The following is a 72,089-nucleotide window of genomic DNA, read 5'->3' as shown; positions in this document are numbered from 1 at the left end:
ATAAGGTTTGTTACTTAGAAATTTCAAAGTTAAGATGCATTTGACCAGTTCCCAAAGATCATCTGGCCTTCATACCAGAAGTCATTTGAGATATGAGTTGCTCAGAGACCATGGAAAAGTATCCCTTTTTAATAAGGACAAGGCTTTTATTCCATACTCTTCCTAGTTCAAAGAACGGGGGTCAGGCAAGACTCATTATAGACCTCTTGTATCTCAACAACATTTTTCTGGGTTCCAAATCTCAAAAGGCTTCTCTTCCAGTGTTTGTTGCTAATGCTTCCTTCAAATGTACTCATAGTGACGCTAGACCTGAAGTATGCCTCTCTCCATATTCACATTACCAGAAAACACAAAAGATAGTTGAGGTTTGCAGAAGGGGGAAATCACTTTCAGTTTACCTCCTCACCCTTTGCCCTGCTTACTGCTCCCAGAGACACTACTAAATGTCTGGCCCCAGTGATTGCATTTTGCAACACAAAACATGTACAGATTTTCATATTCCTGATCCTGGCAGGGTCTCAATAGGGCATTTTCTGGCTCTGGATTTCACCCTGACTTGCTTTGGGATACTGAGGTAATAGTCAACAAGGACAAGTCATGCTTGATCTCCTCTCTGAAACTAGTTTTCCTGTTGGTGTGTCTGGGCATCTCCCTGAGCACAGCCTTCCTTTTCCAGAACAAAGTGGCCCAACCTGACCAAATACTTTCAAAAGTGTTAGCTTACTTCAAAATATTTGGCTTGTATTCAGACTAGCAGGATAAATTCCATAACGCTTGTCAGGCTACTAGGCACAGTGCATTATAATAGTTCCCTTAACATCCTCACATGAGAAAATTACAGTGATACCCAAGAAACAAGGGGTGGCAGTATACCCATCCATTAGAGACTAAAATCCCTCTTCTTCCCTACATCAAGGGTGTGATCTGATAGTGGCTTTGGCAATGTTCTCCAAATCATGGGATGCCCTTCGGGGCACTGTTACCTATTAGGAGTCCTCAGACCTGGTCGGGGGGGGGGGGGGATAATTTGGAAGCCCTTCAGATACAATGTACTCGAGAAGACAAAGTGAGGAAAAATCACACAATGGCTGTCATCCTTGCCCTGAAAGTTGTCACTAATACCCTATACCAGAGGATTGTACAGGTGAGGATAGACAATATACCTGTGATGAGAAGCATACGAGAAATGTACTGGCAAGACAGGCTGACCACATCCCAAGCAAACTCCCACAAATGGATGTCAAACAGGGATACCTTTCTGGGTCTGACCACTTTGTGGGATGTAGTAGAGATGGACCTGTTTGCTTCCCATTTGAAAAAGCAATTGAGAAAGTTTTATGTTGCAGGATAGCAACTCCAGAAACATGAAAAACAGATGCTGTTTCCACAAAAGGAATGTCTTTCCTTTCTTACTTTTCCAGTGTACTGATCAAAACAAGTTAATAAGATAAAAAATAGTCCTAGTAGCAATATTTGGACAAGATAATACTGTTTCCTGTTCTCGAGTAGCGTGGCAAGAGCAAAGGTCAATGTGTTGCCTCAGCATGTAAACCTCCTGTATCAAAACAGTATTTCCCCACTATATCCACACATGGGCTCTCTAAGGCTGACAGGTTGGATGATCATACCCTGATTCCAAGAAGGCAAAAGTATTCTGAATACACGCTAAATATTCCAAAGGAGGCTAAAGAACCTAATATAAGAAAAGCATACCTAACTAAACGGGAATTATTCTGTTTCTGGTGCTAGTCCAGAGGCCTTGATCCAATCAGATCTAAAGTGGCTGTGGTCCTGGAATACCTGTCAGACCTTTACAAATCATGTTTAGCTTATATCTGTATAAAAGTACATGCATCTGCTATTTCAGCCTGCCTTCGTATAGACTTGTCTTGTACTCCAGACACTTAGTTAAATAATTCCTTAAGGGATAATTTGCCTCAGAGTAACTAGAAATAAAGTTGCTCCACCATGGAATAAAAGTTGTGATAAAAATCGATTCTGGCCCCTTTTGAACCAGCTGCTTCGTCCTTCCTTCAATGTCTGCCTTGGGAAGATACTGCCTTTGATAGCTGTTTCTCCAGTCAGAAGAATTTCTGAACACTAATCCCTGATGTGCTAACAATATTTCCAGGTCGTTCACCAGAACAAGAGTATCCTTGTGTATTATTCCTAGTACCTAAATTGGAATCAGAAATGTCTTTAAACTAGCATTGGAATTTACTTTAAACCAGGCTGTTCAGTTACCAATGTTTTCCAAAGCCGCAGAATTCAAGGGAAAGGATCCTGAATTTCTTTGATGTACACAGACAGCTAACTTCAGCTTACACAGAACAAGGTAATTCAGAAAACCTGATCAGCATTTTGTCCCTTTTGCAAAAGTGAATGAGGGCATACCCGTTAGCAAGCTGTCTGTGGTTTAGCTGGTATATCATGTGAGCTGATGCTGAGAGATGTGTGCTTATTCTTTGCTCACTACAGATTTAGAAGAAGCATGGATACAGTATTCCGCAGTAACAACGCTGAGACGTGTGCGTATTCTTTGCTCACTACAGATTTATAAGAAGCATGGATACAGTATTCCGCAGTAACAACGCTGAGACGTGTGCTTATTCTTTGCTCACTACAGATTTATAAGAAGCATGGATACAGTATTCCGCAGTAACAACGCTGAGACGTGTGCGTATTCTTTGCTCACTACAGATTTATAAGAAGCATGGATACAGTATTCCGCAGTAACAACGCTGAGACGTGTCCGTATTCTTTGCTCACTACAGATTTATAAGAAGCATGGATACAGTATTCCGCAGTAACAACGCTGAGACGCGTGCGTATTCTTTGCTCACTACAGATTTATAAGAAGCATGGATACAGTATTCCGCAGTAACAACGCTGAGACGCGTATTCTTTGCTCACTACAGATTTATAAGAAGCATGGATACAGTATTCCGCAGTAACAACGCTGAGACGTGTGCTTATTCTTCGCTCACTACAGATTTATAAGAAGCATGGATACAGTATTCCGCAGTAACAACGCTGAGACGCGTGCGTATTCTTTGCTCACTACAGATTTATAAGAAGCATGGATACAGTATTCCGCAGTAACAACGCTGAGACGTGTGCGTATTCTTCGCTCACTACAGATTTATAAGAAGCATGGATACAGTATTCCGCAGTAACAACGCTGAGACGTGTGCTTATTCTTTGCTCACTACAGATTTATAAGAAGCATGGATACAGTATTCCGCAGTAACAACGCTGAGACGTGTGCGTATTCTTTGCTCACTACAGATTTATAAGAAGCATGGATACAGTATTCCGCAGTAACAACGCTGAGACGTGTGCTTATTCTTTGCTCACTACAGATTTATAAGAAGCATGGATACAGTATTCCGCAGTAACAACGCTGAGACGTGTGCGTATTCTTCGCTCACTACAGATTTATAAGAAGCATGGATACAGTATTCCGCAGTAACAACGCTGAGACGCAGCGTATTCTTTGCTCACTACAGATTTATAAGAAGCATGGATACAGTATTCCGCAGTAACAACGCTGAGACGCAGCGTATTCTTTGCTCACTACAGATTTATAAGAAGCATGGATACAGTATTCCGCAGTAACAACGCTGAGACGCGTGCGTATTCTTTGCTCACTACAGATTTATAAGAAGCATGGATACAGTATTCCGCAGTAACAACGCTGAGACGGTGCGTATTCTTCGCTCACTACAGATTTATAAGAAGCATGGATACAGTATTCCGCAGTAACAACGCTGAGACGTGTGCGTATTCTTCGCTCACTACAGATTTATAAGAAGCATGGATACAGTATTCCGCAGTAACAACGCTGAGACGTGTGCATATTCTTTGCTCACTACAGATTTATAAGAAGCATGGATACAGTATTCCGCAGTAACAACGCTGAGACGCAGCGTATTCTTTGCTCACTACAGATTTATAAGAAGCATGGATACAGTATTCCGCAGTAACAACGCTGAGACGTGTGCGTATTCTTCGCTCACTACAGATTTATAAGAAGCATGGATACAGTATTCCGCAGTAACAACGCTGAGACGTGTGCGTATTCTTTGCTCACTACAGATTTATAAGAAGCATGGATACAGTATTCCGCAGTAACAACGCTGAGACGTGTGTGTATTCTTTGCTCACTACAGATTTATAAGAAGCATGGATACAGTATTCCGCAGTAACAACGCTGAGACGTGTGCGTATTCTTTGCTCACTACAGATTTATAAGAAGCATGGATACAGTATTCCGCAGTAACAACGCTGAGACGTGTGCGTATTCTTCGCTCACTACAGATTTATAAGAAGCATGGATACAGTATTCCGCAGTAACAACGCTGAGACGTGTGCTTATTCTTCGCTCACTACAGATTTATAAGAAGCATGGATACAGTATTCAGCAGTAACAACTTCCAAACTTCTTCCTCTCTGCCAGGAAAAAAATGCTTCCAACTCACTACACATCCATTTCTAGTTCCTATTAAGAACTCCAGTAAAATGGTGAGAAGACAGTTTCCTATTGGGCTTGCAAGGCTATAATCTACACAGAGATTGGAAAATCTTACAACCTTCAAAAATAAAAACTTGACATCCATATGAGTATCTGCAAGCTGCTTATTCAGGTGTGTGACTCATAGTTTCAACCTCATACCTGTGACCGTACTATTTGACTGTGAGACTGGTTTCATGTGGGTCAGGGTTGTGCTATTGAATACTGGTAACTTAGTAAAACACTCAATTGTGGCTATGTAAATGCAGAGTTTAGCTTTGCTGGCTACAAGGACATCCGTTGGCACTCTAAAAAACAACAATATATGTATATATTCCTAGTGAAAGGGGGAACACTCAAATATTCGAACCACAAAATATCAGTCCCAAGAGATCAAGACCCAAAACCATGAAAACACAAAAAACACAGTTAAACATACTTCCACACATCAGACCATCCCATTAATGGTTACCTCTGTGTTGGTACAAAGTCTTTAAAACCTATTTCTTCACTTGCAGTTATACCTTATATTTTTGCTGCACCCTAATAACACTGTCTTCTGGCTGTGACACTTCCTCATCACTTACTTTAGCTCTTTGTTTTTCTTTAATATTTTTGCACTCTACCAAACCTACTATACCAAAATATGTTCTGAACTATTATGCTGATAAAAGTAATTCTTTAATGTTTACAAAGATTATTTTTAGCAATAACCCATGTCTGGGTGTGGGTATCACAGCATTTACCCACATCTGCCAAGATCTGATCATGAGGATGGAGCCAGAAAGCCAACCATGGGTAAATCGTGTGATACCCACATTCGGGAGTGGGTTTTTGCTATTATACAATGACACTGCTTACCTTTCTTAAGTAATGTCTTTGCGTAACTTAGCTGTAGTGTCCTCCCCTTTCTTCCACATTTTTTGATGTACTGCACATGTGTATGAGACTTGCATTCCTACACTTGCACAGTACATCAGTGATATTCAGGAAAAGCATCGGAGAAAACAGAATCTCTGTTACTGTTTTTTTTCTTTCCCCTGCCGTTGTGGACTCTCAATGCAAGAAACCTAGACAAAGCCCGACATAATGGTGGAGGGAACAAAGGTCCAAAAATAGGAACAGATTTTAGTGCTGTTATAAACTGAGAAATTTACTGGAATAGGTTTTGTGTTAGCTTGCATTTTTCTGAAGGTCATGAAATGTATATCTCAAATGTGTGTCATTATTGAGTGACTTCAGTTTGCAGTGGCTTGCCAGGAAACTACATTTTTTATGAGGAAAAAACTATGAGGCAAAAATCTGGACAGTTGAGAGGTATGAGAGTCTGATGAGACTTTAGGTGGGACAGTGCCGAAATACAAGGAAAATCAGGTACGTTTCTGTTTCTCTAACACTGTAGAAAATACCGGATATTTCCTGTATTCTGCTCTGTCCTTTAAGCACATGCCAATAGAAAAGTCTGACTGTTCAATGGTACTTCACTGGCCGCACTTATTTTTGTTGGTATTTGCTTGATTTACAGTGCGCATGCTGGTTGGGTTGTCCAGTCAGTGTGCATGGTTTTGAACAGCAATGAGCCATTATTGTATAATTCCTGCTAATCTGACATCAGTTGTACCACAGTTTTGTATACTTTACCTCACATTGACTTGACTTGTATGTTAGATGAATATCTGTATTTTTCTGTCGAATCTCTATGTATATCATGTAATTATTGAAACATTTACTTGTTACTGTCCAGAAAGGTACTATTCCATGCTATTTATTCTTTTATTAGCAAACAGGTGTGCATCAGTTTTTGTAACTCTTTTATACCAATTTTGTACTGGAGCTTTTCACCTTTGCCTTCTGCTGAAAAGGGGTTACTTGCACCCTGTTGGTCTTTCCCAGTAAACAAATACAAATGAATAAATAACAGCATCTTGACTACAATAAACCGTAAAATCAGTGGTATACACTGTAGACTTAAGGGTCTTTACAGTGATTTGTGCAGTACTAAAATAAAATTACGTCTGTTTCAGGTAGTGAGTTTGATTATAAAATAAAACACAGGGTTGCCAGTATACATCATAACTGTTTTCAATTCCTGGTTGCAATGCAAGTTAAAAGCACACTATGCTTTGTGTTAAACAAATGGATGTAAAATTAAAATAAATCTTTGCTTTTTTTATCTTTATAAGTGTGGTGACAGCATACGGTGCTGTAAAACAATTAATGGTTTGCTGTGATGTGTTGTTCCTTCATGAAGGAAATTAGAGCAGAAGGCCAGAGAAGCTGGTCTGTTCTGATGGAGTATCCGCAACCTCCTTCCAGGAAAGAAAATCCTTATCATAAAAGAAAATGTGTATTAAGAAGTCTTCAAAATATTTACAGTTCACTCAATCTAATCTATGCCAAAACTGGAAAACAGGCAGTGTATACACAATGTTTAGATTAAGATTTAACAAGTCAGCATCTTGGAACTGGTACGAACGTTTTTAAAAAAAGTCCTCTGCTCTGTGGCACTGTGGGTTACTGTAGGTCTGTACAATAAGCCTGTTATAACATTTTAACATTTTGCCTTACTTACATAGCCAGCAGGCAGATTTTAAACATACATGGTAACTCCTTTGGTGTTGGCAACATTGTAGCATCCAGTTATGAGTTTCAAATGTATTTTGAGGTCGTCATCACTTTAAAAACTGATAAGCTTGTGTATTTTAGATCAAGCCAGTCTGCCTTCAGTAGTCACCATTTTTATGGCACTGTAGTGTGTTACTTGCATTTAACATAGCTTAACTGTGGTTGTTGTGATGTCATTGACATATCATTTGTGATACATCCTAACACAGGTTATTATCTTGTAGTTTAAGTGTATAACATTTTTACATTTTTATTGTTTCTTTCTGTGATGTTGTAGTTAATGCCAGTATCTAAAATTTGAGGAATTAACTATACTAGTGTATTCTATAATCTGTACTTAATGCCAGACTGTTTCTTGTACATAAGAAGCCTGCCTGTGTACTGGCAGTTCATTATGGTGAGTGCAGCAATTTTTCATGAAGACTGCCCCTTGGTAAACTTGAGGTAAAAAGATAGTCTTGGTGTAAACAGAACATATATACTATCTTCTGTAGCATAGCTGGATATATTTTATATGGTGTAAATATAATATTGTAATAGTGTATGTGCTGGCAATAGGAACTCTAGCATATGTTTGGGTGAGAACACCAATAGAATTTCTTTTCTGTTCTTTTGAGCAGCAGCCCTCCCCAGGTGACCAGCTAGCTCTTCCACTCCCCTATTCTACTGGTCTGTTGGTCATAGTGGGATATGCAGGTCACCTATTAGAGGACCAAATTCCTCTTGAGGTGCATATGGTGCAGAAGGAAAGAAACCTCTAATGCTGCCATTGAATATCTGCTTCCATACATCTGGTCCAGCTAGGTTTCTAAAGCACTGCCCTCTTATTGACTGCTGTGAGGCTGCATTTTGCCCTCAGTACTTAGGGCAAGCTATAGACTCTACCCCTAAGAATGGGTGAGCTGACACTGACTGTTCAGTCCTGGGCAGTTAACCTAGTACTAACCTATGAACCTATGAACCAATCATATCCTTGCATTTCCACAGCCCTTATTTTCTTTGGCATTGGCTCTTAGTATAAAGCAAATGCCAAAGGGAAAGAGGACACCCCTACCTGGTTCCTGTTTTCAAACACAACTCATCGGAGAAGAGCCTTCCCACTTTAATTCTTGCCTCCGATCCTTCATTGCTCCTCCTAGTTAACCGTATTATTGTTTCAGTGAATGCAAAGGCTTCCTTTGCCCTATTCATAAAATCCCAGCTTATTCTGTCAAATGCTTTCTGTGCATCAAGACCCAAAAACAACAGAGGTATTTTCTTACATCCTGCTTCCTTTGGATCATCATTGTTCTAGTAATGTTGTCAGATGTTTGTCTCTCCTCCATAAAACAACTTTGATCCATATCTATCAATTTTGGCATCACCTTTGCTATTCTTTCAGCCATTATAGACATAAACACATTGTAATCATGGTTTAAAATTGAAATGGGTCCGTATGAATTTAGGTCTGATGAGTTTTTACTGTCCTTGGGTATTACAGCCACCACAACTTTCTTCCAAGATATTGGTGCTTCCCCTCCTTTTAAATACTGTTATACAAAATTTTCCATTTCTTTATGACTTTCTTCTGTCCTAACTTCCAGACTTCCACAGGAATATGATCTCTTCCTGGAGACTTTCCTGAAGATTCATAATACGTCACCATTTTTATCTCGTCCCCTCCTATATTTTCTTAACAAGAGATATCTTTATTAAATTATCATGTATGACATAGGCAATGTTACATTTATATAAATGACAATAAACCACAGCGACACAATCTCAGTTGCAAATATACATTCTAAACCATGTGACACAACTGTAGATGTATAATTTTTAATATATCTAGTCATTGTTAGTCAACCATTACATAGCTCATTCAAAACTTGCCTTCTTACCGTACATGTGTAATATGAAAGATAATTACTGGGACCTTTTTTGTCAATTAAATAATAATATTATTTCAAATTCTGATAAACAGATGATTTTAAGGTCACATGGAAATTCTACGACATCTTTAACCTTGAAGATATATTCTTGCATTTTTTTTACATAAAGCTTTTATTACTCCACATAAAATTGAAGTTATGTTCAAGAAACAAAATATTGGGTGCTGGAGATATAATTCTAGTTTAAAAGCAGATTGGGAAAATATGAATTTTGATTGTGAAGTATTAAAACCTTTGTGGGATAATGTTAATATATTTATGCAACCATTATGGTCTGACAATTTTAAGTAAACGGTTAGTAATTTGTAATGCTGCAATTCCTCGGGTTATTTATAAATCATAACATCATCTTATCTGGACTATTCTAGCAATAAGTAGAAAAGCAGTCACTAAAAATTGGAAGAATTCAAATACTCCCTTAATGGTTGGATTTATAAATATTGCAAAGTCGGTTTGTTATAATGAATTACAGTGTTGTTAAGATGACAAGTAATAATAATCCTATGTGAAATGGTTGAAAGTAGAAAGTTTACTAGAAAAATATTAATTGAATAGTAATCCTTCTCTTTATTTAAAACAAAATAATTTTATATACATTAACATGATTGAATATGGGCTATTGTAAGTAGTTATTTTGTGTGAATTGTATATGTTGGGTTTCCTTTTTGTAATTGATTATATTTTTAAAATTCTAAAAATAAAAAAGCTGCCTTCTCTTAAACCTTGTTCCTCTACTGCATGTAGTCCTCCCACAGTTCCCACTTTTTCCTATGTAATTTGCTCCTACCCTTTGAAAAGATACCAGTTCCACCTGTTTTCTTTCTGTTACTGTCTTCGCTACTTCTTGTAAGGTTGGTTTAGACTTTGATTTCCATTTTCAAGTAATTGCTTTTTTAGCAGCCACCATAATTAGACTCAACAAGGCCTTACTATGTCTAGGCAGTTCTGATTCTGTATCACAGCTCAGAAAAATCATTTCCCTAGTTACTCCAATTTGCTCACCCAACATCTCCGGTAGACCAGTCTGCAGGGAATGTTTAACATCTGCCAACTCTTTACACTTCCGGAAAATATGTAGTTACCTGTTTTTTCCACCATCACACCTCCAACATTTACTGTCTACCTGAAGAAAAATTCTTTGGCGTCTGCTTGGGGTATAAAAATACCTATGTAAACATTTCCAAGCAAAGAGCCTAAATCTTTTAGATTTTGTTGCATATTTGGGAGACATACATATATCCTGCCATTGTTTCTTCATGAATTGCTTATCCAGTCTCTCTTCCCAATCCTTCCTAATCTCCTCTGATTCTTATAATTACTATGCAGTATTTTATATGCTGTGCTAATTATTCCTTTCTTAATGGCAGCTTCTGTTCTAGATTCTACTAAAAACTCTACCAGTGCTGGTCATTCATTTAGGACCCCCTATTTCTTTCACTTTGCCAATACTCTGATATTAACCTTTTATATGAAAGGCAATCTCTAGCCATTAGTCCAAATAAGTTCTTGGCGTCTTCCCATTCTATTACTTTTCCCTCTCTAGTTATTTGCTCCCACTAGCTTGGTTCCTTTGTCAGTTTTTGCCAATATATTCCTGTCCCTCTTGCCTATTGTGTGTATCCTGAATTGCAGTCATCCCTATTGGCATAATCTCCTTTCTCGATTCCTGCGTTGGCTTAGTTCTTAGAAAACCACCTACTACTTTAAGAATATAATATTCCGTATGATTATTGTTTTCTACTTAAAGGTCTGCATCCAAAATTCCAGTCTGTCCATGTTACTTGAGCTTCCCCATTTCATCATCATCTCTTTCCACTTTGAATTATAGTTTTCTTCTTGTGCTGTATATAGGAGCCATAACTGTGTTGCTCTGAAATACCTCTTCAACTCTGGTAATGCCAGTCGCTCTGTTCTGTTGGAAGAATAAGCTTATCTCATTTGACTTTTTCCACCCCCCCCCCCCAGATAAAATCCTTCAGCTCTTTATTAATTGCTATCCACAACTTCTCCTCTGGTTGATAAAAATATGCCTGACCTGTGTATAAGACTAAAGGGACTAAAAACATTTTAACTGCTTGTATCTTACTATTGATAACCATATAACAGAGCTTCCTTTTCTCAAATTTTGCTTTACCTTTTGTTTAGTCTCTTTCCACACATCCTTAGCTGCCAGACCGGTATCATTTTTAATCCATACTCCTAAATACTTATGTCCCCGTAAGTATGGATAGTGTTCAACCAATTCATATGTGGGTACATAGTTTACTGCTATTGCTTTTGTTTTAGCTTTATTAATTTTGTATCTTGAAAAGGTCTGAAACTGTCTCAGTGTGTTCCACAGCACTGTGATGTCTCTTTCTGGTTTTGTCAGGTATAAGATAATGTCATCTGCAAGTAGAGACACCTTTTCTTGACTACCACACCAATTATATCTTTGAACTTCTGAGTCCCTTATTTTCTTTGCTATTGGTTCTGAATTTAATGCAAATAAAGGGGAGAGAGTACACCCCCTGCCTTGTTCCTCTGCTCAAGCAGAGATTATCAGAGAAGACCCCACCCTCTTTAATTTTCACCTCCAATCCTTCATATATCCTCCTAGTCAACCTTATTTAATCAGGAAATGCAAATGCTTCCATTGCTCTGCTCATAAAGTCCCAGCTTACTCTGTCAAATGCTTTCTCTGCAACAAGACCCACAAGCAGCAGTGGTATTTTCTTACATTCTGCTTCCCTCTGGATAATCAGTGTTCTGCTTATGCTGTCAAATGTTTGCCTCCCCTAAACAAAACCACATTGATCGATATCTATCAATTTTGACATCACTTTTGTCATTCTTTTAGCCATTATAGACGTAAATGCTTTATTTTCATGATTTAGTATTGAAATGGGCTTGCATGAAGCTAGATCTGATGGATCTTTATTACCCTCTTTAAGTATTACAGCTGCCACCACTTTCTTCCAGGATGTTGGTACTTCTCCTCCTCTTAAAATACTGTTAAAACCTTCCAGATCTTTATCAGCTTTTTCCCTCCTAGCTTTCAAACTTCCACAGGAATACCATATATTCCTGGGGGATTTTGTGTAGATTGGTTATACGTCACCATTTTTATCTCCTCTCCTTCTGTCATAACTGTTGGTAATTGGGCCTCCTCTCGCTCTAAACTTGGCATATTTAATTCTTCCATAAACATTTCCATTTGTACCTTTTTCTTGGTTTCCATATTTCTCTGCTTTATACAGACTGTCATAGAATTTCTGAAATATTTCTGATACTTCTATAGGATCCCTTGTTATCTTCCTTGTTACAGGCTCTCTAAGCTTGATGACAGCCCTTTCTGCTTTCTGTTGCCTGAGTCATTGTTCTAAAACAGTTAAAAGTATAATAGCCAAACAAAACAAATAAATGAACAAATAAAACAATAGCGTACAGAATCTAATCTAAGCGGTAAATAAAGATTCTGTACGCTATTGTTTGGAGTATCATTGTTCTAAAAGTTTTTGTGCTCTAGAGTTATCAAAAAACAGTTGCTTAACAGCAATCATTCTAAACTCAAAACATATTATCAAGATAATCCTGTATTTTCTGTTTAGCATTCTGCATTTGCTCCTCTTCTTGTCCTTGAGATTCACCCTATTTTGCAATACTTTAATATTTGTCAGTTCCTCTAAATAATTCTTGTTACTTCTTAACCATATCTCCCTTTCTTTTATTTCCACCCTATTTTTAAATTCCATTTTAATTTTATCCCACACCCTAGTTATATTTTCAGAAGAAGTTTCTATCTTCTCTAATAGCTCCTGAATAATTTCTACTATCCATTCCTTAAATTCTTCTCTTTTCAACAGATGGATAAAGTGCCAGTGTCTCATTTTTATTTCATTACCCTGTATTTTTATTTTAGTTATTACTGGCGCATGATCTGAAATAGTTATTGGGTGCATATTAAGACCTTCAGTTAAATGCACGTTCCTGTAAAATGTAAATTCTGTCTAGCCTGTTCCAGTTTGTGTATCTTGAGAAGTAGTATGTCAATTCACTCCAAATTCCTAGTACTGTATTCACATCTTCCATGCCAAATATTTTTTATACATTTGTTTAAAACTCTACCCTCCATTGTCATATTTTCCTTTCTGGCCACCCAGACACATGAATATTCCTTGCCGAAAGCTGATTATTTCTCATAGAATTTTCTTAAGCTCCATGAAAGCAGTTTTCGGTGGAATATAAATACATGCCAGTGTAATCCATTTCCTTTGCCAGTAGCCCTTTAGTACTACATATATACCATTATTGTCCTTTTATCCTCTTCTATTACTATTGGAGCTCCTCTTGCAATTAATATAAGTACTCCTCTCTTTCTTTGCCCCAGATGTTCTGCTGAATAACCATCTTGAAAACTTTTCTTTATCAAATTTACATGTTCAGTTATTTCCAAGTGTGTTTTCTGTAGCATAGGTATTTGCACTCCACATTTTTTTAACATAGTTCACTACTCTTTCTTTTTTGTATTTTTCTCTAAGACCATTAATATTTAAAGGCATTATAGTAAGAATCATATTCATGAGGGATTATTCCCACCTTTTATTTATGACAGCTTTTTTGTTAAATCTGTAGTTCCAGCTTTTGTGTTACATGCATGCACTCATTGGCAGGTTAATCTTTTATACAATTGTTTCTTGTTGTCTCCATTTGAGCCTATGTCACATCCTGCAGAAAACCCTCCCTTCTGTATGCTGCCCCTATATTCACCAGTATCCAAGCCACAACTTTAAACAAACTCCAACAAACTTATCATAAGAGAGCTAGATTCATAACAAACTCTCCTTACAAATCCCACCATTGTCTATTCCTTGCATCCCTACACTGGATAGAATTCCCCCACACTTTGTTACTTTCACAACTACAAATGCTACATTTCATTCTCTACAAACCTTCATCTTGCCCAGCTCTTTCTTCCCTCATTTCCATCTACACACCTTCTCGCACTCTCCGTACCTCTAATCAGCAATGTCTTAACACCAACCAACCAAAAAAAAAGCAGTAGGCAAACTCTTATATAAATACTCAGTAGCCCAGAACTGGAACAAACTTCCTCGTGAAATAAGCTCACCATTCACCCAGCCCACTTTAAGGAGAAACTAAAACTCCATCTGCTCAACACCAGAATCTGCCCTTGCACAGCCCCAACCTAACCTCATCTGTCCCTCCAAGGGTACCCCTCCTCACTAACCTCCATCCCCTCAATAATGTGATCTCTCAACTAAGGGTTACAAACTGAACTGAACACTCTCATCTGATCAATTAATCTGCATGTAAATATGTAAAAAATCTCTAATCTGTAAACATATAGTTTATATAATATAAATAGTTTGCATGTTCTAACCTGTATCTGTAGTGTTCTTAAATTTTTTTTATATCTCATCATATGTCAGTTGTAATTGTTACCTTTTTATGTCTGTATAATATCTGTATTGGAGCTTTTCTCCTCGGGTCTCCACTGAAAACGGGCCAAAAACCCAGCTGGACCAACCCAGTTAACAAATGTCAATAAATAAATAATAAAAATATTGAAAACCATGAAACAAAAACACGCACACACCCCAATACCCCCTTAAAACCTACTAACTTAATAATAACACACAAAACTGTGTACATCTTGAAATGTTGAAATTTTGCCCTCTTAATGGGAACAAAAGTTCCCAACTGGCACCCACACAGACTTGAGCTAAGCAGAAAAAAAGCGTATCCATGCTAAGACACATGGTAGTGCATGTGATTCTGTTAAGTGCTGTCTGTTTTTTCCTTATCCTTTATAGCTCTCACAGCTGGGAAAACACTTGAATGCTTTCAAAAAACATTTTCTCCAAGTCATTTCTCTTTATCAGATTGTCTGCTAGTGACATGAGAATCAGATATAGGACAGCTTACTAGAAAAAAAGACCTTATAATATTCAATATTCCTTTTCTTTTACTTGCTCTGTGTTAAAACTTGTTACTATATAAAGCTATTGACCTTAACTCAGTCCTTAACCTATGCAAGAATGAGAAAAAGCACACTATTTTTTCTTTTGTCATGCTCTTTTAACCAGATCCTGTTTATACATTGCAGTGCCTACATTTCTTAAAACTGAACAAGAAGAAAGAGAGATGGAAGAAAGAAGCAAAAAGAATATGCAGAAGCACCTATTTTCGTTAGTATCCCCATTACACTTAAAAGTAAAGTTTTTGCAGTTATTTTTATAATGTGCAAAGCAAATCATGCACCACTTAAATAATACTGTTAAGGAAAAAATGTTTTACTTACATTTAATTCTTTCCCTCCTCTTCCCCTCTCCTGAGTATTTTAAATAACATGTAGAACATATGCTTTATAGTCCCCTACAATTTTCAATTTCCAGGTTACTGATTTTCATCTACAAACATTAATGACATGAAGTAGGGCACATGCTTTAGAATCCCTTGCAAGTTTAACAAATTCCAAGAAAGTCCAAAATTTCCAGATTTTCTTGTTCTATTCTTGTTTATCTCCGTTTCCCAAACCCTGTCTCTGCTTCATCTCTAGTGCACTCTCAATTCTTCTAGTCAACTCCTAGGGTTTATTCCCCCCCTCTCAAGCATTTTCCACTGAAACACTGGGAAAGGTTTCACTGGCACTGTCTCTTTTTATGGTCTTTATTACCAGAAGAACAAGAAGCAGAATCTCCTTCTGTTTTACAGGTCACTTTTTGTTGTACTTCATCAAAAAAAGTGCTTTTGTACCTCCAGGGAAAATATTTTGAAGATAGCTGGGTTCAGCAGTTTTAACCGCATGCCTGCTTCTCAACATTCCTTATATAGTGGAATAAATTTATTTTTCTTCTGCTTGGTGTACAATGAGTAGCCATTCTCCACAAACACACTGCTATCTGCAAGTTTTAGTACTTGGGTGATGCAGTGGTGCACCGGTTAGTGTTGTCACCTCACAGCAAGAGGTTCTCTGGTTCATTTCTCAGCTGGGTGCCTTCTGTGTGGAGTCTGCATGTCCTCCCTGCGTTCGTGTGGGTTTCCTCCTGGTACTCTTGATTCCTCCCACATTCCAAAGACGTTCATCTAGAGCATTTCTCCCCAGGCCTCCACTGAAAATAGTCTCAGTCCCAGTTGGTCTTTCTTGATAACCAAATGTTAAATAAAATAAATCAAAAAATTGTCTTTCTGCCACAGTTTTGTTGGAATCAACTCCTTCTGCTGGTAAGAGTACCATTTTTACTATTAAAAGTCCAGGTTGTTTTCTCATAACCAGGTTTGGAGCATACACATGATGTGCCCTTTCAGTTAACAATTCCTGTTGTGGAATACCAGTCCAGTTGGTTATTTCTGCTTTCATGAAATTAATACAAGTCTGTTCCTTCCAGCATCTCAGCTGTGACAGAAAATCTCCAGTTTTCTCTGCGTGCTCTGTCATCTAGTTTTATTATCTTTTGAAACATCTGTTCTTGTGTAGTCTGATATTCCAGCCAGCTTTTCTTCATTTCGATCTCTGAATTTTGCAATTTTTTTATCTTATCTGAGTATCTGTTTAAAGCTTCTTCCATTTTTTTCAGCCTTTTTATTGTTTGAGTTGATATACTCCAGTGTTTCATTTATTTTAGTCAAGTCTGTATGCAATTGCTTTATACTTTCCTCAAGGTTACTAGAAGTCGTGTCTGGAGCTTGCATGTTATGCTGAACAGCTACAGTACTCCTCCCAGTCAGTGATCTTTTTGTACCTGATTTTCCTTCAGGTCCTCTGTTTTTTTTTTTTTTTTTTTTTTTTTTTTTTCTTCCTGGCATCCAGGCAGTGCACTTGCTAATAAATTACTGAAATTTACTCAGAAATTCATGTCCACTGGCTTTCTCTGCTAAGTTTCTGTTTTCACACTGGGAAAGCTAGAATTAAGCTGTTACTCAATGTGCAAACATCTTGGAAGTCTTGTCCCCTCCTATCTTATCTTTTAGTTGGCAAGCCTCATCTATCACTAACCTTGGCATTCTTAAATCTTCCATAAATATTCCATCTGTGCTCTTTCTTGATGTCCGCATTTCTCTGATTTATGCAAAGTTTCAGAACATTTCCATAATATCTTTAAAACCTCTACAGGTTCTCTGATTATTTTTCTTGTTATAGGCTTACTGAGTTTAGCAACAACCCTTTCGACTTTCTGATACCAGAGTCATTGTAATAAATCTTTTTTGTGGTTTGAGATCATTTTCAAAAATAGTTGCTTAATAACCATCTTTCTAAGCTCATGCATATTATCCAGACACTTTTGTATTTTTTCTTTAGCACTTTGCATCTCTTCTTGTTCTTTGAGATCCCCCTTCTTCTAGAGTACTTTAACCTTTCTCAGCCCCTCTAAGTAATTCCAGGTAGTTCTTAACCATATCTCTTTCCCTTTTATTTCTACCCTGTTTTAAACTCTATTTTCACATTATCTCACTCTCTAGCTGTAACGTCGGAAGATATTTCTATCTTCTCTAATAACTCTTGAATAATTTCTACTACCCATTCATTAAATTCTTAGATAGGTGGAAAGTGACAGTGTCTCATTTTCACTTCATTATTCTACATTTTTATCTTAGTTTTTAGTGCATGAGCTTAAATTGTTATTGGATGTGTGCCGGAGATCTCAGTTAAATGCAAATGTTCCTGTGAAATATCATTTCTGTGTAGTCTAGCCCAGTTATTGTACCTTGGGGAATAATATATAAATTCTGTCTGAGTTCCTACTACTGAGTCACTTCTTCTATACTAAATATTTTTAAAACATTTCTTCAGAAATTCAATATTTTTGTATTTAAAGCACATTCTATGGTTTGAGACTGTTCAGAGTTCTCACAAAGAAAAGAGTGGAGCTAAAATGTAGACTCTCCACACAGCTGTACACAGTCCATAGGCCTAACACCAGAGTGGGTAATTTGCTACTGAAATGCATTGTAACATGGAAAGAAAACGTGGCCAGTAATAACATTTGCCTCAGATCTGTTGTGTTCATTGGTGTAATGAAGTCCCCCTCAGGCCTTGCCTGCATCATAGATAAATTATTGGGCAGATTCAGAACAGCTTTTACATCACAGACATGACTTCTCCTTTCACTCAAACTTGAAATGGTTTCAAAAGTTAAAAGTAAACCAAATAAAAAGTAGAACAACATTATTGTTACTGGTTTTGTGGTGGTAGAGTTGAGTGGACACCTCCGGGGTAGTCAAGGAGCTTCAGAAGTCGCTAAGTGAACCATTGCTTAAGTTTATTATCAGTCTTAGTAGTGTGATGGTGCCATCTGATGCTGCAGTGTACTGGTCACTTGTAAACACTATGATAGAGCCATCTGATGAAGCAACATACTGGTCACTTGTAACAGTATGATGGAGCCAGCTGATGGAGCAATATACAGGTCACTCATAACATTATGATGGAGTTATCTGATGAGGCCAAAATACTGGTTACTTTTAATAGTGTAATCTGATGAAGGCAGCATAGTGGTCACTTTTAATAGTATGATAGTGTCATCCGATAAAGCCAGTATAGTTGTCACTTTTAATAGTGTGATAGCACCATCTGATGGGTAAACATACTGATTACTTCTAATAGTGTAACAATGCTGTCTGGTGGAAGTACATAGTGGGAGTACATAGTGTTCACTTTTAAGTGTGACAGTGCTAGTACATAGTCACTTTTAATTGTGTGACAGTGCTGTCTGGTTGGAATACGTAGTGGTCACTAAATAGTGTGACAATGATGTCTAGTGGAAGTATGTAGTGGTCACTTTTAATAGAATGATAGTGCTGTCTGATGGGAGTACATAGTGGTCACTTTTAATGGTACAATAGTGTTATCTGATGGGACAATAGTGGGCCTTTTTAACTATGCAACGGTGCCATATTAAGGGAGAACGAATGTGGGTATGATTAACAATGTGACAATGCCACCTAAGTGGAGTACCTTAGGTTCATAGGTTCATAGGTTCATACTAGGCTATCTGCCCAAGGGCATTTATAAGCCTAGCCCATAGTTATTTGGCTTTCGCCACCCCTTTAGTTTGAATAAAACTATGCCTATTATTTTGCTGTGCCTCTGTCAAGCAGTGACACTGAAGTAATCCCTGGGGTATATCTGCGATCCCCCATCCATTGGTCAAGATTCCTCTTGAACAAGGCCAGCGAGGTGCTCTGCCTCACATGTACCGGGATTTTGTTCCACAGCATAGGGAGTCTCTGGGTGATGAATCTGTCCCTCCAGCACGTTCTATTAATAACCGTGTCAATGTTTAAGTCTCCCGCCCTTGTGGTTCTGAGGGATCTAGATTTTTTGAGGTGAAGCATATTCATCAAATCAGGGTTTGACATGGCCTTATATGTCAGGCACAGGTCACCTCTGAGCAAGCGGTATGAGACTGAATAGAGCTGGAGTTCTTTCAGTCGGGCAGCATAATACATATTTTTGAGACCCTTTATCCTTTTGGTGAGGAACTTTTGGGGCCTTTCCAGCTGCTGCAGGTGTCGGGTCAGATACATTCGAATGGGGCATTGTACTCAATCAGAGGTCTAATGCGTGATGGGTACAGGGCGACAATGACCTCCCTTGATCTAGATGTGAATCCCTTCATGATCAGGTGGGCAATGTAGAAGGTTTTCCTAACTACTTTAGCAACATGAGTGTCAAGCGAAGGCTACTGTCAATCTGGGTCCCCAGATCCCTGATGACTTCTTCTGTGCTCAGTGGATTGCCACCTATATGGTAGCTAGGGGTAACCTTGTTTTTCCCGAAGGGTATGACTATGCATTTCTTGGCATTTAACTTTAGGCCATGGCTCTGGCACCAGTTATCCGTTTCTGTGAGGCCCTTCTGAAGGATATCTGTGTCAGATGTGTTTTCGACTATGGCGCCCAGTTTGCAGTCATTTGCAAACTTTGTCAGCCATAACCCTCCTGTGTTTGCTTGTACTTCAGAAAAGTAGATGCCGAACAAGAGTGGACCCAGGACTGAGCCCTGTGGGACACCACTTGTGACAGGCTTTGAGTCTGACATGGCTCCAGCAACTCTGACCCTGTGGGTTCTGTCACTTAGCCAGTTTGCAACCCATCCTGTGATGTATGGGTTTACATTCAAGCTGATGAGTTTTTCGATGATACCTGAGTGGGGTATTGTGTCGAAGGCCTTTGCCAGGTCAAGGTAGGCTGTATGGACTGCCTTTCCTCATCAATGGCCTTGGTGACTGTCTCAAAAAGTCAACCAAGTTTAAAAGGCATGATCTGCCTTTGACAAAGCCAAACTGGGTTGGATCCAAAGTCTGCAAGTTCCCTATGTCTTTATTTATGAGTTCCATTATGATCCTCTCCATGGCTTTGCAGATTAGGCTTGTCAAGCTAATGGGACGGTAATTTCCAGGGTCGGTGGAGGCACCGCCCTTGTGAAGTGGGACCACAGTCGCGTCGCCACTCCTTGGGTACGTATCCTGAGGTGAGGCTAAGATTAAACAGCTGTCCTAACTGCGGGTTTAATTCCTCATTGAGTTCGTGGAGCACACAGCCGGGGACACCATCCGGTCCCATGGATGCTGTGTTTTTTGCTTTGGAGAGAGCAGTTCTCACCTGGGCGTTGGAGATGTTTGGGGGGCTACAATCCTCTGGTATAGAGATATCTCCTTTTGGGGGGGGGGAGTTTGCACTGAACCTGTCAGCCAGTATGTTGGCAATGTGTGTAGGTTCAGTAATCTTCACATCATTAGTGGTCAGTGACAGTGTTACCTAAGTGGAGTACCTTAGTGGTTAGTCACTTTTAACAATGTGACAATACAGCTTGTGAGAGCACCATTGTGACCAGTCTAAACAGTGTGACAGTGCAGTCTGACTGGAGTACCATACTGGCCACTATTAAAAGTGTGACATCATCATCTGATGGGAGTACCACTGGATTCACTTTTAACAGTACAGCATTGGAAGTAACAAAGGGGTTACTAGTAAGAATGTAACGGAGCCATCTGATGAAAATACCTTAGTGGCTACTTTATGCTGTCTGATAGACGTACTGCACTGATCTCTTCAGCAGTGCAACAGGGACATGATGGGATTACTTGGGGGCTATAATTGACTCATCGGCTGACACAGACATCCTCCAAAAGGGTGTCACTGAGACGGATACCTGGTGTCAAAATCATGGCCTCAAGCTAAATGCCAAAAAGTGCATAGTTATTCCCTTTGGAAGTAACAAAGTATCCACAAACTACCACATAGGTGGTAGTCCCGAAAATAAGGAAAACATAATAAGGGATCTGGGGACCCAAGTAGATAGTAATCTCTCCTTTGATAATCACATTGCCAAAGTGATTATGTGCCCCTCTACTCATAACTCATCAGACGCATCATAGAGTATAACGCCCCATTTGGGATGTACCTTACAAGACACCTACAACAGCTGGAAAGACCACAGAAGTACTTCACCAAGAGGATCACTGGCCTCAAACAGATGCTCTATGCAGCTTGACTGAAGAAACTTCAGCTGTACTCGGTTGCATACCGCCTGCTCAGAGGTGATCTCTGCTTGACATACAAGTCCATGTCCAACCCAGAATTGATGTACATGTACAAGACAACCGTATCCCCTCGAGCCACACACTCTAGGGATCTAAACCTCACCACAACAATAAATTGGACATGCTGGAGGGATAGATTCCTGTCCCAGAGATGTCCCATGCTTTGGAACAAGATTCCAATCTACATTAGGCAGAGCTCCTCGCTAGCACTCTTCAAGAGAAACCTTGACGAGTGGATGGGAAACAAAGTTTACCCTGGGGATCATTTCAGTGGCTCTGCTGGACAGAGACACAGGGAACTAATCGAAGGGGGGCGGCGAAAGCCAACACATTCTGGCTAGGCTTATAAATGCCTTCAGGCAGATAGCCTAGTACCTACCTATGAACCTATTACCATAGTGATTACTTTAACAGTGTGGCACTGGAATCTGATGGAGTCCTGTAGTGGTCACTGTAACAGTGCCATCTGATGGTCATACCACAGTGGTTACTTTAGTAGTACAGCAGCGTCATCTGCTAGGATTTCCATACTAGTAGTTTCTTTATACAATGTTTTGGGTGGGTACAAACTAAACCTTATAGACTGAGTCTGAAAATGGTCTTTTGACAGCAGTGCTGTACCACGCTTAACAAATTAAACTAAAATCAACTTAAACTTACTCATTTTAGCTCAGACTCTGAGAGTTTCAACTCCATCACATGTGGGACCCAAGGCCAGGAAGTATTAAGGTTGGCCCATGAAATTGTCTGAGGCTACTGAAGCCAGTCCCCATTATCCATAATTCTTAGGGCCTAAGGCCAGCTTCTCCGATCTCTTCAGCCAAGTAAGATCTTGCAGAAGAGAGCTCTAGACTACTGCGCCACGATTTCATGTGTAAATCGTACCTTTGCTTTACAGGTCATATCCTTCCTTTTTTTACTTTCTGATTGCTTATATAATCGTAAACTTTTCTGTCAAAGTTTTCATAGGCTTCCCTTCCCCTTCTGAATGCCGGCACCATTTTGGTATATTGTAACTCTGCTTGTTAGAAAATTTTTAGTGTTGTTTCAACTTTACGTGTATAAGTGCTGTAATGTTGTTACTTCCCTTTTTTGTTTGGCTGTGCTAAGCATTCTGCAGATTTGTTTAGTATTATGAAAAAGTCACATTCCTATACAAAGTGCTCTGAGGAAGTCAAAATGCTTAAAGTAGATGAGACAAGGTTGTAAGGTTGCATTCATCAGCCACATCTCTTGTCATCTTACTATCTCATTTTACCTATTAGGACCCTTTCTTGACACCACATTGTAAAAGGCTGTCTTGCATTAACAGTGCGTTATATGTTTAAGTTAAGGCTGACACACACAGGGTGATGTTACTATCTTTTAGGTTAGTATATTTGTATACCCTTAGACTGTTTTCTTTTCTTGGGATACTGCTGTACCTCTCAGCTATTCAGATTTTCACAGAATGCCCAGATTTTTGCCTCATATTTTTGGTCTGTTCCTCATAAAATTTGAGGTTTTCTGGAAAATAACTGAGAATTGAAATCACTAAATAATGACAGACATTTGAGTTTCAGACTTTATATCCATCTGAAAATGCATGCTAACACAAAACCGGGTCTATGTCATATCATCGAATGGCATCTTGTCGACAATGCAGGCCACTGAACTGTACTGACTGAGGTCGCGTTACGGTAGGGATCAGGAAAGTTGCCCTTTTCCCCCACTGTACTGCAGTCCCACAGATGGTATATATAATTAGCAGGGGGGTGTGGGGGTTAGATGACGTGCATGGTCACCGCGATGCCGTTTGACAATGTGATTGTTTGATGATATGATATAGATGCTACAAAACCTACTAGTCTATCAACTTTTTAAGTGTATAAGGGAAATATATAAAATTTTCTTTGATTTTTGCGTCTTTGGCCCCTAGTATTTTTTACTTTGTTCATATTTCTTGAACTTAGAGGTGAAGATATATGACTACATCTTTAAGTTAAGATTATCTGTACATGTTTTGACCCTTGTTACTACTGCATGTTTCTTTTAGCAGCGCCATTTCATTAAAGCTAGTGGAGGAAACGCTGCTCCTATGAAGGACTGCTATGTTATTAGCTTTGTGTTAGTAACGTATCATAAGTTAACCAACCAGGGTGTACTTCAGCTTTGGGTAGTTATGATTAGTTTTTATGATCCAGGAAGTTCTAAACCTTAATAAGACAGTAACATTTAGTGTATCTGAATTCTGCTGAATTTGCAAAAGAGATAAAGGATGTAGGATTCATAAATCTTTTGTGTAGCATGAAGGCTTTATTTCATTTATTTATTTTATTGAAGTTTGGTGTCCAGAGTAATGGGCTGATCTCAGAGTCCCGTTTCAAACATTGTGTCAAAGGTAGAGAAAGTACAGAAAAGTACAAAATTAATTAACAAAACTTTTATGAACAGCATATTATAACAACATTGTACATTTATGCTGATGAATCAGGATGCAGTCTACACAGAGAAGTTACTTAAATTCATAAGAACCATAACATAAAATAGTAATCTATTACTGTTATAAACGCATGTCTAAGGCAGAGTTAAAAGGGAGAGTTAGGAGTTCGCATAGTGGTCAATTTGTTTACCTTTGGTCACTTTCTAGTTATTAGCTAAGCATGTAATAGTTTAGGGTTGAGATTTGTCATTGTAGTTGAAGGAAAACTCCACCCTCTCCTACAGTTTAACTCAAGCCTTAGGTTTCTTTTCTGCCTACAGTATGGTTCCAGTAGTGTGTAGGTACCAAAAATCTGTGTGGACTTTTTTCCTTGCATTAGAATCAAAGGAAGGGAACACTCACCTACTGTTTTTTTTAACCTTAACTTCTCACATATTTTGCAGAGGAATTCATCTCTGCCTGTTTGACGGGCCTACTTCAAAAGGAAGAAAATCCACATTACCAGAAATGACATCACTGAAACCTGACTTTTAACAAATGACCACAATGCTGAAGGATTTCACAGGGTAAGTATCTATTTGGCCACCATCTAACAACAAAACACACCGCACTACTTCAAACCCACCCAGGTGGGGGGCTGTACCCCCCAACTAAATATACCAGCTCTAGGATCACACTACACTACAGAAAAGGGCAAATTCCCCTTTGTTGGCCACCTGGATACTTACCTTGTGAAAAACTTTGGCATTGTGGTAGTTTGTTAAAGTCAGGTTTCGGCTATGTCATCTCTGTGATGTCGTCTTCAGTAATGTTGGGTCTGATGTTAATCTTTATTCCATTCATCACTGATGGGTTTTGGTTCCGTCCTCTGAACTGAGTTGGCCTTATACCAAGCTTGCACCAGCCAAAAACTCTCGAGCTAAGCTTTTACCCGTAATCCCCTTCTCCCTGTTACCTCAGATCTCATTTGCCACATAGCTGTAAAGTCACGTTCAAGCTAGCTCTCAGCTAAGTCTTTGATATTTTGGATAGATAAGTGTTTATTGGAAAGTTTGATACCTTACTCTGCTTTATTTTTTTCCTGTACCTAATTATTGCTAAGTCTTTCAACCCTTTTTTTCCCCAATTTTTCTGTCAACTACCTGTTGGTAATCTTTGTACCATCACTGGTACACTCCCTTCTCTCTACCCACTGTGGTAATCTTCTAATACCATTGTTGGTATTTTCCTCTGATTTCTACTAAGCTGTTGTTGTAATATTGTTTTTTGTGTTGTGGTCTCTTTTTTTCCTGGTACTGTATTGTTGGTGTTGGTCTTAATATGTCTGAAAAAAAGGGCACTTCGGGCTTCAAACAATGCCTGAAGTGTGGGAGAAAAATGCTGAATAGTGACACTCATGATGACTGTGTTTATTGTTTGGGTGTGCCTCATCTCTCCGTACGACTGCCTTACTCTGTTTGTCAGGGTTTTAGTTCACGCACGTTCAATGAGCGTAAGAATAAACTGATTTTAAAGGGTCTTCTTAAACAGAGGCTCTCTCCACGTTGGAGGGTTCACCCCCTCCTAGAAAAGAGAAGAAGAGGCAACATTCGGTTCCCTCTTCACCCTCTGGTGAGAAGGATAGACCAATGAAACCCAAATTTCTGAAACTTTCTGCTCCAGATCAAAAGTCTACATCTACGGCACTGATTTCAGTACAGTCTACTTCAAGTGTGTCGGTGCTGCCTTCATCGGCACCGACATCTGTGGCACCGACGATGACCAAAACTAAAAATTTGATATCTACCCCGATTCCATCACCGAGCCTTCCCATGGTTCCACTAGCTCAGATGGACACTACTTCCCCTATTGTCTCAAACTTGGAGACGGTGGTGCCATTAGACTTTATTCCCCGTCTGTGGACCCCTTCTTGGGACAGGTTTATAGTCCCTTCCTAGAATGTCCAGAGTCACCTTCAGGGATATCCACTAGATCCACCAGGAGCCTCTCCGAACTAGATGTGGTGCGCCTCGTGGACCTGCTGCTGACAGCCAGGGGGATTCCTTCTGATTCAAAAACCCAATCCCTTCCAGGACTTGGGATTTCTGCTTCACGGACTCCATTTTACTTTCCTTCGCCTTGCAGGTTTTGAAGCCCTTGGCACTGACGCCTCTCTCTGCACCCTTGCCTTCAGTGCCAATAGTGGAGCTCACTTTGGCCCCTGAGTTGACCCTTTGGCCTTCGGTTCCATTGGAACCAGGTCTTCCTCAGTCCTGGGATTGGACTACAGGCTCCTCAGTTCTGAATTTGGCGCCGACCCTTTCTACGGTGCCATCCACAGTGCCAGGAGCCCTGTTGGTACCAGTCCAGCATGAAGCTCCACTCCTGGGAGCTGGCTCAACGGAGCGGGGTGTGACCCCGGTTCCGAGGTTGTCCTTCTCGGTTCCATGCTCCTACCCCTCTTCAGTTGGCCCTGCCTTCCAGGTGATGGAGAGGGCTCTTGCCTCTGTAGGCAAGTCTTCAGCATCGGAACCACCATGTCGTCCCCCTGAGCTGCAGCTGTCGCAGGCCACAGTTCCTGATCGAGCACGGGAGTTGCAGGAGACCCTATTACAGGGTGCCCTTTCCTTTGGGTCCTCCTCAGAAGCTCCCACTGAGGAAGTTTTTAGGAAGAAATCGTGCAAGAGGAAGCACGTGGACTCCCCGGAGGAGTCCTTCACCGAGGATATGGATTACGATGAAGGGGAAGGGTCCCCTTGGTCACCCCGTGAAGATGTCTCCTTTGGAGACATCCTTGAGATCTTGAAACAGAGGGGTGATTGGAAGCCCAAAAGCCTTTCTGCCATGGAATCCGTTTTTCTGCAGGCTTTTTGTGCTTGACCATCTACCTCTTGGGTGACCCAGCCTGCAGATGAGCTTGTTCAGCTTGTGGTGCAGTGCGCCTGGAAGAACTCTGATGCTTTTGAAGCAATCCCCAGGAGACCAGACAAGATCCTCTCTCCCCCTGAAGAAAATCCTCATTGGTCATAAGGTTTACCAGTAGATGTGATGGTGGTGGCGGCAGCCACAACAAAAGAGCTTGCTGAGGAGAGCCACAATGTTCACCTGCCTAACAGGGAGACCCAGTCAGTAGACAGACTGGGGAAGCGAGTTTTTGCTTCATTGACCTTTGCAATTCGGTCCTTGAACTACCTCGCACATTTCACCAGACTCCAGAGAGACCTCATCTCTGAACTCTCTGGTACTGTATCAGGACAGGTGTCTGATGAGGTTAATGACAAGGTAGCCTTGCAGCTAGTGACCTTGGAATCAATCTCTAATTTGTCCATGAGGTTCATTTCACATGCAACCGAAGGGGCGGCTAGAGCTGAGGGTTCAGGTGCAGTTGTGACACGGCATGCCTGAATGTGCCTTTGTGACTTCACGGATATAAGTCTTCCTTCCTTAATGCTCCAGTGGAAGCATCTTCTCTGTTTGGCCCTAAAGTGAAGTCCCTGCTAGCCAGGTGTGAGCAGGATGGCAATACCCTGTTTGCCGTTGGTGTACATTTCATCGCTCCTCAGCGTTCCTTTTCCAGGAACCAAAGAAGTGCGAAATTGTGGCACAAAAAGTCTCAGGGTCCTTTTCATGACATGTGGCGAGTTCACCCCCAGAGGCAAAGGGAGCAACTCTTGGAAGATGCCCCTGCAGAGGCAGAGGGGGTCCGGGTAATCAGGGTTCCAGAGATTCTTTCTCTGGACAACCATATCAGCGCTTCTGAAGAGCTTTCCTCTGGAGTATGTTTAGTGGGATATACGTTTATGCTGGTAATATTATGATGCATACATATTATATAATAATATTATTTTTTAGTAAAAGAAAGGTAATAATTTTAGGAAGAAATGTGATTTTTGTAATGGTGTCTTTAAATATTGATTACTGTTGTCATGTGACCTGCATTTTTAACTGACAAGGTTTTTTAAATGCTTTTGGCTTATGTGTGAATGTCACTGAGATGGATAGCTGGTGCCAAAATCATGGCCTCAAGCTAAATGCCAAAAAGTGCATAGTCATCCCCTTTGGAAAAAACAAAGTACCCAAAACTACCACATGGGTGGTAGTCCCCTAAATACAGAAGACGTAATAAGGGATCTGGGGACCCAAGCAGATAGTAATTTCACATTTGATAATCACATTGCCAAAGTGGTTAGAAAATCCTTCTGCGTGGTCCACCTAATCACAAAAGGGTTTGCATCCAGATCAAAAGAGGTCATTGTGCCCCTCTACTTATCACTCATCAGACCCATCATAGAGTACAACGCCCCATTTGGGATGTACCTTACAAGACACCTGCAACAGTTGGAACGACCACAGAAGTACCTCACCAAGAGGATCACTGGCCTCAAACAGATGCCCTATGCAGCTCGACTGAAGGAACTCCAGCTGTACTCTGTTGCATACCGCCTACTCAGAGGTGATCTCTGCCTGACATACAAGGCCATGTCCAACCCAGAATTGATGGACGTGCTCCACCTAAAGAAAACCTTATCCCCTCGAGCCACATGCTCTAGGGATCTAAACCTCACCACAACAATAAATAGGACATGCTGGAGGGATAGATTCCTGTCCCGGAGACTTTTCATGCTTTGGAACAAGATTCCAGTCTACATTAGGCAGAGCTTCCTCACTAACACTATTCAAAAGAAACCTTGACGAGTGGATGGGAAACAGAAAGTTTACCTCGGGGATCACTTCAGTGGCTCTGCTGGACAGAGGCACAGGGAACTAATCTAAGGGGGTGGTGAAAGCCAACACATTCTGGCTAGGCTTATAAATGCCCTCGGGCAGATAGCCTAGTACCTACCTATGAACATATGAAAAGGCTTGTGTGCTACAATATAATCATCTTTCAGATGAAATTAAGGGAGCATTTAGAGCTAATTGGAATATCTTTAGGATAAACCTTGACATTCTAAATAGAGTGGGTAGTACACCAAGATTTTTAAACAGTACAGCACCTAATTTTAAACAGTTATTTGAGAATAAGGTAGATCCTATAGTTATGACATCTGTTGGTACACACCCTTGTGGAATGTGTAGTCAATGCCTATATATTAATAAAGAAAAAATAATTTCCCTGAATAATAAACTGCGTAGTCAGGTGCTATTCCAGAAAGGGAATTGTTTGACAAGTAGAATAGTATGTTTGCCAATAGTTCATCGTGTCGACACTTTTATGTAGGCAGAACAGAACATCATTTGAAGAACACGATATATGAGCATCTAAATGATATCAAAAATAAAAAAAAAGTTTATAATGCTCTATATAGACATGTTCAAGTTTGACAAAATTTTGATAAATTCATGTTTGGTATTCTAGAAATAGTTAAAATACAACCAAGAGGGGGTGACTGGAAAAATAGGCTGAAAAAGAAGGAAACTGAATGGCAGTATAAGTTGGCTGCTATGTTTCCACCAGGCTTAAATGATTTTATATCCATTGCACCCTTACTACATGAAAGGACTAGTCAATTATAATGTAATTTATATCAGAGTATATTTAGTGAGATATAAATTTATGCTGGTAATATTACGATGTATACATGTTATATAATAATATTTTTTAGTAAAAGAAAGGTAATAATTTTAGGAAGAAATGTGATTTTTGTAATGGTCTCTTTAAATATTGATTGCTGTTATCATGTGACCAGCATTTTTAACTGACAAGGTTATTTAAATGCTTTTGGCTTTTGTGTGAATGTATTGTGATGAAGTCTCACTTGATATGAGATGAAAGCAGTAAATACTGTATGTAATTATTAAATATTTAATTCACAACTGGTGGTGTGCTGTTTTGGAACCAACTACTTTTTATTATTTTTACAAGTTTAACAGTGTTGTGAATTTTATAGTTTACTATTCCTCTGGAAGCAGTCGGAGGACGTCTTTCTCTGCACCCCAGTGACTGGCTATCAGTTACCACTGATTCTTGGGTGCAGAAGATAATAACCAGTCATTACCAGATTCCATTAGACTCCTACCCAAAGCCACCAAAATGAATTCCAGACGTTCCACCCAGTCTAAGGGAAGAAGCAGTTATACAAATAGAAAAGCTGTACTTAAAAAGAGTCATCCAGAAAGTCGCAACGGACCAGATCAGATCCGGATTCTACTCAATATTCTTTTTGGTGTCAAAAAAGACAGGGGACTGGAGATCAATTTTGGACCACAGCTGCTTAAACAAGTTTGTCAGCCAGACAAAATTCCGGATGGTCACAGTTCAGTCCATTCTCCCCTTTCTGGAGGTTGGCGATTGGATGTGTTCGATAGGACCTCCAGGATGCGTATAACCGCATCAAGATAGACAAATGCTCCAGAAGGTTCCTTCGCTTCCGGCTGGGAGCCAGTCATTATAAATTCCGTGCTCTGCCCTTCAGACTCACTACAGCCCCCAGAGTGTTCACCAAATGCATGGTAGCAGTGACAGCTCACTTGAGACTACAAGGATTACAGGTGTTTCCATATGTAGGTGACTGGTTCCTCACCGCCCCCACCAAACATCTACTGGTAACAGCCTTGTCTTACACCCTCTCTTTGACAAATCACCTGGGAATGTCTATAAACTGGGTGAAATCCAATCTAACTCCAACTCAATCCTTGGAATTTATAGGGGTGACATTTAATACCCGCTCATGCTTAATCTCTCTCCTGGATCACAGGCTTTAAAGACTAAGGATCCAGCTCTGAGTGATAACTCTGCCACGACTTGGTTCCGGCTCGACAGGTTCTGCAGCTTTTAGGGTCAATGGCAGCATCCATATCAATAGTACCCCTAGCAAGGCTTCACATGAGACTCCTCCAGTGGCTTTTGCTAACCCAATGGTATCCAAATCGACACCAGTTGTTCTTCCAGATTTGAGTAACAAATCGATGCAAACAAGACCTTTCTTGGTGGATGAAGTCAGAGACAGAACTTTGGAGCTGATCCTTCCACCCTCCTCAGCCCAGTGCCATTGTGACCATGGACGCTTCCCTGATAGGGTGTGGGCATTTTCAAGGAATGACTGTCCAAGGCACATGGTCCGATTTAGAGGCCAATCTGCATATAAATGTTCTAGAACTGAGGGCAGTGCTTTTGGCATTGCAAGCATTTCAATCTCCCCTTCCTTTGGGAACAATTGCTATCCATTCAGACAACTTGTCAGTAGTTTTGGTACATCGACAAACAAGGAGGAACCAAGTCCTATCCTCTATGTCAAGCAGCCATGAGAGTTTGCCAATGGGCGATAGCTTCCAACTGCTTTCTGATAGCAAAGCATATCCCGAGGTATTCAAACGTGATCGCAGACAAATTGAGCAGATGCATTCTCCTGCCTCACGAGTGGTCCCTCAACTCCAGCTTAGCAGCAAAGATTTTCAGCCATTGGAGCTAGCCTGGCAGCGGCCTATTCACCTCCCCGTCCAGCCACAAATGCAGCAACTACTTCGCCCAAATTCCCCCACAGGGGGAGCCCTCAAGGGACGCTTTCATCCACGATTGGCCATGGGACTGCTTTATGCTTATCCTCCCATTCCTCTGATTCCTCAAGTTCTGAAGAAAGTTCTTCGGTTGAAAAAGCAAAATGATCCTCATAGCACCATATTAGCCTCAACAGGTATGGTTTCCCCTTTCTCTGGCCACGTCTACTTTACAGACCTTGGATCCAACTCCAAGTCTGATTTCTCACCCCCAAGGGTTGAGCCACCCGAACTTGACCAGTCTCAAGCTGACAGCTTGGCTTCTCCACTTCCGATGATCGCCAGGCATTGTAATCTTCCCTCTCCAGTACATGACATTATTATGGCTTTGCATAAACCATCCACCAGAAAACTTTATGTTGACAAATGGAAAAGATTTTCTATTTGGTCTAAACAGAGAAAACTAGATCCATATTCTGGACTGGTCTCTGCCATACTCCAGTACTTATCTAACTTCTTTGAGGAGGGCGCCGCACCATCAACTATATGAGTTAATTTAGCTGCCATTTAGAATTTTCACAATAGTTTTGGTGACTCCTCTTTGATTTCTCATTGTCTATACAAAAACGTTTTGAAAGGAGTGTATCACTCCAGACATCCAATTAAGCAGCCCACAGAACCTTGGAGTTTCATACTTGTTTTACAGTCTTTGACATGGCCTCCTTTCGAGCCAACAGCCACATGTGACATCAAGTTTTTATCTTGGAAATCTCTTTTTCTGGTGGCTATTACTTCAGCCAGATGCATTTCCGAGCTCCATGCTCTTTGTACCAAGTGTCCTAATTTGATTTTCCATAAGGACAGAGTATCACTTCAGACCAACCCTTCTTTTCTACCCAAAGTAATCTCTGAGCTCTCTATTAATCAGACTATTGACCTGCCAGTGTTCTTTCCTAATTCTTCGAAGAAAGGAGAGTATTATTTACATTTAATTGATGTCCACAGAGAATTGAGATTTTACTTAGACAAGACAAAAACAATCCGAAAATCAGACCAGTTATTTATATCCTTTTCTGGTCCAAAAATGCGGAAAGTCAGTCTCTAAAGTGACCCTATCCAATCTAAAGTGACCCTATCCAAATGGCTGAAAGACTGTATCATTTTCATTTATAACCAAGAAAAAAAGTCTGTTCCACCAAACATCAGAGCTCACTCCACCAGATCAGTGGCAACTTCTGTAGCGTTCCACTCCAGAGCTTTGATGGACGACATCTGTGCAACAGCTACGTGGCCTTCCCCCATACTTTTATCACTCATTACAAGTTGGATCTGGTGTCCAGGGGAACAGCTTCCTTTGGTTCAGTGGTGCTCAGGAATGTTCTTCCATAGGGCCGCCCGTGATGTAAGGTAGCTGGGGACTCTGTCCCATCAGAGATGAATGGAATGAAGATTAACTACATCAGATAAAGAAGTTATGTCTTACCGTAATGTTCCATCTGTGTTGTTGGGCTTCATCCATTCATCACGTCCCACCCTCCTTTCCCCTCCTAGAGGCTCCTGGGGGATATTTTGGGTCCATTTCCTGGATTAAGGTTTTTGCTCGGAGGCAGCCTCTGCTTTTCTGATTAGGGCAAACTCGATCTGAGGTAACAGGGAGAAGGGGATTATGGGTAAAAGCTTAGCTCGAGAATTTTTGGCTGGCGCGAGTATAAGGCCGACTCTGTTCCGAGGACGGAACTGAAACCCATCAGTGATGAATGAGGATGAAGATCAACAACACAGGTGGAACGTTATGGTAAGACATAACTTCTTTTTTTTGTCCTTTTGAAGTAGACTCGCGTGATGTATCCTAGACACAGTTAAATCTGTAGTTTACCCTGTCAGGTGTTGCTGTCAGTCTTAAATGAGCAATTAATCCTTCTAATGTCAGGAACACAGCAGCTGATATAAAAAAGGCAGAAAGCTGCAGAACTGTTTTCCACTGTTTTTATTGCAGAGATGAGAACTTAACAGTCCCCTTTCATAGCAAAACAAAGCAGTTAGATCAGTTCGGGGTTTAAAGGCAGCTTCTTCTGACAAATTTATGTAAACATCATCACAATATTGAAATGTTAGGCTTTAAATGATGATTGTTTATAATATTTTATACTATAAATAACCATCATTTAAAGCTTAGCATTTCAATACTGTGATGCAGCTTATGTAAATTTAAAATAAAAAACAAGAGCCCAGCTGCCAAAGCAAACACTGTTTATTAAACGCTACCAAACGTAAAGCTTTCGAACCTTACCAGTTCTTTATCAATGCATATAAAATGTAATTAAAACCAATCATTTATATTCATCACCATGCATTTAGTAGTGTTTAATAAACAGTGTTTGCTTTGATGGCTGGGCTCTTGGTTTTTATTTTCTTTTGTTTTGTTCTGATTGGTGTTGCCGTTTCACTTAGCCACCTACGAAAGGCTTTTTGAGTTATTTGCTTATGTAAATTTGTCAGAAGAGGGGACAACTGCCTTTAAACCCCTGACTGATCTAATTGCTTTATTTTGCTATGAAAGGGGAGTGTTAAGTTTTCCTCCTCTCTTGGGTGTGGTGGTGCAGTGGTTAGCATTGTTGTCTCGCAGCAAGGTGTCCTCCTGTTCGATTCTCAGCTGGAGCTCCTTCTGTGTGCAGCCTGCATGTCCTCCCTGTGGTCGAATGAGATATGCAGTAGGTACGTATGCGTGTACCTTCTCTGAAGGTTGGGCGCCGGGCTGGCACCTCGACACAGTAAAAACTCCACTGCCAATAAGTCTGTGGACTGGTGATCTCCTATGGCAACCCCTAACAGGAAAAGCCAAAAGGTATTTATTTGTAATAGTTTATATGTTAAGATAACTTAAAAAAAAACTATCAAAGATTTCTGTGACATTTAGAGAAAAGTCAGAAAATATTTTTTCGTGTAAAGTACCAACACGTTTATTATTTTCAAGCCCCCCCCCCCACACACACACACACAGAGGACAGAACTGCAGACAAGTGGCAACCTTATCAACTAGTTGCACTGATCATCCATGATAAGAGATTCCCACTGACTTTGAGTCAGTCCTTACTTTGTTAGAGTACACGAGCATTTTGTAGCCCACAAAGAAAATGTAGCCATTGATGGCAACCATAATATACAGCTGAATTTACTGTAATGTATGTTTACTTTGTGCATTAAAAACATTAAGAAAAGGAAATCAGAAGTATTTAACTGTGTTGAAATGCGCATACACACAGAGACAGTCAGACATGCATTTAAACACAGTACTGCATCCCACATATAGTATTTATCCTTAAAATTTTTGGACATGAAAGAAAAGTCACTTCACTTCATGTAGCAGCTTTAAATTATTTTAATCCAGCAGTTGAAATCTTTTAATTAGGCAGTAAAAAACGTCCACCAAGATAACAGTATAAGAAAACTTGAAATAAATTTGAAATAAAATGGAACACTTGTATTTAAGTGCTTTCGTTCATTGTCAAATTCATTTTACAGTTACTTAACAGTCGAACTTCTTCAGAAATACAAAGGTTATCAACAGAAAGCTGTTTAAATAAAAGCTGCTGCATAATAAATTCTTTATGCAAAGAAGGGGAGGGGAAAGAATTCTCACTAACGAATCCACTTAAGGATGCATTTTACAGTGATTAGTGGTAGCGTTGTCGCCTCACAGTAAGACGTTGTCCTGTTCGAGTCTCAGCTGTCTTCTGTGTGGAGACATGCGTGAATGGGCGTACCTTCGTTGAAGGTTGTGCCTCAGGGCCGGCAACTTGGCACGTAAAAATCTACTGCCAATCATTAGCGGACCAGAGTTCCGCTGTGTTGACCCCTAACCGGGAAAAGCCGAAAGAGACAACAACAATAACCATTAAGCCCAGGGGGCATGTCAGCTTGCTGTTTAACCAGTCATCTAAGCTCCTTAACTGCTAGCTGGGGGTTCCCATCTCCGTATATCAAGGAAACACTGTCTAACACTAGAAATTTAAAAGTGGAGCATGAAGGATTGTAGGGTGTGTATGTATATATATATATATATATATATATATATATATATATATATATATGTGTGTGTGTGTGTGTGTGTATGGTTAGGCACACATATAAAGTTACACAACATTTCCATTTTGATTTGTTTTGGTTTTACACAACCAGGCATATTTATTTATTTATTTTTATTTGACATTTGTTCACTGGAAAAGTCTGTCTTGGTCAAAAGAACCCGTTTTCAGCAGAGGCCTGAGGAGAAAAACTCCAAACTAATGGATAATTATGTACAGATGTATTGCCATGTCTTTATTTTATACAATGGCTAGATAGTTTTAACTTCATGTAAAGCAGCATCCATCCAAGCATTTTAACTTCATACACAAAGGGATGTATTCATACAAGAACAAACACCGATAAACATTCTTTCTTCAGTAACATGGCGAATAGGTATTTGCATTCATAATATATATTATGCATTAGTTCTTCCTTGTCATGTGATTCAGAGATGGTTGGTGAGTAGAGCAGTACAATTCTAAGGATAGCAGAGAGATGAAACAAGAGTGTAGGGGATGAGATTAGCTGAAGGTTCAGCAGTATTGAAGTGGGTTTTAAATAGTTTTGTCAGTCATGGAGTAGGACTGTAAAAGAGTTAGTCAGGATAGAGAAGTTGAAGTAGGCTTAGTCAGGAGCCATACGTAAGTGTAGCCATGTATTCGTAGATATCATTTTAGGGAGGATTAAAATTAATCCAGATTAGTAATTGTTGTTGTGGTTAGGGGGAGGGAGTTCCAGACTTTAGCTACAGAGTAAAACTATTGGCTTTATCCTGGTACTTTTGAGGGACTGAAAATAGTTAAGAGTTATTTGTCTTCAGACCTAAGGGTTCTGTTGGGGGTATAAAGACTTACTGTATGTCTCAGGGCTGGGCATGCTAAAGGTTTATAAATGATGTTGTTTTAAGGGTAAGAGCTGGACATAATGTAGGTGGTTTGGGAGTTCAAGACATTGTAGCCTATGTAATGCTGTACAGTGATGTGTGTTGGTTTTTGAGTTAGCGGCAAATTTAAGCACTTTGTAGCAACATTCTCTTTTTGATCTGATTGTGGACTGTAGGTTAGTGAGAATTGTGGCTCCATATAGTAGGGAGAGGACTCTTTTTGATCTGATTGTGGACTGTAGGTTAGTGAGAATTGTGGCCCCATATAGTAGGGAGAGGACTCTTTTTGATCTGATTGTGGACTGTAGGTTAGTGAGAATTGTGGCTCCATATAGTAGGGAGAGGACTCTTTTTGATCTGATTGTGGACTGTAGGTTAGTGAGAATTGTGGCTCCATATAGTAGGGAGAGGACTCTTTTTGATCTGATTGTGGACTGTAGGTTAGTGAGAATTGTGGCTCCATATAGTAGGGAGAGGAGGAGCTAGGTTTTGGCGAGAGTGACTCTGGTCAGTGTGCTCAGGAAGTGTTTGTTCCTATAGAGGATGCCTAGTTTCTGGTGGGTTTTCTTGATGTTGTGGTGGATATGGAGGTCAAACTTAAGTTGTTTGTTAATGATGATTCGTAGAAGTTTAGTGTGGGACACTGTTTCAATAGCAGTGTTGTTTGCAGAACAGATTTTAAACTGTTTCATGTCAAGAGAGTGATCTTCTTTCGGCATAAAGAGGACTTTGTGTTTTTTTAGGGTTAAGGAAGAGTTGGGAGTAAGTGAGCCAGGTTTCAGTAGAGGGAAAGGTTTGTTGTGTGATGGAGTGCACATGATGGAATGTGGGAAAAATGCAGATGATAGTCAAGTGATCTGCATACTGTATGAGAGAGCCTAGGGATGAGGAAGTGTACAGATGGTTTGTAAAAATATTGAAGAGAAAGGAGCCAAGGATGAAACCCTGTGGAACTCCTGTGGGGGTGTGAAGATAGGTCGAGATGGTATTTAACCATTTTACTGCTTGTTTTTGATTGTTTAATTAGCTATGAAACCACTGAATTGAGGGAGGTGCAAGTCCCAGGTTAGAGAGCCTAGCCAGGAGTAAGGAGTGTGAGACTGTGTCAAAGGCTTTTGACAGGTTAAGAAATCGTGGTGACACAAAGTTACTTGCATCTCTAGTCCTATTTACAGTGTCTGTGAAGGGTAGGAGGGCTGTGGAAGTGCTGTGACCCAGGCAGAAACCATGCTGTGTATGGGAAAGTTGGTTGTTATGTAGTAAGTATTGCATAAGCTGTTGGTGACTACAGATCTGATGTTGTTAATCTTCATTCCTTACTGATGGGTTCGGAACCGATACGGAGTTCCGACTTGGCCGCTGTACCAAGCTCGCGTCAGCCAAAAACTCTGTTGCTAAAATTTCCCATAGTGCCTCTCCCCATTATCTCAGATAATGTTTGCCGCGTACTTGTCAGGACGTGTCAAGCCTTTCACTCTCAGCGAACTAGTTTTCTTTGTTGATAAAACTTATTTTCTTGTTGTTGAACTTTTACCGTTTGTGGATAAATACCTTCTCGCTTTCCTTTATCTGGTAAAGTGCCTCATTCTACCTCCCCTTTACTGTTTTCTGGCATTCTTCCCTACCATCGTTGGTAGCTCCCGCCCTTACCCTCTGTGGTATTCTCGGGATACCCCTGTTGTACCCTTTTCTTTCTTTCTTCTCTTTTTCTTCATATTAAAAAAAAAAAAAAAAGTGGTTTGGTTGTTATATTACTATTGTGTAGTAGTAGATTTGTCATTGATATTGTGGTATTTGCAGGTGTAGTGGCCTTAACAGTTCGTGGTTGTAGTGGACAAAAAAGGCACCACTGGTTTTAAAGCTTGCGACCAGTGTGTCCGCAAAATGCTGACCTCGGACTCGCGTACTTCTTGTGTGTACTGCTTAAATGTGCCTCATTTAACTGTTCAACTGCCGTGTACTATTTTTATGGGCTTTAGTACCCATACACTGAAGGAGAGACACAATAAACTTATTCTAAAAGGGCTAATCAAACCTCCTTTTTCGGAGACGCTTTCTACATCGGAGGGTTCTCCCCCTCCTAGAAAAGAACACAAGAAGAGCCATTCGGTTCCCTCTTCTCCTAGAGGTCCGGAATCAAAGTCTTTAGAGCCTAGACCTAAACTGTCTTCAGTTCCCTCGGCACCAGGGCTCAAAACCCCTTCTTCAGTACCGACTGTGTAACCGACTCTGATTATGACTACTAAATTGCCTTCAGCTCCAAAAGGCACTGGGATTTGAGTCCTCTACTTCGATGCCGAATACTGAACTGAAGTCTGATAAGACTATATTGATACTGTCTACCTCGGCTACGATTACCACGGTACCGACCATGACTACACCTGTTCAGATTCTCCCTTCGGCCCAAACAATCGAATCTCCAATTCTGGTCACTTCCCCCCTCCCTACTATATTTTCTACAGGTCCCTCGACCACGGTGTCAAAGAAGAGCCCATACCTCAGACCAGATACTCCCCGTCAACGGATCCATTCTCAGGACAGCTGTATAGTCCTTTCTTGGAACGTCCAGACTCGCCGTTTGGGGCTATCCACCAGATCCTCCAGGAGCCTATCAGAACTAGACGTGGTCAGACTTGTGGATCAACTCTTGATAGCTAGGGGGTTGTTTTCACTAAGTAAATCCTCTACCTCGTTGGAACAGAGGAGTCCCCTCCACAGACTCCATCTTATAATCCTCCTTAATCTCTCTGAGTCCAAAGCCCTCAGCTCCAATGCCTTTCCCGGTTCCAGTTGTCATGGTTCCAGTGGCATCCTCGTCTGTGGCACCGATGAGCACCCTATGGACATTGGCTTTCTCGCATCCAAGCCATCCTTGGGGTCATGACTGGCCCTTCAGCACTGAGGGTCCTAGCCTGGCGCCAATTTTTTCTACTGCACCGTGTGCTACGGCCCTGATGACTGCAGTGGCACTGAGTTCCCTTGAGGTTCCTCTCCTGGCAGCAGGTCTGTCGGAGTAGGATGTGACCCCGGTTTCGAGGTTGTCCCTCTCTGTTCTGGGCTCCCATCCCTCTTCAGGTGGGCCCACTTTCCAGGCAATGGAAAGGGCACTGGCCTCTGCAGGCACTCAGCTGGCTCCACAGGCATCAGAACACCATATGTACATTCCTCCTAGACCTCAGTTGGCACAGCCTGCCACTGCAGGACACAGGGTATGGGAGCTGCAAGATACCCTTGAACAGGGCATCCCCTCTCCCGAGTCCTCTTTGGAAGCCCCCACTGAGGAGGTTTCGAGGAAGAGAGCATGCAAAAGGAAGCACGTAGACTCCCCTGAAGAGTCTGTCATGGAAGACATGGACTATGATGAAGGGAAAGGGTTCCCAAATTCTCCTCCTGAAGATGTCTCCATCAGAGACATCCTTGAAATTTTGAAACAGCGAGGGTATTTGAAGTCCACAAATGCATTCTCCGAGAAGTGTGTGTTCTTACAGGCCTTCCGTACCTGGCTCTTTAATGCCTGGGTGATCCCATCTGCCGACGAGCTCATCGTGCAGTGCACCTGGAAAAACTCGGCTCCATTGAGCCTATCCCCCAGAGACCAGATAAATTCTTATGTGCCCCCCGAAGATAGTCTTCATTGGTCTAAAGGCTTGCCTGTAGATGCTATTGTGGTGCTGGCGGCAACAAAGAAAGAGCTTGCCAAGGAGAGCTACACTGTTCGTTCCCCAAATAAGGAGTCCCGGGCATTGTACATACTAGGGAAGCGGACATTTCCTCTTCGACCTTTGCTGGACGTTCACCTCTTCGACCTTTACCAGTGGGTCATTGAATTATCTGGCACATTTCACTAGGCTCCAGAGCGATCTCCTCACTGAGCTCTCTGGAACACGAGCAGGAGCTGTATCTGATGAGGTCCGGGTTAAGAGTGCCTTGCAGCTATCAACCGTAGAGTCCATCTCTAACTCGTCCATGAGGTTGATCTCCCATGCAATCGAAGGGGTGGCTAGATTGGTGGGTGCAGGCGTTGTCATGAGGCGTCATGCCTGGATGCGCCTCTGTGACTTCTCAGATCCCTTCAAGGCTTCCTTCCTCGATGCTCCAGTCGAACCTTCCTCCCATTTTGGATCCATAGTGAAAGACACTCTAACCAGGTGTGAGCACAATGGTAAGACCCTGTCTGTCGTAGATGTCCATTTTCCCAATCCCCAATGATACTTTTCTAGGAATCAGAGGAGTGGAATAGTCCAGGGGTCCTTTCCATGACACACGTGGCGAGTATACCTCACATGGCAGAGAGGGTAACTCTTCCAGAAGGTGCCCCTTTTGGGGCAGGGGGGGTCCATGCAATCAGGGATCCAGTGTTTCCGTCTCTGGCCAGCCAAACCAGCGCTCCTGAAGAGTGGCCCGATTGCTTTCCTCTGGAAGCATTTGGGGGATATTTCTTACTGCACCAACACACCTGAAAAAATATCACCTCAAACTCCTGGGTGCAGCAGATCATTACCAGACGTTATCACATCCCCTTCAATCTGTACTCAAAACCCCCAAAACATATTCCCGACATCCCATCCGGTCAAAGGGAATCTGCAGCTCAAGAGGTTCTAAAGCTGCTACAAAAAAGAGTCATCCAAATAGTCCCACCAGGCCAGATAGGATCAGGGTTCTACTCAAGGTTTTTTTAGTGCCAGAAAAAAACAGGGGACTTGGAGACCCATTTTTAGCCTCAATATCTTAAACAAGTTTGTCAAGCAGACAAAGTTCCAGATGATCACGGTTCAGTCTATCCTTCCTTTCCTGGAAAAAGACACTTGGATGTGCTCTATAGATTTCGGGATGTGTATTACCACATAAAGATGGACAAATGATCCAGAAGATTCCTCCGCTTCTGACTGGGAGCCAATCACTACCAGTTTTGCGCACTGCCCTTTGACCTCTCTACAGCCCCCAGAGTGTTTACCAAATCCATGACGGTGGCAGCTCACCTGAGACTGCAAGGATTCCGAGTGTTTCCATACTTAGACAATTGGCTGCTCACCACTCCCACCAAGCGTCTATTGATAATGGCACGACAGTACACCCTACTACAAGCACAGCGTTTAAATTTTTGTAAATATGGAGAAGAGTCAGCTGATCCCAGCCCAGTCCTTGGAATTCATAGGGGCAACGCTGAACAGTGCACAGTCTCCTTACCTCATCACAGATTGGAAAGACTGGTTTCTCAGATCCAAGCGATACTTCCCCAAGACAGGGTGCCCACTCGGGCAGTCCTTCAAATCTTGGGGTCAGTTGCTTCAACAATAACAATTGTCCCGCTAGCAAGACTACATATGAGAATACTTCAGTGACTTCTATTAACACAATGGTCAATGTTAACTCACCCATTATCTTTCCAAATTTATTTAGCGAATCTGTGCAAGAAAGACTTACTTTGGTGGATGCAGCCAGACATGTCTCTATGGAGTCGACAATTTTCGCCCCTACAGCCCAAGACCACAGTGACCATGTATGCCTTCCTGAACAGGTGGGGGGGCATTTTCAGGGACAGATGGTCCAAAGCACTTGGTCATCTGCAGAGTCCAGTTTGCATATCAGTATCCTGGAACTAAGGGCGGTGCTTCTAGTGTTGCAAGCACTCCATTTCACCCTTCTGTCAGGGACTGTTGCAGTTCAGACAGACAGCATGTCAGTGGTCTGGTACATCAACAAACAAGGGGGAAACAAATCCTATCCTCTGTGCCGGGAAGCCATGAGAATTTGGCAATGGGGGATAGCCTCCAACCTCTTTCTGATAGCAATGCACATTCCCAGGGATTCCAACATGATTGCAGATAAACTAAGCAGGTGTATTCTCCTACCTCAAGAGTGGTCCCTCAGTCCTTCAGGGATGTTGATGATATTCGATTTCTGGGGCCAGCCTTGCTGCGACTTGTTCACCTCGCCCATAAATCACAAGTGCAGAAGCTACTTTGCCCTGATCCCCCCTCAGGGAGAACCAGTGTCCAGTTTGCATATCAGTATCCTGGAACTAAGGGCGGTGCTTCTAGTGTTGCAAGCATTCCATTTCACCCTTCTGTCAGGGACTGTTGCAGTTCAGACAGACAACATGTCAGTGGTCTGGTACATCAACAAACAAGGGGGAAACAAATCCTATCCTCTGTGCCGGGAAGCCATGAGAATTTGGCAATGGGGGATATCCTCCAACCGCTTTCTGATAGCAACGCACATTCCCAGGGATTCCAACATGATTGCAGATAAACTAAGCAGGTGTATTCTCCTACCTCGAGTGGTCCCTCAGTCCTTCAGTGATGTTGATGATGTTCGATTTCTGGGGCCAGCCTTGCTGCGACTTGTTCACCTCGCCCATAAATCACAAGTGCAGAAGCTACTTTGCCCTAATACCCCATCAGGGAGAACCCCTGAGGGACGCGCTTACACACAGTTGGCCCACTGGACTGCTGTATACCTTTCCCCAGATACCACTGATCCCACATTTCTTGAAGAAAGCAATTTGGTTGAGAAGCACAGTAATCCTCATTGCTCCTTATTGTCCCTGACAAGTTTGGTTTCCCTTTCTATGGCCTCATCTAGTATGCAAACCATGGGTTCTGGATCCAACTCCGGAATTGGTGTCACACCCTCAAGGGCTACTGCACTCGAACCTTTCCAGCCTCAAGCGGACAGCTTGGTTTCTCCACTTCCAATAATTGCCAAGCAGAAGAATCTTTCCTCCCCTATTCGTGACATTCTTCTGGCTTCTCATAAGCCTTCCACCAGAAAATTGTATTGTGATAAGTGGAAGAGATTTAGTTTGTGGACTCATACATAGATCCTAGTTCCGCCTCAGTCCCTAATGTACTCCATTATCTCTCTGGCCTGTTAAAATCTGGAGTAGCAGCTTCTATGATCCGGGTTCACCTAGCTGCTGTTTCCAATTTTCACAATGGCTTCGGGGATACCTCCTTGATTTCTCATCACCTGTGCAAAACCTTTCTGAAAGGGGTTTCTCACATCAGGCCCCTCATTAGAGAAACCTACTGAGCTTTGCAACCTCACCCTCGTGGTATGCAACAGAGTTGGTATCTATTTTAAGGTATTTGGTTGGTACGTTATCTGATGAGTTAGAGCAAGGTTTAAGTTTTAGTAGCAATTTTTTATGAGACTTGTGGGGATGGGTTGAAGAGGGAAATTGGTTGGGTTAGTAGAAAGGGGATTTTGGGCTGTTAGGAGGTGGAGATGAAGCTGCATTGTCAGTAGTTATGGACAAAGAGGAACTGGCCTTGAAGCTGGGGCAGTTAGAGATCAGAGAAGCTATAGATTGTATAAAATGAGTGTTGAAGACTTTAGCTGTTTGTAATGGGCAAGGGCAGTGTTCACTTTTGGTCCCAGGGTTCAGTAGGGATGTTATGGACCACCATAATTTCTTAGAGTTAGATCTATGTGCATATTGTATATGGGTTTAATATAATTGCTTCTCTTTGCGTATTTGTTTCTTTACTTGGTTGCAGAGGTGCCTGAAAACTAGTAGATTTTCCTCGTTGTGTTTCCAGTGATCCCAGGCCATGTTCCTGTTTTCATGAGATTTTTACATGCTTTGGTTAACCAAGGAGCAGGACTGTTTTTGATTATTTTTGTGTGCATTGGAGCAAGGGGATTAAGTGTATTTAAGAAAGTTCCTAGGATGACATGTATGGGCAGTCTATTTCAGAGTATGGAGAGTCTCTGGGACAGGAATCTTATCCCTCCAGCATGTTTTGTTCATTGTGATGACCAGGTTTAGATCCCTGGAGCATGTGGCTCTGCGGGATTGGGATTTTTTTTTAAGTGTAGCATGTCCAACAGCTCTGGATTTGACATGGCCTTGTATGGTAAGCAGAGATCACCCCTGAGTAGACGATATGCAACAGAGTATAGCTGGAGTTTTTTTAGATGGTCAGCATAGGGCATCTGCTTTAGGCCTGTGATTCTTTTAGTGAGGTATTTCTGCGGCCGTTGCAATTTTTGCTGATGTCTTGTGAGGTACATACCAAATGGGGCATTGTACTCTGTAATGGGTGTAATGAGGGATGAGTACAGTGGGACAATGACCTCTTTTTTTCTGGATTCAAAGCCTTTAGTGATGAGATGTGCCACATAGAAAGATGTCCTGACTGTTGTGGTGATGTGGTTATCGAAGGTGAGATCACTGTCCACCTGTGTCCCTAAGTCCCTTATCACACTTTCAGTGTTTAGTATACTGTCACTTATGTGGTAATTCATGGGTACATGCTTTTTCCCAAAGGGGATAACTATATATTTCTTGGCATTGTGCTTGAGCCCATGGCTCTGACACCAAGAGTCTGTCTCTGTAAGGCCCTTTTGTAGAATATCTACATCATTTGGGGATTCGATAATGGCTCCCAGTTTGCAGTCATCTGCGAACTTTGTTAGCCAGAGTCCCTTAGTGTTGGCCTGTACTTAGGAGAAGTAGATGCCAAACAAGAGCAGTCCCAGGACTGAACCCTGAGGTACTCCACTTGTCACTTGTGTCACTTGTCTGGAGCTGGATTTGGAGTCGGCTACTTTTACAGTGTGGGTTCTGTCAGTAAGCCAGTTGGCAACCCATCGAGTGACATAGGGATTAATACCCAGCTTAGTAAGTTTATCTATGATTCCAAAGTGGGGCATGGTGTCGAAGGCCTTGGTGAGGTCCAGATAGGCTGTGTGGACTGCCTTACCCTCGTCCATAGGTTCTGTAGTTGTGTACAAGTAGTGTTGAAATACTGGACTACTGTGTGTAGTGAGAGGTGTTTCAGAATTGACCAGTTTATGTCCTTTAATAGTTCTTTACGTTTTTCTTGAGAAAAGTTAGTGAGATTACAAATGTTTTTCAGGGTGTGTTTTTTTTACATAGGTGGGTAGTTGTTCTGATGGCGTATGTGAGAAGGTGATCACTTAGGGTATGGGGAAGTGTGCCTGATATAGAAAAATTAGCAGGGTGTGATACAAGAATCCAGTCCAGAGTGGATTGTTGGGTATAGTCCTTACTATATCGAATAGGACAGTTGAGGATTTGAGAAAAAACACAAAGGTTAATACTATTTGATGGGTTTTGAGAAGATAGAGTGTGCCACTTGATGTTAACGTCACCTAGAATGATGGTCTCATGGTTAATTGAGAGGTCCAAGATGGTTTGTCTTCAAGTATAGGTATATTTTGTCCTGGGGGATTTATAGTACTATGATACAGATGTGTTTGGTCCTATTAAGGATACAAGTATTTCTGCATTTGTGAAAGTGGGGTTACTGCTAGTAAAAGGCGTGATGTTAAAGGTGTTAGGATACAGTAGGGCTACTCTTCCACCTTTCTTTATAGGTTCTGTCAAGTCTTCTACTAAAGTAAGGAGTATTTTTTCTGAGTCTTACACCTGAGAATTTAGTCAAGTTTCAGTTAAAGCAAGGATGTATGGTTTGTTTTGGTCAATGCAGGCATGGAAGTGTTCATTTTGTTATGTAGTCTTCTGACGCTTAGTGTCATTATATTTACATTTTTAGGATATATTCTAGGGTGATGGTTAGGGTAGGGACCGAGGTTTGGGTGGGTATAATCTAGTTTTCCATTACACACACACATGCATACACACACTTTTATGTTTTTGTATACATATACTTTATGTGTGTGTGTGTGTGTGTGTGTGTGTGTGTGTATATGTATATGTGTGTGTATGCATATATATATATATATATATATATATATATATATATATATATATATATATATATATATATATATATATATATATATTTCATTCAATAGTCCGAATCCACAATAACTGAATGCACTTTAACGAAAGCACTTTCACCGAAAAAGTGCTTTCGTTAAAGTGCGTTCGAAAAAAGAAAAAAAATAAATAAATAAATCTTCTTTTATGCAGTGGGGCAAGCCCCCTGCACCCCCACCCCACTTTTATATTCTCACTCCGAGGTCGTACTACAGTGGGGAAAAGGGAATTCTCCCTTAACCACACTGTAGTGCGACTGACACAACCAGCATACTTAACCGAAAGTGCTGCTTCGGTGAACAGCACTTTCGGTTAAGTATGTTCGGTGATTTCTGCTTTGGCAGAAAGTGCCATCGGGGATCTGTACAGATCCCAAATATATATATATATATATATATATATATATATATATATATATATATATACGCACACACATATGTGTGAGCAGTATGGGTGCATACAACACTCTATTTATAATACACGTAACATTGTACAGTTGAGCATTATTAATGTGTACATTCTAGTAAATATTGCTTAATGTTTTTCTTATTCACTGTCACACATTGGTATTGTGTTGCACATGCTATCTTTATCAATGTCAGTATTTTTCTTTTCTTTGTATTGCTTAGTACATTTATTACTTATTCTCTTTGCCAATGAAGCCAGACTTGTGGTCCTGAGACCAGTTGACTTTCCTGGTTACTAAAGTATAAATAAATATGAAGTAGAAAAGGGGGGTGAACATGAAAGAAATAATTAAGGAACTAGTAAAGCCCATTTTAATTTTGCATCATTCACGAGAGATAGAAACCTTCAACTGAAGGCATTGGGAGGTAGCAGACCGACTTGGTTAGGAGTCCTACTACTACTACTCACCTGTAAATGTACAGCAGGAATCATTTACTGCAGTAAGAGTTCTCAAACCTCAGCACGAGAGTGTGGGGGAACATCTGTCAATTATTTTAGAACTACAAAAGAATCACTTTACAAAAGCCTGCTATTAATTGCTTTCTTTTGCTGGTAGTAGCGAACAGTTATTTATAGCCTAGAACAAGCTCTGACAGACACATTGAGGAGACCCAGTCAAGAAAACATAGAAGCAGCTCTGTTACAGAAGGTGTGTTAGATGACAGTGCTGTGCTTCACACTCTTGGTATTCTGTCTTAATGGCATGAGAAAACAACACCACTTCCTTATGTCTAGCTTGACTCATATAAAGAGGACTTGAAATATATTGTGGGAAGAAGGAATGAAAGTAAGAAAACAAGATCACATTACTAAGGCAGTCCCCATCATCTGCCATTTTGAGGGAAATAAGAATCACTTGGAGTGATTTTGAGACATTAAAATGGTTCAAAAACAAAGCTACAGTAAAAAAATATATTTTTTTTAGTTATAAGTTGGAGTTTTCCTTTAAGGTGTTTGTCTCACAGACACAAGACACAGGTTTGATTCTCATATTTGTAAGGGACATTGGCTAGACTCAACGTGGCCCACAAGGGCAGTTAGCCTAGAAGTAGATAATGGGGCATTGGTCACAAACAAGAAGATTTTGTATGGTTAGTTATAGAAAGATCTAGCAAAGGGTTCCTGTTTGTAAGATAGTTTTGTCTTCACTCTTGAATTAGATGTGAAAGGTCAAAGTTGTTTAGGTATGTAGAAGGTCTCATCGGATTAATGTTCCTGAGCAGAAGGAGGGTGGGTTGGGGATAAAAAGGGAGTATTTTTCTGAAAAGTTAATGAAGACTTAGTTGAAGGCTTGGGGTTGTACTAGAATAATAGTGAGCTTTAGAATATCAGCTTAATAGTAAGTCTGGAATAAGCTTGTTAGGAGAGAAGTCATTGGTAGAAGCGACAGTAATGTTATACATGGTTGAGGTTTAAATAGGAGAAAGTGTATGCTACCTGACCTGATAACTGTGTGATCTGTACAGAAGTTTAAGAGAGCACTGCAGTGTCCAGGCTGTTTTGTAAAATCCAAGCATGGATTAGATTGGGCTTATTTTTCTGCATTTAGAAGTCCAAATTTTATACTGGAGTAGCTAACTGAGGAGCTAGTTTGTACCAATGAAGAGGGTAGATATTGGGACTGAATAGGTTAGTTTTGCTGTCTCTAGACAGAAGTAGTAGCAGTGTTAATAATATCCATTTGTTAACAAGGTAGGCCCACTGGATGTACAGTCCTTTTTCAGTGGTGACCTGAGAGAAATAGCTGATGAAATGATTTACTCCAGATCACACAGTAAGCAAATGAGGGCTAATGGAATCAAACCCTTTATCATAGAAATTGCAACTCACAACCTTAACTGTCTGCACTATAGTTTCCAGAAAGTTCCAGAAAGATACTTGTGCCTAAGGGATTGGCCTGAAGTAGTTAACAGTGGTAAATGGTTTCTTTTGTGGGACAGGATGAATGTCAGTTCAAGTGCATGCATTTGTGTAATGCATTTATTCAAGCTCGTCATGTTGCAGACAAATTTGACAACAGTAAAAAGAATTTTTGCAGTGGAGGAAACCTCTCAATTGTCTAGATTTTTGAGAGATGCCCCCAATTTTTTCTTTAATTTTGCATTATCACTCCTAAAACTAGAAATAATTTGATAAGTTCTATATTAACAGTGCCATTGTTTAAAAAGTGTCCCTAATTTGGGACCTTTTCTCTAATAATGTTTTGCTTTGTCTGTAACAGCTGAGAAGCCTGCCTGCACCTCACATGATGGGCTTCACTCCCCCCACCCTCACTGCATCATTATTCTCACTCCAGTAATGCTGCACCTCAAAGATCGATCACTGTCAGGCAGGCAGGCTAACAGCTGGCTTACTGTTTTTCCAAGGTGCTGTAACCCTGCACCCACCCACAGCTGTACCATGCAAGTGTTATGATCTAATTTCTCAAATCTTTTGGATTTCTTATACCATGGCAGGAGTGGACTCTATTCCTAAGTCTGAGTATGATTAGAGATCATGAAATTGCTGTTTCAGTCTTTGATTCTTTGATATCAGCCAAGAGTGCTGCTCTCAGCACCCGCAATGTGCCAAGAGTTGCCTGCTCCTGTAGTTTGTATGGAATTACATGTATTGGTAGCACCTCTAAGTATGAGTATTTCTTATTAGACCTGTTGCTCTTACTACTGTCATAATTGTCTGAGTATCTTTCTTCTACTTTGCTGTCATTTCTGCTTGCAAATTCTGGTATTTTATGCCTTTCTGTCTCTCTGTATGTAAGACACTGTAATTACCGGGTGTAGGAATTTCAGTGATGAATGCTATTTTTATATATATTTTTTTTTCCTTCAGTACTATATCTAGTTTTCACACACATATTTTTTTGAACTCTGTAATGCTTTTGAATGAGTTCATCTGTGGCATGTTATTCAGATGTGGGATGGAACCAAAGCACCTGATCAAACTCATGCAAAGTCAGTGAAGACATGAATACTGCACACCACGTATCCCAGCCAAGAAAGCCCCGTGGGGCAGCAATGTTTAACAGCTGCACCCATGGCACTTAGAATGCTTATAGTTGTCTCACTGAGAAGTCATCCACAAACAGTGTTCACGAATGGTCTGGAAGAAGGAAAAGTTCCTGCGGAAGGAAAGCTGCAGGTCTTAGCCAGCAGGGTAATAATTCATCACCATTACAAGATTTTTCAGTTTGATCCTACACTAACAAAGTTAATGCTTTAGGAACAGGTCTAAAGGAACATGTGACTTTAAAAACATTAGTAGCCGTACTAGCTTTTGGTTATCCTTTGACTTTATTAGAAGAAACAGCGGAACAAGAGAGTAAAAGTGTTTCTGAAAATACAGGTTTGCATGCTGCTAGTGAATAGGAAGAGTTTGTTCAATATGCCTCTAATTTTATCCAGAACTAGGAAAATATCAATCGTGAAGGCATGAAGGGATGACCAAGTAAAGAAGCAATTAACTGGTTGTGGGCTTCCTGGTCATGACAGCAATACTAAAACTGCTAAGGATAAAAAATATATAAAATTGTAAGGTTACAGAGATATGGAAAAAGACAAGCAAACTGAGTTTGTAAGGAATGCCCTGTGATGAATGGTTTAACAACAACATTGTTAGTGCCGGGGGTTCAGAGTTAAGGTGGACAGATTCTTATCTAACCTGCCTGTAAATGTCATTGCTCTGTCTGGCACTAAGATGTGTAACATACAAACTGTATTAGGAAATTGCAAGGTACACATGGATGTTGATGATGACCTAGTCATTGTAGTTGGAGCAAGTGTGAAGAGTTTCCATAAAGCAGACCAACTCCTGCCAGTGCCGTCACCCAGAGGAACAGGCATTCCAATCTGGGTAGGCAAAAAGGCATTCCCCACTCATTCCTCTCACACTGATGACAGTGGTTTTTCATGCCACTAAAGATACTCTACTAGCTGCAGAGGGCCTACCTAACCCCGACTCCATAGCAGCTGAAGGGACTACAGATAATTGTTTCCTGTGGCCTAATGGTTAAGGTGTTTGCCTTGCAAACACAAGGTACAGGGTTTGAGTCTCACAAGGTATAATTGTCCAGGCTTACAATGGCTCGCAAGAGCAGTTAGCTTAGAACTAAACTATGAACCTATGAACTATGAACCATAGGAAACCAAGGGAAAGACTGGTCTGAGGAACCAGAAATGGCCACACCAGAGTCATTCATCTGTGCCTTAGGCAAATTCATAGCTTGCTGAAGGGGCAAAGGCTGTCTGGAAATGTTCTTTTTGTGGCCAGAGGAAGGAAGAAATGAGGAGCTGGCATGAGGCCTGAACGTCCAGGTACCACTAACAGCAGCAACAATTGCTGAAAAAGGTATGTATAAAAAAGTAGTGTTTCCAACATAAGACAGCACAATAAGTATAATGTACACTTTCCCCCAGCGCTAAACACAGATAAAGTTTTTCACCACAAAAAACAAATATACTTTTTACAAGTTTTTATACTAAATTAAAAAGTAGAACTATAGACTTTAAACTGACCAAAACGTTAAGTGACAGTCCAATAAACTTGTAATTCCTGGCATTAAGTACATCGTTTCACAGAAAAACTAAGGTTTCTGTCAGAAAATAAAATGTGGAATTTTTCTTCCTTGAAGGGGATATATCTACCCAGTAACAGAGATACGTTAACCAACTGTTGATGCCCAAATGCCTGTAAGAGGAGCACTCTTTGGCTGCAGGAAAGTTCTGAAAGGCTTGGCATCCTGACTGTTGATTTTCTACAGCTTTGCTTGAGCTGCTATCAGTGGTCTGGGTGAGTGGATGTTGCTCAGTACCCTTGGAAGCTGGCCAGCTGTTATATCCTGTGCAGGATATAAATGTGCTGTATGGCAAAGGCTACTAAAGGACTGATCAAATTATGAAAATTGAAAATTCAGTGGGCTAGTAGCTGTGAAGAGTTATTTATAAAAATGTTTATAAAATTAATTTATGAAATGTCATACAAATGTTTGGAGAACGAGTAATTCTGAGGACTTCAGGGCAGATAATTGCATCTTAAATCGCCTACTGGCATTAGAATAACAGAGGCAACTCATTTAAGAGTTTTTCTGGTGTATCAGCTTCATAGAGGTTTATCTACTTAATTCATCTCATATAACTTAGGTTACAGGAGGTATTGAAAAGCTGGTCCACTGATGTTTTTTGTACTTGATATGTCATTGATTTAGTTTACAGGAGGTATTGGACAACTGTCTGTTGATAGTGATGGATTTTTAATTTGCATTGAGGTTGAAAGAACAAATACAGCATCACCGAAAAGTCTTGGTTCATTTATGAAGATAAGAACTTAACTCTTAGCTCATATTACTTTACCAATCCGCAAGGCTTCTTCTATATTGAAGTTTTGTTTTTTTGAGCGGATATGGTAATAACATGCACATCAAGTTGCATCCCATATATTGAGGAGTGACATTTCATCATGTTCATTATCGAACAAAATCACCTTTTGAAAATGCTAACGGGAGAGACTGCTTAGGTTGTAAGCTGGCAGTTTGGAATTACTGAATAAATTGGGGTCTTGTTTTCAAGAAAAAAGTTAATGAATTTACAGTAATAAAAATTCATAGAACGTGGATAAAGAGATTTTAGCTCCAGTATTTTGCACAAGATGTGTTTTGGGCTAGAATTCCAGTGCCTGCTGTCCATGTATTGAGCCTGTCATCTTAAGCTGGAGACAGTCATCCAAAACTCTTCTTAGGCAATTTTGTTCTGCCATCACTAAAACTTGCAAAATGCTTGAAACCCTCATGAATAAATTGTTTGCCCTGTTATAAATAGAACGGCAGCCTTGGAAAGTTACAGGAAATTGTAAATACATATTTAAAGTTGTGTATTATTTATTTATGCATTTGTTTGTTTTTTATTTTAAAATGTATTGACATCAGTAATGAATTTATCAGTGGTGGACCTTCTTGTTGTTATATGGCATTGGTGTATTGCACAACAGAGATACAAACGGTAAAGGTGTGTACACAGCATATACATATGTGACTAATTATTTGGATGATATAACAGTGTATAACACTTATCAGTTGCTCTACAGGTACACTTTAGTCATGTGAGTTACTATGGCTTTCCAATAGAAGTAGTAGTTAATTAACAATATTATAAATAAAAATATATTCACATTTGCAAGTTACAGGCTATATCCCATAGGGCTGCACTTTCAGAAAGATTAATAGAGGTTATCCCATTCTAGGAGATGGGAAATATACATAGGTGACACCTGGGCAGATGTAGGCCTTCTTTGGTAAGGTGATTGGATACTTTATCTCTCTGCATATAGCTAGCTGGTATCATTACGCCAGCTATTTTGAAAAGTGAAAGCTGCTGTGTACAGTTGAACGCTGCTAGAAAAAATAGTGAAATAATGACCTCCAGAGGCAAAAATGTAGAACTGTTCCTAGAGTAATGTTTATCCCTGAAATCTTATGAGCTTGTCATTGCACAGGATGTGTAACTGTGCTAACTAAAAGGGAGTGAACCTCTCACCTTGAATAACTCGTAAAGGTTATCAGACAGAGTAACAAGATGTGAGCGCTACCTACAATTACAGGAAAATAACAAGAAGAAAAGACTTGTACCGAGATGACAAGGCAAAATAAGTAAATGCAGAGTATTTCATGACTAAAACAACATGCAATAAAATGTTCACATGATGCTAACTCTAAAACCTTAAATCAAGTGTTTAAAACATGCTCAGGTCCTGCTGAGATTCATTTTACAATAAAATTGTCAGTTACAAAATAGAGGAAATCACTTTTCTGAAAGATCTGTTTAGGCAACAGCCGTGGCAGTTAAAGATGCAGAAGGGTCTGTTCTGTATACATTTATTGCAAACGTATTGAATTTGCATACGTTATATATGCAGCCAGGCAGAACTTAAGAGCTTGTATCATTCTTCATTTCTGTTAAAGGAACCACTTTTACCTCTACATGGTACTAGTACCCTTCCAGCTATCGTTACGACTGGGCTGCTGGAGTACTGTCCTACGAGTCAGGTGTCATACTCAGTAATGATAGAAGATTTGTCTCCCTTATGTGGAACAGCAGACATTAATAGCCATGTTACTCACTTGGAAGTACCTTGTGGTGCTCTGGTCCTGTTATGACATACAATACCATGTATGTGGTAACAGATGAGGTTTAGCTGATGGTCTCTGTTCTCCCACATTGGAGCTGACGTTGGTGTGATGTCACGCTGGTCCTGTTGTGACATACAGTACTATGTATGTGATAACAGATGAGGTTTAGCTGATAGTCTCTGTTCTCCCACATTGCAGCTGATGGTATTGTGATATCACGCTGCTCCTGTTGTGACATACCGTACCATGTATGTGATAAAAGATGAGGTTTGGCTGATAGTCTCTGTTCTCCCACATTGCAGCTGATAGTATTGTGATATCGTGCTGGCTTGGCTGATGGTGTTGTGATATCACACTGGCTTGTGCCAATGGCACTGATGAGAGCCAGAACAGCTGTCAGTTCTTTGGTGCCTGATGGTTTAGTGTAGCTTAGTTATACTGTTGAGTTATACTGTTGTCACCTGCGATAGTATTGAAGGTTACAACTGTTGGGACAGAGCTGTCCTGCACCTTGTCAAATATAGGATCTGAGTAATTATGCAGACATAGTAAGGTCTTAAGTTCAATGCTTTTAACAGAAAAGGAATTACTAGACAATGCAAATCAAAATTTAAATCACAAGTAATAAAAATGTTGAGTACTGTAAAGATGATGATAGAATTGGACATGGGGTCTTAAGAAAAAGGAAGAAGCAAATTATATAGAAATAAATGGAATTTGTGGGAACAATACATCTAGAATAATGTTCAGGTGGAGGAGTGAGATTTAAGGGAGGGAAGGAATTCATCAATTTATGTAATATTGGAGTCAGTGGAAATTGTTAAAAAGAAAACATATATGTATGGTGTACAGTGATAAAGATAACTATTACTTTATTTGATTTGTAAATAGAACATACAGTATGTGAGACAAATATATATTTATATTTATTTTTAAGGAAATTTTAGTCTGAGTTTTCATCATAAAATCATGTTAATATTGGATAAACATAGGAAAAGGAATGGCAATTTGTTTTCATTGGTTGGTTAATTAATTTAGTAATAATCATTAGGGGAGATTCTTTAGACAGGGTGTATAAAGTAATGGAGCATGAATTCATTTCATACTTTGAAGATGTCCTAGTACAGGAAAAGGATGAAAGCGCTTGTTCATTTTAATCACTGCGCTTCATTAGAAATGGACTTTTTCAATGAAGTGGAATTTTTTTAGAGCTGGGTCTGTGCCCCCCCCCCCCCCCCCCCCCCGTTTTTGGATTGTCCATATTAACATATTGCTCAGTGGAGTGACATTTAATGACTATGGAGTTTTCTTTTTCAAGTTTTAGTTTTGTTTGTTGGTTTCTGTTAATATACATAAAATCACTTTGTAACTCAAAATGTAATGCTTTAATAAAGCTGTTTTTGTTAAAAAAAAAGTTGTGAAATATTTCCCAAAACATAACTTTTGCTCCTCCTGCTTCATTTCTTCTCCTAACTGATTTTTAAGCGAGTAACCTCTGAAAATCAAAAGGCATCAGCTTTCTGTTGCTGGGTAACCTGGTTCTGTGGCACAGAGGGATGGAGCCCTGACTGCGACCCAGATTCTTGAGGTTCGATTGGTGACCCTGGCACTGGAGGATACAAATGAAGTAGAAAATTTGCAACCCTCTTTGATGGCTGTGTGAATGATGGCTCTCCCATTCAACCTTCATCCTGCTGGTGGTTGAGCAGGGAGCTGGCAATCAATAAGCACCAATGATAAAATGAGCGAAAAAAAATACTTTGCGTTGTTGGGTAACAGCCATGATGCATTCAGGTTTTTTTCATTTAGTTATGCAAGTTTGGTTGATTGTGACATTTGTTTGGCAGAGGACTGATGTGAATCAGGATTCTGATTGCAAACAGTACCGATATGAAGCACATCTGACTGTTAATTCATTTGTTGTTTTATTCACAAGTTTCTTTCATGTCAGATCGAGATATTGCATCGTGTATCAGGAACCGAGAACACTTGTGACTTTTCTGAATACACTGGTGTTCCGATGTGGTTTGACTAAAGCCTGTATTTAAACCTGTCAGTCAGGTTCCCCTATTCCGAACATGCTCTTTGCAAGTGTCATGGCCAGACTTCTGTGAAGTGCTGCGATTGACAGAACAAGTTATTTAACAAAGCATTAATACCCGAGGCAGATCACATGAGCTTGCAGCGATTTTTCTGTTTTGTATGCATGATTATTTTGTTCCAGTAGCAGGAGGAGTTATGCTTAACTGTAGTCCCCATTTAGACCAAAGAACTAATTGCAGTGAAGAGCAGGCTTGTGTCAGGATGGGCTCCTGCTGCCTCGTGACCCTGAGTAGGAAAAAGCAGGAACTCAAATAAAATGTTTATTACTGCTATCAAAGTTCTTATTACTTAGTATTGTTTGAACTGTATCTGGTGTTTGCAAATAAGCTTTTAAATGTTTCCCAAGATGTAATTTTGTTGTACGTACTTTTGGGAGGTGGGGTGAAACCTACAAGCAAGCTTCAACTTGTAGATTGTCAGGACTCACTGGATTTAAATCCAGACTGATGACTGCTACCTTTCTTTACAATGTATGTATTTTTTTGCACATCCTACCATGTGTGTGTGTGTGGGGGGGTGGCAGGGATGTATCACTAATACTATTGTACTGCATTGTTGTAACTGTAGCTACAGATTGTTTGGGTTTGGGGTGCTGTTTTACTGCAGTTCTATCTTTTGCTTTTGTGATAATGCCAGTCTATTCTAGTGGGATTCGCCCTGACATAATAAATCAGTTCTGCACTTAAACTTTAGCAGCCTTGTACTTGATTTTATTAGAGGAGGAAATGCTATAAGGGTGAGAGATAGAAAAGTACAGTTCAAGCAGAAAACTAGGAAGTCATGAACAGAAATCTCTATTGCAACTGATTGGTACTGCAAGTCAAAGCAGAATGAATTAAGATATTGGCATTTTTAGTAGCGCTACCAGTGCATGATTACAGTGTATGTATGTAACATGCTAAATACTTCTTGTTCCTGTACGTTATCGTGAGTATGACTTTGTGTACGTTATCGGTTGCTCAAGTAAATGTCTTTATTTTGATGTTCATTGTATATATATATGCACTACGGATTGGACCTTTTCTTCTAAGGTTCCACTAAAAGTGGGACTCCCAGATGAACATTTCCTATCTACAGAGGTAGTTAAATGACTAGTTAGTTGGTTAATTAGTTAATAAGGCCAGTGTTGGTTGTACTGGGTGGGTACCAGGAACATTACAAAGCTCTTAGGTGGGTAATGGCACAATGGCACTGGATAGTTTGGGAACAACTAATTTAGACAAGGACAACCTGACTGATTTACACAGTGGCTTGCACAAAAAACATGAGCAGCGAGCACTTTATTTGCCTTTGTTCACAAGGAAAGGCCAACTGGGCACTGCTCATTTTCATCAGAGGCCTGGGGAGAAAAGCTCCACAAAATGAGTTAGTTACATAGTTAAAGAGACTAAGATTTTAAAAGCCTAAAACACAGTTATACAGACACTGACAGAATACAATATATAGTTACACTGATGCTGGCAGATGTACAGTACATAAGTACACCTTGTAATTTTCTGTTGACATGGGGCAGTACATATGTTCACTAATCATATGACAAATTTATAAAACTGTTGTCTGTCAGAACAGGTGAAATAGGCTTTCTGTGGACAGCGAAGTTGCCTAGTTACCTAGTGCCGGGGGGGCTGTGATCCTGAACTGCATCTGCTTAATATAATCATTTTTGAAGTCACTGCACCTTAAGGAAAGAAGAGCCCTTAAAAGATGTAGCCATCAACTGTCATTTTGAAGTTCATCTGTGTTACATTTATCTGACTAACCTACTTCCAACACTATCAGTTTATAATCATTCATTTATTAATGTTCTTATTCCCGGATTTATTCAGTTCAATGTTGTTAAAGATACAGAGGCTATTCTAACTCTTAATGGGAATAAGACAGAGAAACTAATTTTGGACAAGATGTCAGCCCGTTGCAGAAAGTACACGTTCAGCTATGGCATACACAGCTGAGATGAGGGAGGAAGCTGAAGCATCCAGGGAAATCCACACAAATGTAGTGGAGACGTGTCGATGCAGTTGTGGAAACTGAATGGGAGAACCAAGTTCTGTGAAACAGAAGCACTAACCTCTATATCCCATTTATAATTCCAGTTCACTAGATATCCTAGAATTAGATTCTTCAATGGGTCTGCTTTATATCTATAGCTATATCTGTATACATATATTTGTATAATTACCTTGAATTGTGTTAATGAAAATACATGTTATTAACTCCCATCTACTTTCTTTAATTAGATTATATCTTCACGTCTGCCAACTGGTCCCTTTTTTTCTTGGAGGTTTTCACATTAGATAAAATCTTCTGAACTTCTTGGATTGGCTTAAAATATAGGATTTGTTCTGTTAAGTTTGATAAGTTCCGAGACTGCGGTAAGATACTTATTCATGCATGTATGTGCCTTGTGCTCATGTTGATTTGTCGTAGCTCTACAATGTTTGCATCGTCATTGTAGCCTATAATTTATTCACCTTACTCTTAGTCTGAGGGTCTCTCAAAGCCTGAACTCCCTCACTCTGTCCGTTTCATGCAAAATAATGTATTGCTGTCATACCGTGCAGAAACTAAAAGCAGCTTCTGCTTTCCCTTTTTAAAATATTTAGTAGTCATTCGTAATTCTTACAGTAGAATTCACATATCACCTTTCTTTAGCATCAGTTATTGCCATACCATTCAGTGTAGTGTATTCTATATTATTATTTTCCAGTAAGTACTGATATTAAGTGTTCAAGCCGCGGTGGTACGGCGGTAGCGTTGTTACCTCACAGCAAGAGGTTCTCCCGTTCGATTCTCTACTTGGCTTGGGAGTGCCTTATGTGTGGAGTCTGCATGTCCTCCCCGCAATTGGGTAGCATTCGAAAGACATGCGTGCGTAAATGGGCATGCCTTTGTTGAAGGTTGGGCGTCGAGCTGGCACCTCGGCGTTTCGTAAAAATCTACTACCAATCAGCAGACCGGAGTTCTGCTGTGGTGACCCCTTACCGGGAAAAAGCCGAAAGACAAACAACAACAACAACTGATATTAAGTGTTCGTTATTTGTTAACATTGTCTTAATCCCTTACTGCTTTAGAGTCAGCATATTTATTACCTGGCAATACTGAGAGAAATACTGGTAAATGGTATATATTAATTTGAAAAAGTCCAATAAAAAACATATGATTTATTAACCCCCCCCCCCAAAAAAAAAAAACAGATCCTGCCAGTCATGTAAAAAAATCTTGCAAAGTTTACACCTGTCTGTGGAGAGTAGGAATAACATTTATTTAAATATACATTGCCAGTAAAATAAAATATGCTGGCAAGGAGGTTTCCAGTTACATGACTAACACTTTTTGGTCATACTAAGATGAATACATTACAGTTTGAGAAAGGACTATGTTGTGGAAACATGTTTTATCATTGAGTTTATAAGACAGAAAAGACTTTATCTGTGTTAAACTCTGGAAAAGTATAGACACAGTCGATAGGTTTTTATTAAGTATTTGTGCTGCTTTTTTTTTCTCTAACTTTGTCCTTTTGAACTGGTGGCTTTAATGCATTTATTTTAAGTAAGATCCAAGTTAATAATTGCAACAGTTATTGTTTCTGTTTACTCTTACATTTACCATTACTGTTACTATTATTGGTTCTGTTTACTCTTACATTTATTATTATTGTTACTATTTTCCAACTCTTAACTATGTGTGGCATCTGAGCTTTTCTCACCAGGACAAAAGGTTAATGCAGGAATGAATGGCTGCGACCGATGAAGTTTGACATCTTCATGTGTTAGTATCCTGCCTTAAGAGGCCGGTTATGGTTTAACTGAATAAATGACATCTTCATGTGTTAGTATCCTGCCTTAAGAGGCTGGTTATGGGTTAACTGAATAAATGACATCTTCAGGTGTTGGTATCCTGCCTTAAGAGGCTGGTTATGGGTTAACTGAATGAATGACATCTTCAGGTGTTGGTATCCTGCCTTAAGAGGCTGGTTATGGGTTAACTGAATGAATGACATCTTCAGGTGTTGGTATCCTGCCTTAAGAGGCCGGTTATGGGTTGTTTGTTTAGGATCGTGGGAGGTATACAGGGGAATTGCTTCATGCACTTCATTCTTTCATGTAAGAATTAATTTTAATGTAAATCCCCAGTTAACAACAGTTAACAGTGGCAACACTTATTGTAGTGTATAAATAATAACAAAGCAAATACTAGGCTCCAGCTTTTCTCCAAAGGCAGATGCTTTAATGGTGCACACAAGTGCTTTCACAATAAGCTTCTTCAGGTGTATGATTACCATCATTGACACACCCGTTTTATACCATCAGACTTCAGCTTAAAATTAGTTCTTAAAAACATATTACATATAATCTAAACATTCACATATAATCTAAAATTTCATACTTATATTAACTTATACTAATAAAACAATAAATACAAACATTTGTTATATAAATATATAACATAATTATCTACGCAAAGGTCTATTCTTTAAAACAGGTCTCAATGAAATATAATAGAAAAACACAGTTGGCCAGCAAAGATAGCAGTCAAGCATACAGCCAAAATCAGATAGTACATGAACAGACTTTATTTGGTATAAAAATAACAAACCGGTTTCGGCAAAATTATGCCTTCTTCAGTGTTAGAGAAAGACACACAAAATACAATTAAATATACACATTTATACTTTAAGCTAACCAATGAGCACGCTGCTATGCTACTGATGCTCATAAATAATGCATGAAAAATATAAGAAAACAAAATGCAAGAGACCAAGGCTGCTATTCTGACTTTAATAAGATGTTACAAACAAATCATTGTAGTGTATGTTAAACCCATAATAAGAACAATATTTGTTAAATGATGAAGGTATATATAGAACCAGAAATATAATAATACATAAATACACTATGTGTGCATACATGAGATATCAATATTTTATCCACATATAATAAGTCCAACCAGTAAGGACCCACTTCCCTACTGTAAAATATATGGTTGTTATCTAAAACTAACATATATTATTACTCATAATGAATGTGGTATGATATATAAACATGTATGTCCAATCAATAACAAAATTATTGAATCGTATTAGAAAATAAAAGTATACTATACCTGACACCAATAATGATTAATGTGAGAAATGAATAAATGTCATTCTCGATAAAATTGTGGTTATAGATGATCATTGAGTCCAGGTGGAAAAAGTGCACCCAAACTAATTATCCAATATTTCTCCTTGTGATTCAATATACCGTGCCACCCTTGTGTATTACTACGATCACCAACTATTCTGTCTATGATCATAAACATAAACTGTGCTTGTTGATGTTTTAAAACATGCTGATATAAAGCATTTGTTTCCTTTTTATTTTTAATGTCACTTCGATGTTCATTTATACGTGTCCTGAGTGGCCTAGAGGTCTGGCCAACATAAAATGCCCCACAATGGCATGAGGCCAAATAGACAACCCAGTCACTACTACAATTACCAAAGATTTTACAATCAAAAACCTTACTGGTATTATGGCTGGAAAAATGCTTGGACTTGGTGATCTGTTTACAAGACCCGCAATGGGCACACGGGAAGGTACCCAACAGTTCATGTCCTGTTATTGTAAGTTGTTGATAAATTGCTCCCCCACTGCCTATGTGTTTGTAATGAGATAATAAGGAACCCAATGTTTTTCCTTTCCTGTATGAGAATTGACATTCTTCCCCCAGAACCAATATGAGTTGTTCATTAGCCAATAAGATGTTCCAATGTCTATTTATGATATCCCTAATGACATAATAATTCCTGCCATATGTTGTGATAAATCTGATAGTAGATGTTCGGGAATCTCCAGAGAGGATCTTGTAGTCCAACAATGTCTTTCTGTTTATTTGGGAGGATCGTGCCCATGCCTTGTTGATGTCTTCAGGTTTATACCCTCTGTTAACAAATCTATGACATAAATCAAAACTAGCTACATCATAATCTGATTTGGTGGAGCTAAGGCATTTCATGCGCATGAATTGTGATACTGGGATATTCCTGATGGTATGGCGTGGGTGCATACTCGAAGCATGTAATAAGGTGTTATATTGTGGATATTTGCGAAACACTCTGGTGGCCAAGATATGGTCTGGATTTCTTGAGATAGTTACATCCAGAAAGTTAATAGTATGTAAATCAAAAGTGATAGAAAATTCAATGCCCCAGATATTACCATTCAAATAATCAACAAATTCCTGCAAATATCCAGCATCCGCACGCCATACCATCCAGCAATCATCCAGGTACCTGCTCCAAATGTCCATTTCAACCAAATAGATATTGTGAAATACATCGTAAATCATGCATTCTTCAAAGAATGCCATGAACAGGTCGGCATAGATGGGAGCAAAAGAAGCTCCCATGGCCGTACCCTGAAGCTGCCAATAACACTGGCCTTGGAAATAAAAAACATTTTTATTGAGTACATGTTCCGACATGCAGATTAATAATGTATTAAACCCCAGTGAATATAGACCAGCCTTGTCCAACCAATATTTAAGGGCTTGTAAGCCAGCCCAATGTGGTATGCTGGTATACAGGGCTTTAACATCCAATGAACACATTAGCCACTCCGGCTCCAATTGTGTGTCCTCAATGATTTTAAGGAACTGTGTAGTATCTTGTAGCCTTGCCCGGACCAAACCCAAAAGAGGTTTGAGATATGTCAGGAATGCCGACAACGGTTCGGTCAGGGATCCAGTGCCCGAAACAATCAGTCTACCCGGAGGGTTAGTTATTGATTTATGAATTTTGGGTAATAAATATAAAATCTGCTTGCGGGGGTCCTTAACCGAAAGTTGTGTAACGCAACTCTTAGTAATAATACCTTCATCACATGCTAAGTTCAAGAAAGAATCAATTTCTTTCTTGAAATTTAGGGTAGGATCAATGGCCATGTTCATATAACATGCCGTGTTAGATAACTGAGATAAACCCTCATGAAGATAATCGCTCATGTTTTGAACTACCACAGCCCCACCTTTGTCTGCGGGTAATATAACGATATCCCTGTTGTTACGTAACTCTTGGAGGGCAATGCTCTCTTGCTGTGAAAGGTTATGCCCCAACATAGTATATCCATGATTTTGAAAATGTAGGTCCCTGAAAACAGACTGCATGAAAATGGACACATACTTATTCATTGGAGGCTGAAAATCAGATTTGCCAAATCTGAATTCGTTGGATCTTTGAGATGTATAGTCTGCAAAAAACAACTTAAGATTTAAACTTCGACAAAAATTCGTAACATCTGTAACAATATGATATTCATTGGAATAAAAGCCAGGAATGAAGCTAAGCCCTTTATTCAAAAGAATCTGTTGATCACAAGACAAACTTACATTAGATAAATTTAAAACATTTTGGTTTTGTTGCTGATGTTGACTTATGTTAGAATGTTCTGGATCAATCCCTCCAGGGAATGCTCTAATGGGTCTTTTCTTATGCTTCCGTCCCCCTCTATGCTTGGAGCCATTTCTAAAGGGATATTTCTATTTGTTTTCTTTTTATGTGGTGATCCCCTATCCCCTGTACTGTCATAATCTGTAAGAGAGGAATCCTCTCCTGAAGTGCTGTTGTTGAAGCCATCTCTATTTTTTAAAATGGATCTTGCTCTTTTCTTGGTGCGATTTGGGGTAGGCCCTTGGCTGACCTCTGCAAATCTAACAGAACGATTAAACTCAAAGGGGCGTCCCCTTTGGTAATCCGAATAATCTCTATGAAATTTTTTAATTTTTCTTTCTTTGATGTTTTTTTCGTGGTTTGTCAAATCTTTGGATAACTTCTTCAGATGATCCTGGAAATTAGAAGAGGACTCATATTTTTTACAATCAAAACATAACGTTTTGACTTCCTGAATATTTACGTCCACTATCCTCTCATAGTATTGTAAAAGAACATTCACAAATAATAGACCCAGTTTGTAAAGCTTCCTTCCAGTCACTGTTCAACTTGTCATCCGGTCTTCCTACTAATGGTTGGAGCCGTATTCTTAAGCCCCTAGGGGCAATATTTTTATTTGAATATGTTCTAAACAATTTCAAATGCCAGATATTTGACCTTAAATTTTTAAGGCCTTTAGTATGGGACAGGAAGGATAAATCACAATCAGATGACATCTGTTGGTCAGTACTACTTGGATTACTGCCTGGTGAGGTATTGAGCCCAAAGACCCCAATATCCTCCCGATCGGCACATAATCCAGAGAGTATGCTTTCGAGGTCCATGCTGTGAATGTATATCCAGATCTACTAAAAACTCTACAATAATAGGGAGGTGGCAATTGTTGACAAACCTAGAAGAACCCTGAATAATTTCTCTAATTGGGGCAGAAGTCAGTCTAAGGTGCCCCAAACCACTCCAACCAAAAATCCAAGAATCTATAAATTCGCAACACTCAATGAATGTCCAATATTCTAATAAAAAAAATTTAATAGAAGAATGATTCAACAACGTAGTATAATACCCAAAAAAATATTAATGGAATCGAAAAGTTTAACTAGGGAAATACTACCAGATAATTATCCAACACATATATATTGCTGGATGACCCCGAATATCATATAATATTAAAGGTTAATCCCCAATACTAAAGATGTTGGTCTGGGAACACTATCAACCCTAAATAATAATAGAAAGTATGATGTCAGTTCCCTTAATTAAATAATGTTATATAAAGCCCACTATCTCATTAAAATAATGGGACAACAAAATCCACATATAGGTGATGGAAAAGTAATCCAACAATATAATGATGGTATTACACAATATCAGTGAACCCAAGATATATGACCAGGATATGACTACCCTGACCGATAAATATCCAGCACCAATGTAATACTGAATAACTCAAAGGGTATCCTAAAAAACATTCAGTTAGTCCGAGAGACTCAAACTGTTATCATAATAAAACTATAACAAAAAACAATTATGTTCAGTGAATAATGATATCAAATATTATAATGTGTAAATATCCCTGCTCATGAGAATAAAGGAGAAACAGAAAATACCATTGTAATAACCCTTGAGACAGGCCAATATGATGTAACCCCCTTAATTTGTAACAAATCCAGTCCATCCATGTAAAACTAGTTGTCAGAATCTAAGGTATTCGAGGACAGCACAGTGTTGAAAAACTTCACTATCCAATATATCTTGATAATATATATATGAAAATAAATCAACAAAAGGAGCCAAACGAGCTCCACCTATATTGTGGTATAATCCCTAGAAACTGCCTGGTGTATAATGGTTTAACATAGAAAATTCTGGAATATGCCCACATATACTATCTAACTAACTGTTGGTTAATAATCTATGTTGAATAAACTTATTTTGCCACATTAAAAAATTGCATGGTACAATAAGCATACCATAGGTTAATATACACAAAAAGTTGCAATGTGTAAACAAAAATACAAACATGTATAAATAATAATGTCCCATAGGTTGACAATGTCACGAATTCTCGGCCAAGTTGAGTTATTTCCTCCTTCAGCAGGACCACGCCTATAAGATTGTTTTCGAGGTGAAAATCCTATATTGGACTGTTGCTTTGCCAAAATAAAGTCCAAGAAGTAAACAACACTTATGTATAAACATTAATATAGCCCTGTAACACAATCCCAAGGAAATAGATAGACTCCCTACATACACATAGTATACAGGATTGGTATCATATACTGGTACTTAGCGAGACACATAAGGTCCAAGAAAAACACCTATGTATTCACATTTCCCATTAACGCGATGCCAAGTAAAAAGATATTTGCCCTACATATACCAAGTGTATGAAGAACAATAATAAATGATATATAGGTGTTAAATACAAGGTTATTGTACACAAGAACTGAAGCTATAGTCCCCAAAAATTTTGTCCCAAAATTATATTAAATACTGTCCCACGCTGTTCGATGAAAAAATGTCACTCACATCCACCATATCAAACCCATATTGAATGCCATGTTGTCCGATTCAACAGTAACCACAGACAAATGTCAGTGAAGGCAAGGCCAGCCCGTGTAGTAAATACCTGTTAGACCTCTGTCGCAAACCACGAACATGTAGACCATCTATACACAAATATATCCCTAATTAGTTGAAAATTCACCATGATACCTTAGATGTATGAATCCACCAATTCGTAGGCGTAAAATGTTTAAACACTATCCCAAACCAATTGCGTATATACAGTCTGCATGAAAAACGTCCGAAACTTGTAGAAAGTATCCCTTGATATTCAGGGTAGAATAATCCACCAATTCGTAGGCCCAACCTCAAGAAAACACAACAATTGTCATCATAGCCTTGATCCCAAGATGGATTAGCGAAACAGCAACCCAGATGTTAAAAAAGACGTCTGTTACTCCAAAGAAAAACACTGTCATACATCCAACATAATATGTGTTGGATAACTAAATAGTCCGTAACACTATCAGGAGAGGATTCCTCTGTATACAGAAAATGTTGTGGCATGGGCACGATCCTGCCAAATAAACAGAAAGACATTGTTGGACTACAAGATCCCCTCTGGAGATTCCCGAACATCTACTATCAGATTTATCACAGCATGTGGCAGGAATTATTATGTCATTAGGGATATCATAAATAGACATTGGAACATCTTATTGGCTAATGAACAACTCGGATTGGTTCTGGGGGAAAGAATGTCAATTCTCATACAGGAAAGGAAAAACATTGGGTTCCTTATTATCACATTACAAACACATAGGCAGTGGGGGAGCAATTTATAAACAACTTACAATAACAGGACATGAACTGTTGGGTACCTTCCCGTGTGGCCATTGCAGGTCTTGTAAACAGATCACTAAGTCCAAGCATTTTTCCAGCCGTAATACCAGTAAGGTTTTTGATTGTAAAATCTTTAGTATTTGTAGTAGTGACTGGGTTGTCTATTTGGCCTCATGCCATTGTGGGGCGTTTTATGTTGGCCAGACCTCTAGGCCACTCAGGACACGTATAAATGAACATCGAAGTGACATTAAAAATGAAAAGGAAACAAATGCTTTATATTGGCATGTTTTAAAACATCAACAAGCACAGTTTATGTTTATGATCATAGACAGAATAGTTGGTGATCGTAGTAATACACAAGGGTGGCACGGTATATTGAATCACAAGGAAAAATATTGGATAATTAGTTTGGGTGCACTTTTTCCACCTGGACTCAATGATCATCTATAACCACAATTTTATGGAGAATGACATGTATTCATTTCTCACATTAATCATTATTGGTGTCAGGTAAAGTATAGTTTTATTTTCTAATACGATTCAATAATTTTGTTATTGATTGGACATACATGTTTATATATCATACCACATTCATTATGAGTAATAATATATGTTAGTTTTAGATAACAATCATATATTTTACAGTAGGGAAGTGGGTCCTTACTGGTTGGACTTATTATATGTGGATAAAATATTGATATCTCATGTATGCACACATAGTGTATTTATGTATTATTATTATTATATTTCTGGTTCTATATATACCTTCATCATTTAACAAATATTGTTCTTATTATGGGTTTAACATACACTACAATGATTTGTTTGTAACATCTTATTATATGCCAGAATAGCAGCCTTGGTCCCTTGCATTTTGTTTTCTTATATTTTTCATGCATTATTTATGAGCATCCGTAGCATACTAGCATGCTCATTGGTTAGCTTAAAGTATAAATTTGTATATTTAATTGTATTGTGTGTGTGTCTGTTTCTCTAACACTGAAGAAGGCATAATTTTGTTGAAACCGGTTTGTTATTTTTATACCAAATAAAGTCTGTTCATGTACTATCTGATTTTGGCTGTATGCTTGACTGCTATCTTTGCTGGCTAACTGTGTTTTTCTATGGTATTTCCCGGCCGTGCATCACCCACGTGCACAGCAATTGGTTTTGCCTCAATGAAATATAGTCATTGAGACCATGGCCTGCATTAGCCCTCAGCCTCACTATCCATTCTACTTCCAACTCTTCAGTTTTATTTTTGATATCCCCGCTTCTCTTATTTTCAAAAACTGTCCCCAATACTTTAAATTTAAAATTGTGTTGAATGCTAGTTTCTTTTACATGTTTAGCCAAAGCATTAAAATTACTTTCTTTTCTAATATGGAAAGTAATATATTTATATAACAAATGTTTGTATTTATTGTTTTATTAGTATAAGTTAATATAAGTATGACATTTTAGATTATATGTGAATGTTTAGATTATATGTAATATGTTTTTAAGAACTAATTTTAAGCTGAAGTCTGATGGTATGAAACGGATGCGTCAGTGATGGTAATCATACACCTGAAGAAGCTTATTGTGAAAGCGCTTGTGTGCACCATTGAAGCATCTGCCTTTGGAGAAAAGCTGGAGTCTAGTCTTTGCTTTGTTACTATTTATGCAACTTTTCTGTTATTTATATTAAGCAAAGATACCTAGTTGGTGTTGGCTTGTTTTTTTTTACATTTTGGACTTATTGTAGTGTGTTAAACATGGTAAGTGTATGACAGACCTGCTCCATTTAATCAGCATAGCATTGTAGCATTGCTTGGTTGGGAATACTTTGAGAGCCACAAGACCAAATGATTCTTGAGGAAAAAAGTTTAACCTTGGAGACGCTAGCTAAATGTGTATGTAGCTATTGTCGTATGTATTAAAGTTAGGTAGACTTTTTTCTAAGTTTCCTTTGCCTCAGTGTTATGACTATTTGCTTTATTCATTTTTATATATCCTTTGTTGACTGTGTTAGTCCCATGGTAGTATTTGTATTACTAGGGGAAATTTGGCCAGGGGATCGGGTGACTTCCTCTATTTTTTTTTATGTGTGCTGTGGGATATTTTATACTGCCATCAACTAAAGCAGATAAAACCTTGGTGTAACATCTCATCTGAAAGGCAAAATTTACTTTCCTTCTTTTTCTGTTTTACGAGAGTCCCAAGTTATTGGTTTAAAACAGTTGCATATTAACAATTTGAATGTTGTTGGATGGAACAGTGATAGGCATTACAAGATCTCATTTTCCTTCAAGGTTAGTGTTTGTGGCTGTACAGGTATCGGGGATGATTATTATTCTGTGGCACGTTTACTGTCTGTAATAAATGCACACAATGTGCTGTGTTCCATACTTGCATTCCAAGGTTTTAATACATTGGTCTTGGGACTGTATTCCATGTACTTTAGCTAAAATGTAGATATTCCATTGTAAAGGCAAGTGTCTACAGATTTACCCTTTAGGGCAGAGCTATGCAGTGACTGTTCTTAAGATGGGAACATACATTTGGTAGAGTGAACCTTGTACATCTCAACTGACCACATTTTCTCAGAATATCCAGATTTTTACTTCACATTCTTGGTCTGTTCCTCATAAAATGCGTGGTTTTATGGCAAATCACAGAGGACTGGTGTTACTAAATAATAACATACATTTGCATTTCAGAGTTTGTGTCCTTCAGACAGCACATCCAACACAGATTCTGTTATTCCATTAACTTGAGTTTATAAAGGCAATATTTAAAAATCTATTCTTATTTTTTGGCCTTTGTTCCCCTCACCCCATTATTTTAGGCTTTGTCCAGATTTCTTGCACTAAGAGGTCGAGAAGGATGCTTTAGTCCCATAGTGAAGAAAACTAGTGAAGGTCTGAACATAGTTTTGCATGTTATGCACAGTACTGCAACTCTGGCTGTCAACTGAAGTTTTGGACCAAAGTGTCCAAGCTCTTCTTGTAGGAACCTACCTCGAGAATTTTGCCACTGACCACTAATATGTTCTGTGTGTAAATCATTTTTTTTTGGGGACAGATTTCCACAGTGACAGTGTCCGAGTTTGAGATGAAGTCTGTTACATCATGTATTGAAAATGTGCATCCAGTGTATTGTAAATGTATGAATTTATGAGCAGATACACACCAGATTAAACATGGCCTTATAACGTTGGCACTCATTACAGCAGTCATCTAAAAATCCTTTCCTGTGTGCTGTTGCAGGAGCTATTCAATTCTTCTTTCCCGATTCATATTTGACGTTCCCCCAGCAGTCACTTCTCGGGACAAATGCACAGTAACATTGGTCTAGTTCTCATTGGGTACAGGGTTACTTAAGATGGCAGGATCAAAATTTCACCCTGAAAAACTGAAAACTAATGTTAGCAATTGACAGCAGTTATCGAGTAGACGTAAACGATTCATCATGGGCCCCACATCTTGAACTATGGCACTCTTGTTTTGCCTGAAATGCGAATTTTTCAATTTCTTTTTGAAATCACCATTTGAAACAAATGCTGGAGGTCACCTTTAATTTTCCTGGTCCAACAAGTCTGTCCTTTCAGCAGCAGGCTTTTAGATTATTTATTAAAGACTTTGAATTTAATAATTAAGAAAAGAGCAGAGAAGAGTTTGATTTCTCAGAAACTCAACCCCAGGGTAATGCTTGTCCCTGCATTCCTAGAATCATTACTGATATTGGAGACTTTGCCAGCCGTTTTCTTTGGATTTGTACTTTGCATCATTGAATAAAGTGATCCGTTTTGATAGTTGGAGGACTGTTTTCGTGGTTTTTGGATTTACTGACTTTGCCAGCATCCATTGTTATTTAAAATCGTTTTAGGATTGGGTGGAACACAGCCATGGGCAGAATGGATTTTTTAAGTTATGAAGATCTGCCCTTACATTTTCAGTGAGCATAATACAGCAGAAATAAACTCCTGGTTTCAGTGATGAAAGAAGGATGAAGTATCATTTAAAGAAGTATGCATTTGTTTGGGTAGGACGTAATATAAGCATGTGCTTTTTGGGATTTGTAAGGATGTGTCACTTGTAGAAGGAGCACACCAGTGCAAGAATGCAACTGCAGTCATAACATAGGGGTTGTCCTGCCTCAGGCAGCCCTCGGTCGGCCGGATTCGAAAGTCTGGGTCCGACGTCGGCTGATGTCGCATTTCTCTCTGACGTCAGAGCGGCTGGAGTACATAAGCATCAGCCGACGCCATTTTCTTCAGTCTTTCTTGCCGTGCAATGTCCGAAGCAGAAGCAGTTCGCAAGTGCCGGTCGGTCAGCTCTTGTATTCTTCGAATCCGAAGTCATCAAAAAAGCTAAGTACCCCGTTGGGGACCTTTCTTGCCTCAGCCGATGTCAGAAATTACTGAAAAAGTTAACAATTGTCTGTCTTGTGGTAAACAAATACCTCATAAGGATTTCCTCTCTTACTGTCTTCTTTGCCTTGGCCCAGACCACGACGTCTCGGCCTGTGTCGCCTGTGCTCGCTTCTACATCAGCCGACGTCGGACCCAGACTTTCGAATCCGGCCGACCGAGGGCTGCCTGAGGCAGGACAACCCCTATGTTATGACTGCAGTTGCATATCTATCGGACATCTACATTTATGGTAGGTACAAAACTGTACTTTTTCTGTATTTGACATGTCTTTTTATTTATTTATTTTTTTTTAATATTAAGAAAGCTCTCACTTGCAGGTTTTAAGTTAGCTGTTACTTGCTTTCGATTAAGAATCTGTCACTATTAAGTGTTATAAATCTAGACCTGCTCTGCCTTAACCAGCTGAAATTTACCTGTTACCTTCCAGCTATTACGAGTGTTATAGCACTCCTGGGACTTGCATGAAAGCAGACTTTTGTGTTGTCGTTGGAAGCCTCACTTTCATGTTTGCTCACACCTGATATTCTGATCATTGTCACTGACTTGATTAGTTAGTAAAGAGGGTTTGGGTGAGACTTGGACACCTTTAAAATTAAGCATTGCAACTAAACCCAGAAGTAGGTTTACATCTGAGAACATTCAGGTGTCAGGTAGGTCAGTCCCATATTTGAGCTCCCTGATAAAACCATCTTTTTGCTTGTGTGTAGTCACAGTTCAGTATAAAAAGGATACATCGTGGTTGTAGCAGGAAAGAAGATAGATTTTTCCTGTAATTTTTCCCTCTGTAATTGCTGGCTGTTAGCACCTCTCTAATGATTCATAGCCTATATTTTTCTTAGTGTCGATGAGGTCACCAGTTGCGGTGAAAGCCATCTGGAGGTAGCTGTCATCCATAAGTGTTCTGCTGCTGTCACATGTCAACCATACTAGCACTCAAACCGACTTGCCGAGGAGGAACAATTTCACCACTGATTCTCTCTCTACCTCACTTCCCACTGATGGCCTGTTGGGGGCGTACCAGCAGCCCACATTAACACAGACAGCTGG

This window comes from Protopterus annectens, chromosome 7.part0 (assembly GCF_019279795.1).
Source record: "Protopterus annectens isolate FY-2018-M chromosome 7.part0, PAN1.0, whole genome shotgun sequence".
Classification (NCBI taxonomy): Eukaryota; Metazoa; Chordata; order Ceratodontiformes; family Protopteridae; genus Protopterus; species Protopterus annectens.
The sequence above is the reverse complement of the archived record's forward strand: the minus strand, read 5'-3'. Positions refer to the sequence as shown.